This window comes from Gossypium arboreum, chromosome 1 (assembly GCF_025698485.1).
Source record: "Gossypium arboreum isolate Shixiya-1 chromosome 1, ASM2569848v2, whole genome shotgun sequence".
NCBI classification, from domain to species: Eukaryota; Viridiplantae; Streptophyta; class Magnoliopsida; order Malvales; family Malvaceae; genus Gossypium; species Gossypium arboreum.
In genome coordinates, this window is record NC_069070.1 from 121,223,205 (window position 1) to 121,294,836 (window position 71,632).

General features: G+C 31.9%; 7 protein-coding genes across 12 annotated transcripts; 2 read left to right on the forward strand and 5 right to left on the reverse strand.

The window, feature by feature from the left end:
• Nucleotides 1-345: 345 nt before the first annotated feature.
• LOC108482990 (serine/threonine-protein kinase PBL27) lies at nt 346-4,949 on the forward strand. The gene is made up of 5 exons (XM_017786143.2): nt 346-882; nt 1,578-1,777; nt 1,912-2,101; nt 2,632-3,023; nt 3,151-4,949. Exons 1-5 carry the CDS (start codon nt 732-734, stop codon nt 3,769-3,771), a joined length of 1,554 nt encoding a protein of 517 aa, XP_017641632.1. The 5' UTR covers nt 346-731; the 3' UTR covers nt 3,772-4,949.
• LOC108482991 (uncharacterized) lies at nt 4,681-9,909 on the reverse strand. The gene is made up of 8 exons (XM_017786144.2): nt 9,435-9,909; nt 7,511-7,921; nt 7,298-7,418; nt 6,769-7,078; nt 6,413-6,485; nt 5,313-5,403; nt 5,147-5,226; nt 4,681-5,003 (listed from the first exon to the last, which is right to left on the reverse strand). Exons 1-8 carry the CDS (start codon nt 9,483-9,485, stop codon nt 4,869-4,871), a joined length of 1,272 nt encoding a protein of 423 aa, XP_017641633.1. The 5' UTR covers nt 9,486-9,909; the 3' UTR covers nt 4,681-4,868.
• A 1,574-nt stretch (nt 9,910-11,483) lies between these two features.
• LOC108481766 (receptor-like cytosolic serine/threonine-protein kinase RBK2) lies at nt 11,484-14,655 on the reverse strand. Its single transcript, XM_053025243.1, has 9 exons — nt 14,272-14,655; nt 14,014-14,132; nt 13,502-13,939; nt 13,156-13,407; nt 12,923-13,077; nt 12,738-12,817; nt 12,511-12,646; nt 11,961-12,110; nt 11,484-11,875 (listed from the first exon to the last, which is right to left on the reverse strand). Exons 1-9 carry the CDS (start codon nt 14,304-14,306, stop codon nt 11,777-11,779), a joined length of 1,464 nt encoding a protein of 487 aa, XP_052881203.1. The 5' UTR covers nt 14,307-14,655; the 3' UTR covers nt 11,484-11,776.
• A 7,531-nt stretch (nt 14,656-22,186) lies between these two features.
• LOC108480868 (pre-mRNA-processing factor 19 homolog 1-like) lies at nt 22,187-30,490 on the reverse strand. Of its 5 annotated transcripts, none has more exons than XR_001870708.2 (18): nt 30,303-30,490; nt 29,910-29,981; nt 29,755-29,817; nt 29,353-29,439; nt 28,671-28,815; nt 28,464-28,585; nt 28,235-28,351; nt 27,508-27,603; nt 27,362-27,421; nt 27,082-27,156; nt 26,865-26,969; nt 26,425-26,541; nt 26,244-26,321; nt 26,073-26,169; nt 23,462-23,513; nt 23,179-23,249; nt 22,625-22,849; nt 22,187-22,535 (listed from the first exon to the last, which is right to left on the reverse strand). XR_001870708.2 is itself a non-coding variant. In XM_053031543.1 (18 exons), the coding sequence occupies exons 1-18, from the start codon at nt 30,313-30,315 to the stop codon at nt 22,734-22,736; spliced, it is 1,572 nt and encodes a 523-aa protein (XP_052887503.1). In that variant the 5' UTR covers nt 30,316-30,490; the 3' UTR covers nt 22,187-22,733. The 5 variants fall into 5 exon arrangements, 4 of the variants coding, with proteins under 4 accessions (XP_052887503.1, XP_017639483.1, XP_017639486.1 ...); XM_053031543.1 differs by adding an exon at nt 30,125-30,208 and having other exon boundaries at nt 22,187-22,849; nt 29,910-29,983; XM_017783994.2 differs by having other exon boundaries at nt 22,187-22,849.
• A 5,015-nt stretch (nt 30,491-35,505) lies between these two features.
• LOC108482653 (protein PROTON GRADIENT REGULATION 5, chloroplastic-like) lies at nt 35,506-37,455 on the reverse strand. Of its 2 annotated transcripts, none has more exons than XM_017785778.2 (2): nt 36,975-37,455; nt 35,506-35,850 (listed from the first exon to the last, which is right to left on the reverse strand). In XM_017785778.2, the coding sequence occupies exons 1-2, from the start codon at nt 37,245-37,247 to the stop codon at nt 35,821-35,823; spliced, it is 303 nt and encodes a 100-aa protein (XP_017641267.1). In that variant the 5' UTR covers nt 37,248-37,455; the 3' UTR covers nt 35,506-35,820. The 2 variants fall into 2 exon arrangements, with proteins under 2 accessions (XP_017641267.1, XP_017641266.1); XM_017785777.2 differs by having other exon boundaries at nt 35,506-35,878.
• Nucleotides 37,456-38,583: 1,128 nt separating this feature from the next.
• Nucleotides 38,584-39,665, forward strand: LOC108483297 (uncharacterized). The gene has a single exon (XM_017786601.2). The coding sequence runs from the start codon at nt 38,705-38,707 to the stop codon at nt 39,572-39,574; it is 870 nt and encodes a 289-aa protein (XP_017642090.1). The 5' UTR covers nt 38,584-38,704; the 3' UTR covers nt 39,575-39,665.
• Nucleotides 39,666-40,433: 768 nt separating this feature from the next.
• LOC108483296 (uncharacterized) lies at nt 40,434-48,583 on the reverse strand. Its single transcript, XM_053031546.1, has 25 exons — nt 48,378-48,583; nt 48,062-48,260; nt 45,485-45,705; nt 45,297-45,402; nt 45,101-45,202; nt 44,895-44,951; nt 44,727-44,805; nt 44,463-44,610; nt 44,185-44,308; nt 43,857-44,025; nt 43,574-43,602; nt 43,297-43,445; nt 43,105-43,207; nt 42,904-42,999; nt 42,760-42,812; nt 42,540-42,663; nt 42,248-42,310; nt 42,063-42,122; nt 41,813-41,974; nt 41,629-41,702; nt 41,452-41,545; nt 41,173-41,309; nt 41,005-41,085; nt 40,812-40,917; nt 40,434-40,725 (listed from the first exon to the last, which is right to left on the reverse strand). Exons 2-25 carry the CDS (start codon nt 48,233-48,235, stop codon nt 40,639-40,641), a joined length of 2,598 nt encoding a protein of 865 aa, XP_052887506.1. The 5' UTR covers nt 48,236-48,260; nt 48,378-48,583; the 3' UTR covers nt 40,434-40,638.
• Between the last annotated feature and the right edge of the window lie 23,049 nt (nt 48,584-71,632).

Consider the following 71,632-nt stretch of genomic DNA (forward strand, 5'->3'; position numbering starts at 1 on the left):
GTGGTCAAACCAATCAAGCCACCGATCCATTCAGTTCAAATTAAATAAATTATTTAAATATCATAAATTTTTTTAAAAATATATAATATTATAAAATCCAATTCAACCGATCTTTAACTTTATTTAATCGATCCGTATAAATTTTTAAAATAATCAATATTTCACCCTGTTTTAAGTCGATATACCGACCAATCTAATCTAATTCTAAATACACTAATAAAAACCTAGGTCAAAATAAGACATATCCAATCAAAAGCATCTGATAATTAATTAGTGGATAAATTAATTTCTAAAATAAATTTACCTATTACTAATCGCTTAATTAGTGGATAATTAATTAATTTACTTTTTAGCCTCCGATAATTAATTAGTGGATAAATTATTATTATTATTATTATTATTTTTCGTTTCCTTACCGTCTCTTCTTCTTAGTTCATACACAAAGCACAAGCATTTTTTTTTTCTTCTTTTTCTTCCATTTGTTGATCTGCCACTTGTGACACGATCTTTTCCTTTTAATGGGCACTTGAGATCATAGAAAAGCTGAAAAAAAGAGAGGATTTGAAGGGGAAACACTCGGTAAAGATTGGATTTTTTTAAAGGGAAATTGAGTGATTTTTTTGTTGTGTGAAAAAAAGGGGGTGAAAGTGAGGATGATTTGGAGTAATCTTTGAAGAATTTGTGTTAAATTTTGGGTTTTTGATTCTGGGTTTTTCTCTTGAATTTCGATTATGGGTGGTGGTGGGTGTTTTCCTTGTTTTGGATCATCAAACAAGGAAAAAAGTAATAATGGTGGGAAATCCATTAAAGAACTGAACAACAAGGATTCAATTAAAGATGGCTCAGTTGGTCAGTCTCATCATGTTAATAGAGCTAGTTTAGGTAATCTATTTTCATCTTTTAGCATAATTTTACTTTTTTTTACTCTTATGTTTGTTTTAAAATTGTGGGTTTTTGATCAGCTGGGATATGTTTCCTTGATTATAAGCAGTTGATCTGAAGAACTTTTGGTTTATTCTTTTTGAGGTGCTTGATTGAATTATATTGTTTATGGCTTTATCTATTCTTTGGCTTTGAATGTTTGTTTTTTTGTTGGTAAACTAGTTTGAATTTTTATAACTCCGATGGGAGGACCTAAGGAATTGTTTGAGAGATCTGCTTGTAGGTTCAGGAACGCCGAATTTTTCATATTATATTGTTGTTCATCCATGATTGTAGCTAACATTTGGACTAAATTCTAGTAAATGTATATTAAGTGTGAATATGGAATGTTCCTACATATGATATAAAAATGTAGTTAAGTACCTTAGGCGCGTCTCATTTCACTTTGAATGTTAAATACGGTGTCGAAATCATCAATTTTGAATCAAGTATGGTTGTTTTTGTGTGTGAGATGGTAAAGTGATAGAAGGGTCCTTCTCCATTTCTGGAGGACTCGGTTTTATAGCATTTGCGGTCACTTTATGCCACACCGGAATGTGGTATTTAGCTTTTCTTATGCTCGTTTAATTGTAATTCTTTTTGTTGTCTATCTTCTTTCATTCCATTTGATGTTTCTGAGTCACTTCTTTGAACAGACAAATCGAAATCCCGGAGTGGTTCTGATTCTAAGAAGGAACCTGCAGTATCTAAAAATGGATCAACCGAAAATATCCCAGCTCAAACATTTACATTTCGAGAGCTTGCTGCTGCCACAAAGAACTTTAGGCCGGAATGTCTATTAGGAGAAGGTGGTTTTGGACGTGTTTACAAGGGCCGGTTGGAAAGTACGGGACAGGTCCGTTACCGATTCTTGAAACTGATGTCTATATCTGCGTTTTTAAATGTTTTGTTATGTTACGGGATTGCACTTTAGTTGCTTTGTATGATAAACTTGGTATCCGAGTGATGTTAAATATTCTCATACTGCAGGTCGTTGCTGTCAAACAGCTTGATAGAAATGGCCTTCAGGGAAATAGAGAATTCCTCGTTGAAGTTCTCATGCTTAGTCTCTTACACCACCCAAACCTTGTCAACCTGATTGGTTATTGTGCCGATGGGGACCAACGCCTCCTTGTCTATGAGTTTATGCCTTTAGGGTCATTGGAGGATCATTTACATGGTAAGGATGCCAGTCTTTTGGTTTTCATGATACCTGCACTGTTAACTTGAAAAGAAAATTATGTAATAAATTGTAAAGTACCTCTATGGCAGTGAAAATGCCACAAAAAATGCTTATTACCGAGTTTGTAGCCTCATAACCGAGTTATTTATTGATGAAGCAGCTTGGGTTGACTTTGGTATAACAATACATCCTTCTATAGAGGTCTTTTAACACGTGATGAAAAGTTTGTGCTTCTTAGAGTAAGATACCGAGACTTTGGCATTGGAATCTTTACTATTAATAGTAAGCAATCAAATACGGAGCCATCGCATCCTTGAAACTGTTCTGTCAGCTTGGCTTTTTTAAATTTACATCTCGTTGTTAGGATTACTTTTAAAGCTTTTGTATTTAAGGGTGCATTAAACATCAGTGTATTCTCTTAGGTGGCTTATTTTGGACCCGTGTGATTAATGTGATATCAAGTTAGGCTTAGAGAATCAAACTTTTGGCAGACCACTATGGTTACATTGTTCTGAATTTGTTTTCAGATCTTCCACCGGATAAGGAACCTTTGGACTGGAATACGAGAATGAAGATTGCAGCTGGTGCAGCCAAGGGATTGGAATACTTGCACGATGAAGCTAGTCCTCCTGTTATATACCGAGACTTAAAATCATCCAACATCCTTCTTGATGAAGGCTATCACCCTAAATTATCTGATTTCGGGCTTGCAAAACTAGGTCCTGTTGGTGACAAAACCCATGTGTCCACTCGTGTAATGGGTACTTATGGTTATTGTGCTCCGGAATATGCAATGACCGGCCAGCTCACTCTAAAATCCGATGTCTACAGTTTCGGAGTGGTCTTTCTCGAGCTTATCACGGGGCGCAAGGCCATTGATAATATGCGTGCTCCTGGAGAGCAGAATCTGGTTGCATGGGTAAGTTTCTGTTTTCTTCTACTGTGCCACAATTGTCCCAAAATGTATGCTTATGCTGAATGATTGTGTTTAACTTAAATAGAGTTTTTTTGTTCTTTTTGATGTTTTCAAAATGGTGGGTTTGTAGGCACGACCGCTTTTCAAAGATCGTAGGAAGTTTCCGAAAATGGCTGACCCGCTACTACAAGGTCGTTATCCGATTCGTGGATTATACCAAGCTCTTGCAGTTGCAGCAATGTGTTTGCAAGAGCAAGCGGCTACAAGGCCTTTAATGCGCGATGTGGTTACGGCCCTTACGTATTTAGCCTCACAAACTTATGACCCAAATGCCCCTGGCAACCAAAGCAACAGAGTCGGTCCATCAAATCCAAGACTTAAGGATGATAGGAATATGGCTGACGGGTTAGACAGCCCCGAGGGTCGTGGATGGCATCATGGTTCTCCTTCCACGCATAGAAATTCGCCTGATTACAGGAAGAGGAATCAGGTGAGGGAATCTAGCACCGGTTCTGAGTTGATCAGGAATGACGCTGGTGGGGGATCAGGGAGGAAATGTGGTTCGGATGATTCGGAAGGACAAGAATCTAATAGAGGCAGCCCACTGAATGCATCAAGAGCAAGGGAAACTCCACATAATCGTGTTCTCGATAGAGAACGTGCTGTTGCGGAGGCCAAAGTATGGGGTGAGAATTGGAGGGAGAGAAAACGGGCGAACGCAATGGGTAGCTTTGATGGTACAAATGAGTAATGACCGATGCTACCTAAATACTAACTCATGTCATTCTTCTCTTCCAATCGAGGACATTGCGTATCGGTTTCTTGGAAAAAATTAAAACTCCAACGATAAAACCATCCGTTACTGTCAATCTCCATATCTACCCCGGAAATAAGAGTTAATGCATGTATCTAACTTTTGACTATTGTTTACTTGTCCTATAGTACATTTCCAAATTCTTCGATTATGTGGTCGAAGGAAGAAACACAAAAAAAGAAGGGATTGAGAGCAGTCGATCGGTTTCGAGAATTCACAGGTAAATTTCCACCAGCAAAAAAAAAAAAAAAATGTATGCAACATACTATATGTATTTAGGCTTCTTTCTTTTTTCTTTCTTTATTGAGATTCATGTTACGGGAGATGTATGTGGGGGGAAATCTTAGTATAGGTTTGTCTGGTTGTCTCACCAGTCTTGTCTAGTTTTCGACTTGTTCGAATTCGTGTATGCATCTCCGATTCTACCTTGTTTTCGGCTTTATACATAGAGGTTTCATGATATTATTATCATTTATGTATGATCACCTTCGTCCTATTGTTCTCTATGTAATTACTTGTTTCATTATATTGTCATTCATATATGATTATCATCATGATAAAAGCACTACAGAGGTCTTTATATTAAGAGTCGAATTGTATTTTATTTTCTCTACCAAAAAAAATGAGCAAATTAGTTTATGTATGTTACATTGAGTAAATTTATCATTTTGATAAAAGTTTCATCCACTTTTAGTCACTTTATGTCAGAATGAGGTACACGTGACATATTACATATAACCATTTTGTAATTTTTATAATTAGGTGATAAAAAAATTAATAATTGAGTAATTTACATATTTTTTAAAATTATTATCTCAATCTCCTATATATATTTCATTAAAAATATTAGACTGAATTTAATTGATTCGTATTTAAATTTAAATAGTGATACTCGGATTTAATACGACACTCATTGCATACAAGCTCAACCTAATGCTATCCGATATTTAGCAAAAAACATTATATCTACATTTAAGGCCTCAATTACTAGGTATTAAGTATAAAAATGCAGGACCACCAGTCACTAAACCGAATCACACCGGGTTCGAATTTCCGGCAACCTGAACTCGCCAACCGAAACACCGGATATACAGTGAATTGAGTGCCATAGCTGTCCCGAAACTTATCGTTCCCGATAACAGTATAGAGAAAACAGCCTTCATATGGACCTGCATAAAGGCATCATTTATCAACAATTACTCGATACAGAAGACTATTTCATGCACGTAGTTCAAATTATCTTGGATAAAAAACACGTTGAGTTTTGGTTTGGGATGGATTTGGTACAAGGCACTAAGTTAGTATTGCTTACCACGGTATAGAATACGTGCACGATTACTGCAACGAGTGCGAACTCGAAAGCTGCAAACGTCCATATATACTCCTTGATTGCTGCAAAAGTGCAAAATCCGAGAGAAGCCGATGTTAAGATGAACTACAACTCGTAAAAGAATATAAAGTTTGAGGTTTGGGCATACCTAAGATGACGGCAAAGATGGAGCCTAAGAGGCCTAGGGCAAACGCAAATGGTGCGGCAATCACAACCGCTTGAGTCTTCATTTCCCGAATCTACAAAATGACAGACGAGGCATGAATTCAACATTATCAAGCCAATGATGAAAAATATAAGCAATTTTGCTTCGATAGTTTCATTTTTCTTGAAGTACCTGTGTTTGACAAACTCTCCAAAGAACCTTAAAAAACTTACCTGTGTTCCAACATACCCGTATTTGAGACTCATATCTGAGTCTTAGCAACATATATAAGTTTACAAGTATAGTTAGGGATGTCAGAGGAATTCAACATATAATGTGCTGAAACTCGAATGGCAAACTAGTTGTATCTAGACAACTCAAATCCAATTAAATAATGCTAAAATGTTTCTTTTAGCCACATGCTAGCCCTATATTGCTCCGACTTTTTATTCTTTTGCTTGAAGTACTCGTGTCCAATACCAAAATCAAACTCATTCGTATATGAGTATTGAGGATTTCAAGGACCCTTCAAAGACATGAAAAATCCTTTTGAAAGAAATAACTATATACATGTTGAACATGTATTCATATGCAACATAACCAAGTCCGAGTAACATAATGTTGAGTAACTAAAGGTTAAAATATGCCATAAGTTCTTGTACTCTACATAATTTTTGAAATTTAGTACCTGTACTTTTATTTTCAAGAATTTAGTCTTTCCACCTTCAGATTTCAAAATTCAAGTCCAACGGTTTAACATGTTAAAATTATTTTGTTAAATTCAACTTCATTAGAACGTCATTTTTTTGTTACGTTGCTATCAAATGAGTATTTTTTTATTTCAAAATGTCAAACCAACAAATTTAACAAAAAAAATAATAGCTAACAACTGGACCTAATTTTTAAAATCTGAAAATAAAGAGACTAAATTCCTGAAAATAAAAGTCCAGAAACTAAATTCCAAATTTATGTGGAGTACAGGGATCTATTGCATATTTTAACTGTAACTAAATGATTTCAGGGACTTGGGTAACATTCAATTCCGCAAAATGAAAAAGATCAGATTCCAGTTTTCAGTTACTGATATAGGTAAAACAGCCTACCAGTAGTTGCTCGAGGAAGAAGAAATAGCATATCGTGCTAATTAACACGAGAACCACGAAATCCTGCCAGACACTGCATTTTGAAGTACGTATATGAGAAGAACAGTTAGTTCTCAAGAAAGTATTATGCTGTAGAATAATTATTTATGTTGCTCCGACTGCTAATTTTGCTAGAAGTACTCGTGTCCAATAGCCATATTCAACAAGATATGGATATGGGGAGCTTCCAAATATATGTAAAAACTTTGGGAAAAAAATAAAACATATACATGTCGGACATATAACCATATCCGAGTTCAAGTAACATAGATAATTATTAATGTTATATCATAATTAGATTAACTAGCTGATACTACCTCACAGTTTCTGATGGGAATCTTTGTGGATCGATGTTCTGTCTATTACTCCTTCGAGCCGTAGTAGGCACCCGCAACAAAGTTACGGGTAAGTTCCTCACTTCTTGTCCACATACGTCGCAGTTTTTGTTTCCTTTCACACTAAACCATTTTATAGCGCACGCCTCGTGCACAAGTTGTAGGGCACCTTTGCAGCTGCATTCCATTTTAAGCGTATTCCTCTCATCACATTCGTCGAAACAGATTCTGCACACGGCTTCCTCTTCGGGAATCTCCTCGTCATCACTTTCTGCAGTAACGGGATTAATATCTGCACATCCCGTAGGAACAGCAAACCAATCTTAAAACTCGAGATGAATAAACCAACAATAAATGAAGTCAATATTTGAAAAAAACCAAATTCTGAGTTCAGTCACTATGTGTTAACCATTGTTGGTCCAAGACTTCAACATCCGTGTCCGACATGAAATCTAATAATAGGGATAAATAAATAGAAAATTAGTCATCAAATGTACGAACCACTACATACCATCACTGTTCTCAGTAGGGGCATGCTCTTTACGAGTATCGAAAGATGCAGATCTCACTATAACGACATTTCGTCCGGGAACTGAAAGGGACCTCGAAACCACAGCAAGCTTAGCTCCTTTCTGCATAAAATTTACAATAACCGTCTCAAAATGCTTTTAAATTTGTGTTTATACGACCGACTTGGAAATAGTCAGAAGTATATGATATATACATTCAATTTACTCCGTTCTCCAGCCATTCTTTCTGTAGCGGGCGTGGCAACTGACGGGGACAAATTTGATGCCGGTGTGACAGGCAGCGATGTACATCTTTGCCAAAAAGATGGAGATGGAAAACTAGCCATACTCGGACTTTCTGAACCGGTTTTGTTGTCAGGGGTGAGGAGGAAGCTTCTCTCGCCATCAGCTATGATACCCTTTTTCTTGAAGCTTAAGCCACGTAAGAAGCTTACCGGTGAGGAACCGCTTTTACCGGAACCTTGGGACTGAAGTAAACCCTTTCCACTATGACTACCAAATCCTATTGGTCTAGGTGGTATTTGAAGTGAAAGATCCGAGTGACGACCACTTGTTTCGGGCCTTGGAGGCTTGTTATCTAAGGGTTCCGGAACAGGAGAATTTGCCTACATTTTATAAGGGTTTAATTCAAGTAATTTCTTTAATATGCCTACTGAGAACATTCAACATTATAAATAAATCATATAACACATTGAATTGGTAAAATAAAAAATCGGATTCCCTAGAACCAAATTTGCATTTTGGGTCCAAATTTCGGGTCTTGGCTTGACGAGGCCGCCATTTGGATCTAGAAAAAAAAAAGGTAAACACAAGGGAGATGGAAGTATCCATGTTTGAAATATTTCCGGATATGATTACGAGGACATGATCCTCTAAATGCATTGTAAACTTAGAAAAGAAAAATTGAACACACCTGGATCCTGTACTCACATTTGAGTCCGGATAACAAAGACTATTAATGTCTTGTGACACAAAAAATAAGCATCCTTGATCAAGCATTTACACGAGTTGCATTTTGCTTGCCCCCAAGAAAAATAAGACATTTCCCAATGCTACACACACACATGCACCGCACACACACATGAGACAAAAGATAAGCATTCTTGACCAAGCATTTACACGGTTTCTGTATCATTTACGAGGATCACGCAAAAACTCACCCACTACCCCCTCAAGAAAAAGAAGACATTTCTCGATGCTACACGCGCATGCATGCACACACATATGACAAAAAAAAAAAAAAAGCAAACCTTTATCAAGCATTTACTCAATTTCCGTTTCATTTATGACAATCCACACAAAAACTCGGCCACCTACCTCCCCCCACCCCCCAACCCAAGAAAAAGAAGACATTTCTCGATCCTACACACGCACGCACACATGACACAAAAAATAGGCATACTTGATCAAGCATTTACACGATTTCCATATCGTTTACAAGGATCACTCAAAACTCGCCAGCCTAACCCCCCCTTCAGAAAAAGAAGACATTTCTCGATGCTACACGCCAGCACGCACGCGCATACCATTAAGGAGATCAACAGTTAAATAGTTTCAACATACTCAAGAACATGATAAGAAGAAACAGTTGATTATCTACCGGATGCCTATTTAGTAGCGGATCCAAAATTTTCATATTTTTACACCTTTGAAATGTATAATTTCATTGAATCTCGGCTAATTTACACATAAAGTATACATATCTTTCTCACAATTTATGAAGGAAACAAAATCTAGATTAAAATCTTCGAAATTCACAAACCCTAAACAATAAGAGATAATCAAACAAAGAAATCTAAGCATTTAAGTATTATCTTCCAAAAAAGGCTTTAAATACCAGAAAAAAAAAACTAGTAAAATACACCCTAAAACATCGATCAACAATCTCAGATTAAAAACAAAAACATAAATCAAGCAAAACTAAGAACATAAATTCACACTATAAAATAGATTGAACCCCAAAAAACAAAAGAGTGAAAAATCATTCAATTCATTTTCTAAGTACTAATTTAATGAAACATATAGAAACACATCTCTGGAAAATGAAGCAAAATATAAGTTTCTCCTCAAATCTATATATTAAGGTAAAAAAAAAAAAAGGAAAAAAAGAAAGGAAACCTGAGAAGAACCATTTGAAACTCCATTGCTGACAGCTTCAGTTGCTTGCATTGTTAGTTCTTGTATAAGCTCACAAGAAACGCCCCCTCAAGAAATAAAATGTAAGAAATAAATATAAAAATCAATCGATAAAAAAAATTAAGAAAAAGGGGAATAATTAATGCAACAAAACAAAAAACATGAGAAACAAAGAATCAAAAGACGGTGCAAACGCAAAGATATACGAAGGAATAAATCTCTACATAAAATTATTAAAAGGAATATATTTTCTTATATTTTCTTTTATTAATATATAATGATATGATATTGAGGATTTAATTGTAATGGTGGTCGGGTCGGAGTCAGTAGGACTTGGGAAGATGACGACAGAATCGTGTCTGAAAGACAGACCACCCTGCCTTTTCCTTGCCGTTTCCTCATGTCCTTCTTTTTTCTACTTACTCGCGACTATGTGCTCATTCTCTACTCGCTTTATGTATTAGCCACGTCAATTGTGCCAGTCATTTTTTTACTTGGAACTGATTCGATTTTTAAAAGTTTCCTTCTTTTTTACGATTCTTTTCATTTTTAGAGTTTTTTTAATTATTTTTCTTATTATATTTATTTTAAATTTCTAAAAAAATATAAGCATATTTTTATATTTTTCTCATTTATTCCATATTCTATGTACTTGTTAAAGGATAAATACTGATTACTTAATTTTAAAAATTGTTCCATACTCAAGACAAATTTAAGGGATAGATGTATCGTTTAAACTTAAATTTTGAAAATGATAATTAAAAGTATAATCTAAATAACAAATTTTACATGTTGAATATAATTTATTTTTGACACTCTAATCTATAAATAGAAGATAATGCGTTTTAATATACTTGAATTCATATTCTCCTATATTAGGAATAATACTGTGCTAATCGAACTAACACTCAATTAACATATAATCTAATATTTTAAAATTAACATGTAAGTAATGATAAAAAATTGGTAATTATATTTTAATTTTTTTATATATAAAAAATTAATAATCCAATAATAGATAAAACGATATATATTAGTCATTATGGGAGCACCACATTGACATGTGAGAGTGGAGTTGACAAAATGAAAGCAAGTGGGAGAGTTAGGTCCATTGTTACCATCACACATTCATTACACACTCCATAAATTATTTAGGAAATTTCCTAAATACATACAAGCTCCTCTTCTTTTAACTTTTCTTTTCCCACCCAATTTTTTATTTTAATTTTAATTTAATAAATTAAATATTTTTATTGAATTATCAATAAAGTGATAAAAAATTTGTGTTGAAATAATTCTTAAATTATATATCTTATGTTAAATTTTGTATAAAAAAGTAAGATTATTTTTAAAAAATTCTAAATAATTGAAAATAAAATTAATTTTAATTTTGAAATTGAGTAAATTAATTTTTTTAAAATTGATCGAGCAATTTAATTCTGTTAATTTCAAAAGTGAACAATAAAAGACAATTAATCACGGTGTTAATGTTTTCTGTCAATTGTACATAATTTTGATTGATATATGAATAAATTTAGTAATGATTTAACAGTTTACGTACATTCTGTCAATTTGGTAATGATTTAACAGTTTTAGCCTGTAACATTTATGTAAATGTGTAAATATTGAATTTAAATTTATTGTAACTTTTAGAATTTAGACCAAATTGATAAAACAATATAAACATCAAGAGCTAATTTTATTGTTATACCAATAAAATTTATAGATATGTTGACTTGACTTATCCTCACCTTCCTCCTGTTACCACCAATAGTCTACTTAGGGTTCTAAACTCAACGATACATCTAACTGAAGATATTAATGTAATGATTAATTGTCTTTAAGTGTTTACTTTTAGAATTGAATATAATTTTCTTTTATTTAAATAATTTAAGTATTTTTTACATATTTATAATATAATATTATATAATTTATTCTTCATATGATACAAAATAACTTGATATATATATACCATATGATTAAAAAGTAAATTGAGTTAAGTCCGATTTTGAATGTTAGATATTTAACTCATTTTACTCAATTTTATTTTTCACGATCTAAATTGTTACAAATATTAGAAGAATTTAGGGTTTGTACGAATAATCTAACCCAAATTACCCCTCAAATTAGGGTTCGTTGTTAACATGAAGCCATACCAACGAACTTCATTGAAAAAAGAACTAGAATTCAAAGACACCCAAAGGCAAGCTATAAAACAAAGGACAGAACAGACTTTAAAACATCATTACACTGTCCTGAAAGAACCTCCATTTGCCTGTAGATATCATTGAAATACTATGTTTGTGTTGTATTCTTTAGCAACATCATGGATCTTCTTCGAGTAAATCCTCACAGGTATCGCCTTCTTCGAGTTGTTTCAGCGTCTCCTGGCAACTGTTATTGCCTTTAAGAATGTCTACGACCTATTGAAACAAATCAAAGATAAAAAAACCTGAAGTTTTTAAAACTTGTCTCGGAAGAAATTTTATGTGTAATGAAAGGACATGCCTGACTCATTCGGGGTCGATCCGCTTCGGATGGACAAATGCAAATAGAAGCTAGAACTAGAACACGGTTTAGCTGATCGGAGTCGTAGTCATCCCCTAGAGATGGATCGACAAGTTGTTCGATCTTGTTTTCTCTGATCAAAGGGTTTGCCTGCAAGGATTCGTATACCGAAGTTTAAGTCATTGGGAATACTCGGGTTTAGTTGTCGAGTGTTTTTTCTCTCTCTTCTTTGGATGATAACGATGTATATTTGTATGATGTGGTTATTGTTTATTGATGTTATATCTTAAAATAAGTTTCATACATATCAACACGTATTTTACTCTATACTAAACACGTATTTATATGGTTCCATGTGTGATCTCACATGTGATCTCGCAGGAGGATACAGATCTTCTTCCTGTGAACACTTAATACCATGCGAGCTCACTGCACGAGCCAATACGCGAGCTCGGTATGCGAACCACGTAGAGTCCAACCCGAACCCATTCGGAATACTGATCAGTAATAGCAAGTATCATAAACAATAGTTTAAGTTCAAGAAACCTACCCACATAACAAGGCTTTTCTGTGAACTATCGAGAGCTTGCCTCCCGGTAACAAGTTCCAATAGCACTACTCCGAAAGCAAAGACATCCGTTTTTTCATTCACTATACCATGCAAGAAGAACTCGGGAGGAAGGTAACTGTCACGAAAGGAATTTCGTTTAAAATTTTTATGAACAACACGGAATAATTTTAAGGCTTGGAAACCGAGTGGGATTCGAAATTACAAACCCGAATGTGCCTTCTACTTTAGAAACAATGTGATGAGTCCATTGATTAGGTAACCACTTTGAAAGACCAAAATCAGATATCTGCAATTCCATTGGAAATTCAACCTTAATATATATATATATATGCATAATGAATGCTTTGTTTTACTAAGATTACGGCGTACATGTTCAAGGTTTGACATGTACCTGAGCGTCGAAGTCCTCTGAAAGCAATATGTTTGCAGGCTTGATATCTTTATGGATGATTCGCCTCTGGCAACCTTCGTGAAGATAGCAAAGCCCTTCGGCAGCCCCGAGGGCGATCTTGAATCGAATGCACCAATTTAGCTTCTCCTTTGAGCCTGTATATGCATAGCAAAGAAGTTGAAATACTAGAACATGTGAAGAAACCCGAAACTCGAGGTTTCGGAATAACGAACCGTAAAGTAATGATGCCAAGCTTCCATGAGGAGACAATTGAAGAACAAGGTGCATCCCTCCATCAACTCCGTACCCAATCAATTGAGCAATATTTGGATGATCGACATGAACTATAATCCCGAGCTCAGACAAGAAATCCATTGTCATCTCTTCGGGTGAACCTCTGGTTAGTCGCTTGATGGCAACGAGCTTACCGTCTTTCAATCTCCCTTTGTAAACTTCTGCATACCCTCCTTCTCCTATCAAATTTTCTTCACAAAAAAAAAAAAAAAAAGTGTGAATAAATGTTCGTCAGCCTCAGAGGCAATACGGAAACATAAAACCAATGAACTGAAATTTACTAACCGCGACTGAAGTTATCGGTCGCTTCCCGAAGCTCCGATAACGAGAAGTTCTTCCAGGAAGATTTAAAACAGGACAGTTCGGCATCAAGAGACGAAGAAATTTGTGGAACAACGTCACCTTTGATTCTTTTCTTCTTTCTTCGAGTGAGCTTCGGTTTTATAGGCAAGCCTTGAGAAGAAACTCCTTGTCTCTTTTTCCGCGTCCGAAAGAAATCACGCCAGTGAATGCTCGTGCTCGAATGACGTTGGTTTTCGAAGTCCGCCGACGAAGTGCTGGCATCAGGAACCGGTTCGGATTCAGCAGATTCTATTTCTACCGACGCCATACTCGAATCTATAGATTCTTCTTCACTTGTTGAACAATCCTCAAGAGTTCCATCCGTCGGAGGCGGCTCCTCTACCGCCCTCTCTTTGTCGGCACCTAACGATGCCTTAAAATCTAACACGACACACATTTCCAACATTAGAAAAATATAGCTAAAAATCGACATTAAAGAACACAGAAACGCGTACCGAGAGGCGAGATCTTGTCGAAGAAACCAGCTCGATGCCGTCTTCCTATGTTTAGGAAAGGCTTTTTGAACTTTTCTTTGACAGTTTTATTAGAGCTTTTGTTATCAATGGATTGTTCACTGGGGAATAAAATCAAAAACGAAAACTAAATTCAATTCGTTCATACAAATTCATTTGAAGATCAATAAACAAACAAGAACCCAAAGCTGCAAATTAAAAGTAAATCATAAAGAAAACCAGATATAATGAGTAAAGTACCATGAATGAGGAGAAAAATGTTGGGTATCTTCCATGGTGTTTTCCTCAACCAGCAAGAGAAAGAGAATTTACATTGACAATGATTGAACAAAAAGAGAATTTACATTTGCAATGATTGAACAAAGGATCCATGTCTTTTTAATTAATTATTTATTTATTTTGGTTTTAAAGATTTACCTGAATTTTGTTCTTGAAAGTGGATAATTTGTGATCAGTTACTTCTAAATTTTTAATCCATTTTTAGCAGGTGGAAAATCTAGAAAAAGAAAAGGGGAAAAAAAAAAAAGATGCTCTTTTTTTATGTTTATAGTTAGCGTAAGTTAAGGAAAGTGGAAGGCTTGTAAGAAGCACCTTTAATGGCGGCTGTTATGGTAACGCCTCCTTTGTTCAGTTTCTGACAAGTGGAATAACATTTTTTTTATTTTTTATTCTTCCACTTTCTCTTGCAATTGTAAGAATTATTATCCGGTTAAAAAAATCCAGAAAATAAAACATGAAAAGGTTAAATTCTTCTATTAGTCCTTGTAATTTTTTAAATGTTTCATTTTTTCCTTTCATTTTTCAACTTTATCCAAAAATGGATGGAAAGACTTTCAATTTTTCCATCTTTCTTACTAAACACATCTATGAAAATTGGAGAGAAAAATTAGGGTGGGAACAACATTAGAAAGATGATCCAATTTGAGGGTTTGGATATGTTTATCTACTGGTATTGAAGTTAGAAAATTGATGAAAGCAATCATTGAATCCATTGATGGCACCCCTTTTGATTTCAAGGAGCTTGATCTTTCGCAATGGAACTTGTGAAGGGGAAGCGGTTTCTTCTCGTGTTAGATGATGTTTGGAATGAAAAGTAAGAAAAAAATGGGATAGTTTTAGGAAGCCATTGAAGGTTGGAGCAAAAGGTAATCTGGTCATTGTTACAACTCGGATGGAGAAAGTTGCTCTTATCATGGCTACTCTTCCTATATACCGTTTAGACTATTTGTTGATGGAAAGCAAATTGTTCAGAAATGTGGAGGGGTACCTTTGGCTGTTAAAACTCTTGGTAGTATGTTGCAGTTAAAACATAGGGAAAGTGATTGGTTATCTGTGAAAGAAAGTGAGATATGGGAGTTTTCGGATGATGAGAGCGGCATCTTACCTGCGTTGACAATCTATCATCATGTTTAAGGTAGTGTTTTGCATATTGCTCGGTATTCCCGAAACGTTGTGAAATGGATAGCAAATGAATTTGTTCCTGTTAGAGGACGAAGGGATTTTCCTCGAGCTAAGTTGGAGATCCTTGTTTCAAGATGTTACGGAATATTACGATGGTACCGTGGCGTGTGCCGTTTCTGTAATGAGATCGGAATATTCATACTCAATCAATGCCTCCTCCCCGGTTGGAAAGGACTCTCACGTCATTTTGGTCACTCATTCTTGGTAGTCTCCAACCTCATTCTAACCTGTAGTGTACAGATAACCTGTAGTGTTATCAAGGTTTAAAGCTTCCTGGATGGTTGACTGATTTACGGAATCTGGTCTTGGTTGAGCTTGACCGGTGTAAAAGATGTTCGCATCTTCCACCTCTAGGTGAACTACCATTGCTCAGGTTTCTTAAAATAAGGGAAATGGATGTTGTGGAGTGCATTAGCAGTGAATTCTATGGAAATGGGGTTAATCCGTTCTCATCGTTGGAGGGACTCGATATTGACTCGATGCCTGTTTTGGAGACATCGAAAACAGTCAAGGGTAAATTTTCCTCGTCTGCGAATCTTGACGTTCAAGAAATGCCCTGAGTTGATTGAATTGCAAACCTTCGAATTTGGACAAGGAAGAATGCCTCGTTTCTAAGTCGTCGCGATATCGGTTCAATCGAGATCCATGACCTATCTAGCGTGACAAATTTTCTCATTGGTTTGTTGCAAAATCAGACTCACCTTGAGGAGTTGACAATAGCATCCTTACCCGAACTCAAGTCTTTGTTGAACAAGCTGGATAATCTTTCGATGGTTAAACACTTGAACTTCAATGGTTGCAAGAAGCTTGAAGACATTCCAGAAGCATTACAAAAATGCTTTAGAGAGTTTGATTTTGAGTGGCTGCAACAGTCTTTTTTTTGTTTCCCGGTAATGGAGTCCGTCACTCCGCGTTCTAAAGGTCGTATCCAGCGAGCGATTTACGTCTTTATCTGATGGGATCATTCGACACATCTCGAGGAATTGTGTCTCGTTGACTGTCCGATGTTGGATTTCTTACCGGGAGAAATCCAATGTCTAAGCGCTCTTCGAATGTTGCCAATTAGTTGGTGCAATAGATTAACTTCTGTTCCGAACCAGATAGAACACCTGTTAGAATTAAGTGACCCAAATTCTTATTTAAATAAAATACGATGGAAAATAAAATAAAAGTAAAATCCATATAGAACTAGACTTCTTTTATTTTATTTTAGAATAAGGTTTTTAAACCTTATTAAACTCCATCTATTTTATATTGATTAGGATAAGGTGTTTCAATCCTACTAGAATATGGCTTTGCAAGCCTATAAATAGACATAGTCTATTCCTCTTGTATTAGAGTAAAAAATTTTTCGACATAGTGAATTTTCTTCTCCTCTGCCCGTGGTTTTTTTTTTCCGAAAGGGTTTCCACGTAAAATTTATGTGTTCTTTATTTTTATTTATTTTATTCTATTTTATTTTTCACAAATTGGTATCGAGCTTCCGGTTATTCATCTCGATCACGGTAATGGCGTCTTTGAAGTATGAAATTCGGTGTTGGATCGCAACACCGATTTGCGTTGTGGCAAATTAAGATGCAAGCGCTTCTTGCAGATGGATCTAGAGGATGCCCTGCTAGGATAGATAAGATGCCTTCGACATTAACAGATGAAGAGAAGAAGCGTAAGGATCGAAAGGCATTAACACAATTACATCTGCATTTGTCCAACGAAATTTTGCGGGATGTGATGAAAGAGAAAACCGCCACGCATTATGGAAGAGGCTAGAACAAATATGTATGTCGAAAACTCTAACAAGCAAGTTGCATATGAAGCGGCGTCTTTATGCTCATCGTTTGGAGGAAGGTGCATCAGACACGAACACTTAATGTGTTTAAAGAAATTCTCTCAACCTTGGAGGCCATGGAGGTTCAGTATGATAAGGAAGATCTAGGGTTGATTCTACTTTGTTCGTTGCCCCCGTCTTATTCAACCTTTAGAGACACGATTTTATATAGCCGCGAGTCTCTCACAGTTGATGAGGTTTATGATTCTTTAACCTCGTATGATAAGATGAAGCATCTTGTGGTTAAACCCAACTCTCAGGGAGAGGGTCTCATTGTTCGTGGGAGACAAGACCGGAATGTTGATGATGATCGTGGTAGAACACAGGAACGGAATCCTCGTGGTAAATCTAAGGGTAGATCGAAATCTTCAAACAGAGGTAAAACTTGCAACTTCTGCAAGAAGAAAGGGCACATTAAATCTGAAAGCTATAAGCTACAAAATAAGATTAAAAGGAGGTGCGAATCAAAAGGGAAAACACCGGAAAATTCGGTGAAGTCGATGTTGTAGAAGACTACAATGATGGTGAACTTCTAGTTGCTTCATCAATGATTCTAAAGTAAGCGAGGAGTGGATACTTGATTCAGTTGCACCTTCCACATGAGTCCCAATCGGGATTGGTTTACAACTTATGAAACAAGATCTGAAGGTGTTGTTTTGATGGGAAATAATGCTTCATGTAAAATCGCGGTGTTGGAACAATTAAAGTTAAGATGTTTGATGGAGTTGTCGAACACTTAGTGACGTGCGGCATGTTCCGAATTGAAAAGAAATTTAATTTCGTTGAGTACTCTTGATTCAAAAGGGCAGATACACAAATGAAAGTGGGGTTTTAAAGATTTCAAAGGGTCCTTGTTGTGATGAAAGGGCAAAGAAAGATTGCCAAGTTATATGTTTTAGGTGGTTCTATCATTCTCGGTGATGCAATTGCCGCTTCCTCTTCCTTGTCGATGATGATATTACTAAACTTTGGCATATGCGCCTAGGGCATATGAGTGAGAATGGCATGGCGTAATTAAGCAAAGAGGACTTCTTAATGGGCAAGGAATTTGCAAACCGAATTTCTGTGAGCACTGTGTTTTGGGAAGCAAAAGAGAGTTCGATTCACTAGAGGAATCCATAACACGAAGGAAACGTTGGAGTATATCCATTCGATCGTGGGGCCGTCCAGAGTGCCTTCGAGAGGTGGAGCTAATTATATGCTAACCTTTATTGATGATTTTTCCGAAAAAGTTTGGGCGTTCTTCCGAAGCGAAAAGCGATGTGTTTTCCACATTTAAGTCTTGGAAAATTATGATTGAAAAAGAGACGGAAAAGCAGATAAAATACCTCCGCATGCAGACAATGGCTTAGAGTTACGCTCGATGAGTTTAATAGATTGTGCAAGTCGAAAGGATCATGAGACACTTGACGATTCGTCATACTCCACAACAAAAGCGGCGTTGCGAAGCGAATGAACGAAACGATCATGGAGAAGGTTCGATGTATGTTGTCAAATGCCAACTTACAAGTCATTTTGGGCGTAAGCGACCTCATCTTGCATGTTTTTGATCAACCGATCTCCATCCGCTGCCATTAAGAAAAAGACTCCACAAGAGGTATGGTCCGTAATCCCGCTAATTATTACGATTTAAAGATTTTGGGTGTCCTGCGTATGCTCATGTTGATAATGGAAAATTGGAACCGAGATCCATTAAATGCGTTTTCTTGGTTATAAAGTGGTGTAAAAGGCTATAAGTTATGGTGTCCTGAAAATAGAAAAGTTGTGATTAGCGAGATGTTGTTTTGATGAAACCGCTATGCTACCTAACTTATCTCTTAAAGACTCTTCCAATAAAGAAAACCAAAAGCGGTGGAGCATCGATTAATACGAATCAACTCCTCAAGCCAAGACAAAATTGTGAATAGAGTTGCTTCTTCACCGCAATACTCTATCGCCAAAAACATGACAAGAAGAGAAATTAAACCTCCAAAGAAGTATGCCGAGGTTGATCTAGTTGCTTATGCTTTAAATGTGGTGAAGATATAGATGCGAATCAAGAGCCATTTAATTATTCGAGGCGATTAGTGTGAAGACTCGAAAAGTGGATGTTTGCTATGCAAGAGGAGATGGAATCACTCCACAAAAAAACAGAACATGGGATCTTGTAAAACTTCCTAAAGGTAAAAAGGCATTCGTTGTAAATGGGTGTTTAAAAGAAAGAAGGGACTCAGGAGTTGAAGAACCCGGATATAAAGCAAGGCTTGTTGCAAAGGGTTACTGATCAAATTCGAGTGGACTTCACAGATGTGTTCTCTCCAGGTTGTTAAGCATAGTTCGATTCGAGCTTTGCTTGGTATTGTGGCCATGCATGATTTGGAGCTTGAGCGGTTAGATGTAAAAGCGCATTTTTGCATGGAGAACTTGAGGAAGATATTTACATGCAACAACCGAGAGGGTTTTATAGTCTCGAAAAAAGAGGACTATGTTTGCTTGCTTTGAAAAAGTCCCTTTACGGTTTGAAACAATCACCAAGACAAGGGTACAAGAGGTTTGATTCCTTTATGACTTCTCATGATTTCAAAAGAAGTAGTTTTGACAGTTGTGTCTACTTTAAAAAAAAGTTGATGGTTCTTTTGTGTATCTACTTCTTTATGTTGATGACATGTTGATAGCAAGAAAAGATAAAGAGAGATAAGAAAGGTTAAAGCCCAACTAAGTGAAGAATTTGAGATGAAAGATTTAGGACCAACAAAGAAGATACTTGGTATGGAGATTCTCGAGATAGAAAAGCAAGTAAATTGTACCTAAGTCGGAGGGGTACATTGAGAAAGTTCTTTGCGTTCAATATGCAGAGTGCTAAGCCTGTTAGTACTCCTTTAGCGACCCATTTCGGACTTTCATCGGCCTTATCTCCTCAATCGATAATGAGATTGAGTACATGTCACATGTTCCATACTCTAGTGCGAGAGGATCTCTCATGTATGCTATGGTTTGTTCACGCCCGATTTATCATATGCGATCGGTCACGGTTAGCGATACATGGCGAATCTCGGTAAAGAACACCGGAAAGCGATTCGGTGGATTTTAAGATACTTACGAGGCACTACTAATGTTTGCTTACAGTTTGGAAGAACTAAAGATGGAGTTATAGGGTATGTTGATGCTGATTTTGCTGGAGACCTTGATAGAAGAAGATCTCTCACAAGTTACGTCTTTACAATCGGAGGTTGTGCAATTAGTTGGAAAGCCACTTTGCAAACTACAATCGCTTTGTCTACCACTCGTTGAGTACATGGCGATTCTTGAGGCTTGTAAAGAAGCTATTTGGTTGAAGGGACTATTTAGTGAACTCAATGAAGACCTTCAAATCAGCCACGATATTTTGTGACAATCAGTGCCATCTTTCTTACAAAAGATCAAATGTTTCATGAGAGAACAAAACACATTGATATTCGGTATCATTTTGTTCGTGATATTATTGCTCGTGGTGATATTGTTGAGAGCAAAATTAGCACTCATGAAAATCCTGCAGATATGATGACTAAGTCACTTCCTATAACCAAGTTTGAGCATTGCTTAGACTTGGTTGGTGTTCATTGTTGAAGTTAAACCCTTAAGGGGTTTTTGGAAGAGGTGAAGAACTTGTTTATTGAAAGTTCGCGATGAAGAACTTGTTCATTGAGAATTTGTGTCAAGGTGGAGATTGTTAGAATTAAGTGACCCAAATTCTTATTTAAATAAAATACGATGGAAAATAAAATAAAAGTAAAATCCATATAGAACTAGACTTCTTTTATTTTATTTTAGAATAAGGTTTTTAAACCTTATTAAACTCCATCTATTTTATATTGATTAGGATAAGGTGTTTCAATCCTACTAGAATATGGCTTTGCAAGCCTATAAATAGACATAGTCTATTCCTCTTGTATTAGAGTAAAAAATTTTTCGACATAGTGAATTTTCTTCTCCTCTGCCCGTGGTTTTTTTTTTCCCGAAAGGGTTTCCACGTAAAATTTATGTGTTCTTTATTTTTATTTATTTTATTCTATTTTATTTTTCACAACACCTCACCTCACTTTTTGAGTTGAAACAAGAAAGTTGTACTAAATTGCTCGGTTTTCAATTAAGTTTGCTTGAAAATATCTATAAAAGTATTTTATGATTTGAATATAAAAATTTAATTTATATGTAGATTTGATTAAAATATGATTTTTTATATTGATTAATTAGATTCAATTTTAGTTTCAAAATTAAATTATATTTAAATCGAAATTTGATTAAGAATGATTGGTATTCGTTTTGAATGAAATTCAATTTAGGAATATGTGAATAAGAACAAGGATTTCATTTATTTGGTGAGCAAAAGATTATGTTTCAGTAGTGAAAAATAAGATAAAGAGAGAAAAAAAAAAAAAGAAGAGAAGAAAAATAAAGAAATAAAAAATTAAATTGTTCAAAAAATAAAAGTATAAGGACTAGTACAATTTAACTTGAAATTTAGTTTGATATGATAAAATAATAAGCCACATCAGATTGTTGTTATACCATTAACTTCCGTTAATGGTTCATTGACTAAAATGTTAACAATTCAATAATGTTGGTGACCATTTCATAACAAATTAAAGTTCAATTACCAAAATGTAATTTAAACCATAGATAAGTGACTATTTTTATAGTTTACCCTAAAAATAATATTAGGAAATCATTTTACTATTTATAAATATGGAAGGGGTGAAATTTAAAGTCTACATTTCAAGCTTGACTCACCAAGCTAATGCAATTTATATATCATATATTAATACTATGCATAAACTCAACTTGAATATAATTAAACCTGGCCCATGAACACCTTTATGCTAGACTAAATTCAAATAATAATAATAAAAATTGCAAAAAAGATCCAACTCTTCTCATTCGAATTGATATCCAACAAGACAAATATACGAAAATATAACACGAGTTTATGAATACACAAATTTCCAAGTGTATTATAGATAATGGTTTCATAGAATTACATATACCATCCATAAATAAACACCAATCAAGGCTACACAATGAAACTAAAAAAGGGGGGGGGGGGGGGTTCTAAAATAAATATTCAATAATGTTTAGGGTAGTAAGGGGAATTTCCAATTGAAAATTTGTCTCTATGTTTCCCTACGATAAAAGTGACAGGTAAATTGGTTGGCTTTTCATTTCTTGAACATCTTTCAGATGATACAAAGCACATACATTGCTGGAGTAAATGGCCAAAACTGGTAAACATCAATGCCCTAAGCCTCAAATGTGTTTTGGGAACAGAAGAAACTAAATATTTGAACATACCTCGAAATCTCCAATTATGCCGACCACAAAACACGACAGTCGCAATTAGCAATCTTAAAGAGTGTTTTAACAGCCAACTTGCCAAATAAGTTGAACAGAAGGAGCCTTTTTATGATTCCATTGAAGCATCACCTTCGGGAAGGCCAAATATGCGGAGGTTACGATCCATTGATCCTACTGCCAAGTACTTTGCGTCTGAACCGAATTTGACACAAGTTGCTCTACCTGCAAATACAGGAGAATAATGCACTTCAACTTCTACTGGCTATCAGTAACAATAATAGATTGCAATGTTAAAAAAACCAGGCCGGGGTCGACCTGTTTATTAATGTTAATGGTATGATCTTTCATATAAAACAAGTTGAGGTCTTGTTAGTTAAAAATAAAATTTTGAGAAATTACACATAAAACCCTTATTTTTCCGGTGGAATTGGTTTTTTGTCGTGCCACAGAAACTACAGGTTCCTGTTTCAACCATTGCAGCCGGCTGGTAAGAGTTTTTTTTTCTTTTCTTTTTTAAATTCATTGATAGAATGAGGGAACAGAAGACAAACCAGTGCCAGATAAATCAGGTAAAGTTTTGATGCAATTCCATTCTGCTTTGACGCTGCCAACTTGGTACACTCTGGAAGCACAAAATTAAATCGGCATCCACCAAATATCACAAGAAATGAAATTTTAAATGTCTATTGACTATCTAACAACATAGTCAGACAATCTCTAGCCAGGAAAATAAGCATTCTATTTAAATGTCAAGTGCAACAGTCTCTACACCGAATTTAAGTTTTGGTTCCAATAAACTATATACTAAGATTTGAAGACCCTAAGAGCACCTACCTTACATCCGAGCCAGCAATTGCAAGGTAACTCCCACTATGGTCGAAATCCACTGAAAATACAAAGAACAGAATTAAAGCTGCTGCTAGATAAAGCTTTTCACAATTAAAAACTTTTATCACGAGAAAGTAAAGCTTTATTCGTTTACAATTTTATCTGTCGAAACCATTCCTCGATTTAAAATTTTTAAAATTTTAAAAAAAAAGAGGTAATCGACTTTTGAAAAACAAATGTATGGAGTCGCCACTGATCTTTTGTTTTGGTGTGATCGGATCACCTAAAAATTTGGTTATTTTAATAAAACATTTATGATTTACTAAAACAACAATTTTGGTCTACAAAAATTTTAGAAAACGGGCTCGGGAGTCGGTTACGCATGAGGAAGGATTAGCATCCTCACTACGCCCAAAATTGATACCAAATCGATTATATACTGTCTTTATGTCTAAGCTTTAAAAAATGTTTTTGAAATGTGATTCCTTTTTTATAACATTTGAGTAACTCAAGTTAGTCATCAAAATTCTCTTGCCTAATAGGAATATAACATCACATCCAGCACGATAGGACATGATCCTTTAAGCCCTCGAAAACATGAGGAATTTTGACTTCAAAAATTTATTTGTTGAAAACCGCAAAAGGATGCCCAATTATTTAATCCAACGAGAGAATCGAAACCCAACACGGTAGGGCACGATTCTTCGAATTTCTAAACATTGAACATTGTCTCGCTTTGGAAAACGTGAATGAAATTCCAAAGGAATATTCGATTATTTTGCACAAACGAGAAATTACAACCCAGCATGATAGGGCACGATTCCCCGAATTGCCGAACGTCGAACATTTCCTTCGTTTTAAAAAGTTTTTAGAAAACATGAACGAAATTCTAAAGAGACATCCGATTATTTTGAGCAAACAAAAAATTACAACCCAACACGATAGGGCACGATTCCCCGAATTGCTAAACATCGAACATCGTCTCCGTTTTAAAGAATTTTTAAACGAATAATTATAAAGCGGCTTGGAATATACTCATTTAACTTGAATTAGATTTAGAGAATTAGAAATCATAAAGTGATATTTGTAAATCGAAATAAAATAAAAAAAAGGGATAATATACATGAGCATAATAGATGCATTAATATAAAATAAAATAAGAGACGAGAATAACAAAAATTAGCTAACACGCGAAATAATCACAGATCAAATATAATGAAAAGTAAAATAAAAACTTAAGTAAATGATATATACGTAAATAAATAAATAACACAAACAATGATAAAAATAATAATAATAACAATAATAATAATAATAATAATAATAATATAGAAATACAAAAAGTAATTATAATAAAAATATTAAATTAAAGTAATAAAAAAACAATACTATATATAAATATATATATACATAAAAATATACATTAATATATAATAATAATAGTAATAGCAAAAATAATGAAAATATGAGTAATATTAATAATATATTAGAATACAAAAGTAAAGTAATAACAATAGGGGTGATAGTAATAATAATAATAATACAAACAATAATACATATATATATAAAATAGTAGTTAGAAATAAAAATAATAGAAGTAACAATAATGATAGTAATAATATAAATAAATATGGAGAAGGCATATATAATATAATAATATAAATAATAATATATACATGAGAAATAATAATAATAATATAAATAATAGTAAAAATAATAAAATAAAAAAAATAAAACAAAGCTCTCCACTCTCTTTCTCCCTCTTTTCTAAATCCGGCCGTTGGTCCGGCTTTGCTTCGGTCATGGACCCTCACGGGCCGCCATCGGCACCACCGTACACGACGACCGGACCTAAAAAAAAAAAACCTTTTTCGGTAATGAAAATATGGGTAAGCTTCTTACTTTTATCTTTACTTTCGTATATAAAAAAAAACAAAATAAAATTGAAAGGAAAACAATAAACAAACAAAGAACTTAAAATGAGAATAGACAAAAGAAACCTCTTTTGCTTTGATCTTTGATTAATCTCCAAAAACTAACCTTTCCAAAACAAAAAACAACCCCTATTCAAAAAAACAAAAAACAACCCTCCTCCAAAAAACAAAAAAAAAACACCTCTTCTAAAAAACAAAAAAAACCCCTAAAAAACAAAGTCTTGAATGACTTTTATAGCTAAATTTTACAAATAATTTTTTTGTAAACAAGTGGAGTGGTTAGGATGGTTTAGGTGGCCAAAGTGAGTGGCCAACAAGGGTGGTGGAGTAGGTGACCAAGGTTTTTATTTATTTATTTATTTTTTTTTTTTTGTGTGTGTTTGGGTTGGGCTAGTGTAATGGAATTAGGTTGGGCCAAAATTGAGTTTGGGCTTGTAACTGGGTAATGGGCTAAGTTTAATTTGGGTTTGGTTTTATTGGGCCCCGGACAAAATTTGGGCCTTACATTCTCCCCTGGCTCAAAAGCTGCCAATGTGAGAAGCATGGAGTATATGGAAAAAAATACTTTCGAAGACAAAAATGTAAGCCAAAAACACCATCATGTATCTTGCTTGCTCTCAAGAGGGAGCCAATAGGAAACAAGCTAATAAGCCAGGCACAACTGTTATCAAGATGTTACGTACCAGAGTTTGTTGGTATATCTTGATCATATAATTCAAATGACCGGAAATTTTTTAATTTGCGCAGATCCCACAACTTAACACCATCGTGCGCTGCAGTCTGGAGTTCAAACATAAATCAGATTGCATAATTCATGCCATCAACGTAATGTGCATATTTGATTAGGTGCTTACTGCAAGGAAGTAACCATTTTCTGAGAAAGATATGGCCGTTATTGATCCAGTGTGTCCATCAAAGTTGGCAACATTTCCCTGAAGGGTCATAAAATAGTTGTTTCATAAAATGGAACACAAAAACAGTATATGAAATTTGATAACATAAGTTCAGGTCTCATATAACATGGTTTCTACATACCTGACTCTTCACATCCCAAATTCTAACAGTGGCTTCAGTGGTGCCTGTTCCAAGTATGAGACCATCAGGATGAAAAGCAGCAGATGTATAGCCCATTGAATTTGAAGGGTCTTCAACCTGTAGAAATAAAAAACTGACTCGTATTATAGGGTTTCCACTTCAAAATAAATGAAACAAATACCTTAAGTTCAATGAAAAAGAATATCATTTTACCATCGCCCTACCACTAAAGAAAACTATGGCTACATATTTCCTTTGAAAGTAATAAAGAAAATGGTGAACATGGCATTTGCAGTCAATTAGGAAGATTCAGATTCTAACATAAGTTACTTCAAATTAACAACTGACTAATCAATCCATTTACTTCACAAGCTATGATTTACATTTTCACAGTAACTGAAAACCGTACAGACCAGAGGGATGGATACAATGATTAGGACCTGTGTCAAGCATAAGCCAGAGGAAAGATCATAAAAGCACCATGTTGAGTCAAGGGAAGCAGTTACGAAGTAGTTATTTGTAGCATGGACAGTGATAGCTTGCACCTGAAAGTGTAGAAGATAAATTTAATCGGATTTCCACAAGGCAGAAAATAAACAAGAATAAGAATTTGATAATCATAGTATTCAGACTATTTAGATTTGAGCATATATTCACCTCAGCAGTATGATCCTTCAAAATATGCCTGCAGTCACAGTTTCCATCTTCAGACCCTAGCCAAATGCGTACAGTCTGAAAAAAATTGAAAGACAATCAAACTGTGATGCAAGCTAAAACATTAAAAAGAAATTGTAGTAGTTTATTAAGGTTAAAAAAATACAGAGTAGTTTAGTTATGCAAGTTAAAAATTAAAGAAATAATGCAAGATTAAACCTGACATAAGGAACACAGAAAAGAACAAAAACTGGAACTTGTGGGACTTGAAAAATTGGCTTACCTTATCTGCTGATCCACTTAAAATTACATTGCTTGGAGCTACAAATTTTACACTTGTAACCTAAAAAAGAATGGAGTCAGAGAATAAAATTTTAAAAGAAAAATGTAAACAGCATCCCTTAAAACCATAAAAGAAACTGAATAAACCTTCTTAGAGTGGCCACTCAGGGTTGATAAGATCACTCCAGATGTTTGGTCAAAGAGTACAGCACTTGAATCAATTCCTCCTGTTGCAACAATGTCCTAAACACCAGATGTAAAAGAAAGTAAATGAACAAGCTCTGAAGAACAGAGAAACATAAGAAGTAGAGGCTATTCCAATTACATTTAACATTAATTTAAAAAAAAAACACACAGATTGAAAAAAAAAAATGCGCAAGTTTCAAAGAATGGAGAAAAATAGAAAGTAGAGGCTATTCCAATTACATTTAACATACTCGTCTATAAAACAGATTTCTATAACTATAATATACACTAGTGCAGTGATTTTAGCATCTGCTAGGCAATTTATACTCCCCTAAAAGCAGAAGAATGCAGTCAGTAGACTAGAACCTGGCACAGGGTTTTGGGTTCCACACGGTGGACCAATGTGGCCTTCAAAATGTATGAAAATGTAGGAAATTGCTAGTCTAACATCACATGGATGAAAAAAAGTAAAATGAGCTTAGCCATCATCTTGGTAATCTCTTTAACAGGATTTCCAAATTTAACATTCAAACCTTGTTGCTAACAGATCTATTCCCCATTTCCTTTATTTTGCTGCTAAATATCAAGTCCACTACATGCAACATCCAAAGATAACTATGTCCAGCCTAGTAAAATGAAGAAAAGAATGTAGTTACATGAAAAGGATGATTTTAAGGAAAATACACACCTTTGAAAGATTGGTATCAATTGAAGAGATCCCTGGTTTATTTGTCTTGTGAAGGGGATGGCTAGAAAGTTGGGTGTACCTCTCCAAAGCATCAACGGGAGCCAATGTTGGAGGTATCTGAAAAGAGAACACATTGAAGAGATTGATGGAGGGGATAGAAAGACAATGTATAGATAATGTCAACAAAGAGATAGTCGGAATTACTCGAGCTAAACTGAATGAGGAATACCTGGTGCTTTTTACGCTGTTGTGACAGAGCTGCATTACATTCAGTTAACTCAGCAATAATACTCTCAGAAACCCCAGGGCGCATTTGCTTTGAACCAGGGCCCATATATCCATCCTCAGCAACTATGATCACAGATATAGATCTCAAATAAGATACCGAATTAGCTAAAGATATATAATATTAATGAATAACATACTGAGAAAGAACCTCGCTTTCCATTGCTAAGAGCAGAAACATTGGCAGTAGCAGCCGACGCTGTCAAGGGTGCCTGCCTCTCAGCCTGTGCAAGCAAAGACCTGGCTTCATCCCTTTCCTTTTTAAGTCTTGCAATCACTCGGCAGGCAGCATCATGCTGTAAAAAAGATAGACAGAACTACATTATAATTTGATAAAAACATTAAAGGACTAGGAAAAGAAAGGGGGGGAGATCACTCGGTGAGCTAAAACTCAATATTCTTTTATTATCAGATTTCGCAACATGATGGATCATAAAAAGATATTTTCAATCACTTAAGTTCTGAGATGAAAGTAAATATCTTACAAACAAAGCATCCCCAATGAAGAAACTGCAACACACACTATACAATACATCAAAAGTCAAGGCTAAAAATAAAAGACTTTTATACAGCCATTGAGCTAAATTACTCAGCTTCTCAATGTTAAAAGGAATTAAACCACTAGCAAGACTGTAAATAAATTTTGACGAAAGATCTAACACCACATAATAAAAAAGATTTTTTGCATAAATCTAGAATAAAAGTAACAAACATGTAAAATATCCTGGTCTTTCTAATGCCATGGTTTAATATAATATTAAAAAACTAATCAATTGAAAGGTTTATATGAATGTCAAAAGATCAACAGAATCCTAAAACCTTAACGTCATTACCTGGTAGAGTGCATGACTCAGCTCCTGCCTAGCTGTATGTAACTGCTGCTCTAATACAAAATTGGATAGCATTAAAGCATCCCATTCCTGCAATGAGCAAAGTAATGCAACATCAGAAGCAAAACACTAAAGCAAATCAACATAAACACAACTAAATTTATCTGTAAGTTTTGCTTTAGTAACAAATAGCTAAAAATAAAGTTTCAAAGTTTGTCCTATGTGGCAAAACTGACAATAGAATTATTACAAAATCACAAAGAACAAGCGAAAATCTCCCACTTACTATGCATAACAAAAAAGAAGGATGGTCTCAAAACTTGGAAGTATACAATGCTTTATACTAATTCATACATAAGGGGAAAAAAGTATACTCAAGGGTTATATGAATTAAGAAAAACATACATTCTGAAACATTCCAAGCATCCCGGGAATGCTGGCCGCGGTTAAGGATTTAGGTTTTACAATCTGCATCAAACAGCATAGAAACAAACAAATTAGCTCAAAAGAAGTAATAGAAACAGGTGCTGGTAAGGAAAACAACCAAGAATAAAAATCACCTTGCCGGTTTTGACCGGGACAATGTCGTCCATAGTAAGTGGATCTCCGGTAACCGGACACTTCCCATAATCCTAATGAAAACAGAAAAAACAAAGTAATCTATTAAACGTTGCAGCTAATTCATCCAAATACTAAGGAAATAATGTTAAACTACAAAACCAAACATAAGACACGTTTTTTTTTCAAAAAAAGGCGTAAAATTATAAAGAGAAGCCATTGTGTCGCTCGATTAAGCGTTTCTCGTAAAGCAAAACGGATTTCTTGGAGACGACGGGCTCCTCCGGCACTTCGCCGGAGACTGTACGGACAATTAAAACCTCTCAGATCACCAAAAAATACAAAAACAAACGTTTAAAGATAAAGATAAATAAAGAGAGAAAGGAAGAGCTTACTTGAACAGTTCATTGTGAAAAAGAGGAATTCACGGTTTCGAGCTTCGTTTTAGGGTCTGAAATTCGGAGCCAAAAAGGAGGCCGCTACCAGCAGCCAGCCAACCAGCAGCTAGAAAATAGTGAGAAAGAAATAAACAAATCAATTTTTTTTTTAGTACCTGTAATATTATCAAATTTGTGATTGAATCTTCTTCTTTTTTACCATGTTACCATGAGATTTTTTTTAAGGTAAATTACACGAAAGTTCACTAAATTATTAGTAAATTTAGATTTTGGTCATTGAACTTTAAAAAATTATAAAATAGTCACTAAATTATTCGGAAGTTTTTATTTAAGTCACTGGGCTTTTATGTTTTCCTTTTTAAGTTTAGTTAACAAACTCCAAATGGCGATTCAATGATCGGTACGGTGGATCAATACCTATTTACGAGTATATAAACATACATTTTATCCAAGTCGATTCGACAATTAGTGTTAGCGATAAACCAAAAGGTCATTCGAATTTTGGTTCTCAAATTCATGATGTTCAAAATTGTTCATGAAAAAAAAAACTGAACTATAGAAGAGAAGGGGAATCAGAACTTTTGATAGGTGTACACAGTTCGAATAAAGAATGTCATACAACAACAATTTTTTTAGTGACCATTTTGTAACTTTTTGAAGTTTAATGACTATTTTGTAACATGTGACTTAAATGAAAACTTTCGAATAGTTTAGTGACCATTTTGTAACTTTGAAGTTTAGAGACTAAAATGTAAAGTTACAAAAAGTTCAATGACATTGAGCTTTCTCCTATACCTCATTACCACGATATTTTTTTAGGTTAAAATGTGCCATAAATCCTTGTAATCCTTGAAAATTTGAAATTTAGTCCCTAGACTTTTATTCCAAAGAACTAGTCCCTCAACTTTTCATAATTCAAAATTCATTTCTAATTGTTAATGTTGTTTTTTTATGTTAAATCCATGTTAATTATAATGCTATTTTTAAATACATGATTATCAAATGAGTATTCTTTTCACATTTTAAAATGTCATACTAATAAATTTAACAAAAAATTAATAGTGTTAACTGCTATACCTGAATTTTGAAATAAAAATACAAAAAATTATGACATTTCAATTTTTCTTTTTTTTTGTTAGAGTTATAACCAAATGAAGTTGAGTTAAATTTAAACTTAAGTTGAGATTCCCGAATATTTGAAATTTTAGGTTGGAGACGATGCTAGAGTAAATTATTATCACAGGTACACTACAAGCAAGTAATTCCCATTACTTAAACTTACGGCGTAAGTTGTGAGTAAGAACGAAGTCAAAAAATTACTTGAAAACCAAAATATAAATTTACTATTATACAAATATATAATTTCATAAATAAAAATCCACCATTCCCTTTTTAGGGAGTCCATTGCTTGCCCCCTTCCCCTTTGTCCATGTAAAAAAATATATAAAATAAGTCAACCAAAACTTGTAGTGTTTAATCAACCTTTTGTTAAAATAAAACCTTGATTTACATTGATTTCCAAAATTATTTTAAAATTTTAAGTTTAAAAAATATAAATAGTGAATTGAAATATGTTATTTTAAAATTATATATATATATATATATATTTATATATTTATCCCTTGCCATGTTTAAGAAATAAAATTATAATTATATACATTTTTTTAATAATCCCGATTATAGATTCTAATCATATTTATTTTTGTTGACACAATATAAATAGAATAATAATACATTTCAACATACCCAAATCCATATCTTCTTGCATTAACAATTATAATTATATACTTTAATTTCACGCGTATATATGGCATGAAAATCATATAGAATAGTTAAAGTGAAGGTTTTACAAGGTGCACTACATGACTTAGAACGTAAGGTATTTATCCCTACCCTTATTCATTAAATGGTAAACCATTCATTTGTTTGGTTAAACGTAATACTAATTTAATAGAATGTTACTTGTCTTCATGTAATAGTTATTCTTTGATATAAGCAAAGAATGACTATTTCATGTAACATTGAATAACAAAAATATTTCGAATAGTCCTTTAAAACTTGTATTTAAAAATATAAAAATAAAATATTTAGAAGATTTTAATATAAAATATTATATTAAAATAATATTAAATTATATTTAATAATATTAAAATATGATTTTATTATTAAATTATAATATTAAAAATAATATTAAAATATCATCTCCTTAAAGAAATTTTGCTAAGAGTACTCGCCATTTTGACTTTTTAATTATGTTATTATAATATCATTTCATTCAACCAAACACAAGAATATTGTAATGGCCAATTTTGGCCCAAGCAAACAAGTAAAAATAAAATCCACATAACCAAATTCCAAATCCATTTACAATGTTAAATGTACCCAAAAATCAAAACTACCCAATTACAATAACTAAACTTACCCAAACCCAATACCTAAAACCATTTCAAATTAGAACTACCCAAACCTAAGCAATTTTCAAAGAAAGAAAAGTGGTGATGAACCCTAGCACACACCCCACCTTGGCCACCTACGCCACTACCAGGTTGTTCCGCCACCAAGACACCCACTTGCCTCCACCACTCTATACCGCAAAAGAAGACAAAAAAAAAGGACAGCAAAAAAAAACACCAAAAAATAAAATTCTTTGTATTTTTTCTTTGGATTTTGGGCTATATAAAAGCCCTATGTTCCTTGTGCCAGGGGAGAGGAGGGAATTGATTGTATTTTGGAGAGAAGAGATTGTATTAGAGGGGGTTGTATTACAGAGATTTTTGGGAGAAATCAAAAGGAGAAAACAAGTTCAAAAGGTGTTTGTCCTTATTTTTATTTATTTATTTTTTTTTATCTTCTTTCTATTCGTTCGTTTTATCTATTTTACCAATATTTTTAACAAAAAAAAAACTTGAAAAAAAAATATAAAAAAGGGAAAGAGGGAAGGAACTTACCGGTGTTCAGTTTTCCAACATCGTGGATGACCGAGGAAGCCACCGCCGAAGATCGGTGGCCAGAAACCGAATGGATTCTTGAGTTCTAGGGTGCTTCTCATTAATTTTTGAAGATTTTTGGGTCGTTTTAACCCTAAATCCGGGCTCTACTCGAGAAGAGAAGCGAAAAAAGGCCTCAGAAGATTTTTCGGCCACCGTGGACGGCGGCGCCGCCGTCGATGGCCGGTGACCGGCGTGACGGTTGATGGCCGGTCCGATGACCGAAGGAGGGGAAGGGTTGAAAGAGTTGAGAGCCTTCTCTCTATTTTGAAAAATGAATGTAGGGTGGTAGGGTGATGTTTTAACTCTTTTTTTATTGTTTTTTTTTAAAAAGGTTTTTTTTTATGATAAAAAAAGAAAAAGAAAATAAAGTATGGTTTTAATTAATAATAAAACAAAATAGTATGAGGAAGTAGTTTTAATTAACAATAAAACAAACTAGTATGGGGAAATAGTTTTAATTAACAATAAAACAAAATAGCATGGGGAGTGTTTTTTATTAATAATAAAACAAAGTAGCATGGGGGGAGTGGAATCAGCTTTTTGCTTGGGACCATGCATGTTACCTTTAATTGGGTAATTTACGCAATTGGTCCCCTCCTTTGTGCTAGCCTTCAATCGGGCCATATTTAAGTTTTTTATATTATTTTAAATTGGCCCTGCAGTCTGTGTTCTATTTCAATTTGCCCCCTTTGCACGGTATTTTAAGATTTGGGGCATTTTTAATTTTAGATCTCGAACATTTATACGCAATTAATTTTAGCCCAAAATTTTGTTTCAATAATTTGTTTTACTTGTAAGTTATCTCTTGGATTTTGTTTCTTCTCTCAATTAAGTTTCAATTATTCTTTTTAGAATAAACATGTTTCTACATATTATTTTGATTTCATACTTTTGTAATTATTATTTTTCTTTTTTTTTTTGACGTGCATACTGCTTATATGAAATACCTTTATATTATTATTACTATTATATGTATATATTTATAATATTACTAATAGTTTATTTTTACATTATTATGTATATACCATGTAAATATTTTAATATTATATTATGTATACATTATATATATATATATATATATATATCTTTTAATATTGTATTTTATTGTTTTGCATATGCCCTAATATTATATCGTTTATATATATTTTTTATTTCCATATTATCTTACTTTATATATTTTTAACTATATCATGTATATGCTACTACTATATATCTATTTATGTAGTATTATTAATAGTTGTTTCTAATATTATGATTATTTCTAATATGTATATATTATGTATTTACCTTCAATATTATATATCGTATATTTCTAATACTATTACGTTATTACTACTATTATATTATTATTATATTTTTACCCATTACTCTTTAAATACACTTATTTTACCTTTTACTCTTCACTCACTATATATATTGTTTACTTATCTATATATTCACATACATATATATAATTTCACACATCATTCCAAAATTTTTAATTGTATTATTACTATTAATATTATTATTATCTTCACTATACTATCATTCTTTAGTCTTACATAATGATTGTTTATTTATTACTAGTTTTTTTAATCTCGAATATTTCCTAGCTTATTCGTTATTATCTTTTTATTCGTTTTATTCATTTGTTTGTTACCTCGAAATAAGATTTTTTGCAAATAAGACAATGCTTGGTGTTTGGAAATTTCGAGAAAACAGTGCCCTAACTTATTGGGTTGCCACTTTTCTCGTTGAATTCGAATAATTAAGTACCCTTCTAAGTTTTTTTAGAGGTTTTCTAAATGCAAGCCACTATCTTGGAATTTCAAAGCAATATGTCCTAACTTATTGGATATAGCGTTTTGCTGTTTCGAGATAGAAATTTTTTAAAAATGGATAACATAATGTCATTACTTTGACGCTAGTGAATCCCAATTTTCAAAGTTAAAATATTTTAAAGAGGACTACATCTTAAATTTTTTTTCTTTCGACATTAAAGACATTTGATAATCAATTAGGTACCAATTTTTGGGCGTTACGAGGGTGCTAATCCTTCCTCGTACGTAACCGACTCCCGAACCCGTTCTTTTATTTCGTGGACCAAAACTAATGATTTTAAAACCAAATGTTTTAAAGGTGATCCAATCACACCTAAAAAGATTGGTGTCGACTCCCGTTTGCGTTTTTAAAATCGATTCCCATTTTCCAAAACTTGATTTGAAAATGGCTTCGACAAATATTATTACAGTTCTATTCCATTCCATTCAACCAAAAAGTTAAATTACTGATCACAGCTCTATTACATTACAACTCTATTTCATTACAGTTCTATTATATTACATCGAACTAAACATAGTGTTAAATTCTTCGTATTATATCTATAAAAATATCATCCTTTAAATATATAAAAGAAGTTTAAAAAATCGAAACACATCCATCTCTAACGTATACCTATGTCCGACTTTAGCCCGGAACTTGATTCATAAGTTATCATTATCATGCAAGGAATCCAAGCCTTTCCCCATTCTTCTTGGCTAAACGAATCAACCCTTGCCTTTGCTTAGCATCAGCCCCTATTGATTTGCAAAATTCAGTAATTACCTGAATTTCAAATTTCAGCAAATATTTCATACAATCATTGCCAGCTACAATCAAAATTAATTAACACATCATAATTAATTATTATAATACACAAATAGATGAATGGATAATCAAAATATATCTAAACTTAAATTTAAATAAAGCTCATATATGGTGAAATTCGAACATAAAAATTCAAAGTTATTAGGGTTGGTAAAAGTATCAAGAAAATTTTTATACTAAAAGTCGAATTGTATTTTGTCATATTACTTAAAAAATAGGTAAATTAGTACATATATGTTAGATCAAAGCATAAACTAACCATTTCTATTAACAGGTCCGTTCTTGACATTTTTGGGCCCCTAGGCAAAATAATAAAAATGAAATTTTAAATTCCTTAAAAGTTGGAAAAAAAATTTTAGGTCTCTTAAGTTAGTAAAAAAATCTTCTTGGCCTTTAAAAGTTAAAAAAAAAATTTTTTTTGGACCCCTTAACAATTGAAAAATAATATTTTGAACCATTTTCAGTTTTGAACCCTGAGCGGCTGCACCTCCAAATAACCCTAGGCCAAGCCTGTCTATTAAGAATTTCATCAATATCTATTGTTAAAAATTGATGTGAATGACAAAATAACCAAATATTTTATATGTACCTCATACTGATGTATTGAGATTAATTTTTAACCGTAAAAATAAACAAAATTATTAGCAAGAGTACCAATTTGCACTTTGATTTAACATATAAAAATTAATTTGTCTATCTTTTAATAAAAGAGACAAAACGTAATCTGACTCTTAATATAAAAACTTCCGTAGTAAAGGGATCAACTTTGCTATTAAATTAGAGCTTCAATGAACATAGTTTGAACTTATCGGAGGTGAAGGAAAAAAATTTGTTTGAAGGAGTTGAAATTAAATTATATATTTTTACGATAATAAATAATTTAATAGTTTATATATTTATAATTTTTATAATTTAATATATATATTTAAAACTCTCTAATTAAATTCGTATTCGATGACACTAACTCAATTTCTTTAATAAATAAACTTGAAAATCCGATTTATAATCACTTATTTAACACAATAAACATAGCATAAATGATTAAAAACCGAACCTGAGAGTGCAAGGCAATGGCTTTTCCTCTGAGCTGATTAAACCTTTTCTTGCCAATGATTTGACGAGTAAGAACCACAAGCGGAGCGAACAATCCTTTCCCTTCATTAACATTCTTCATCATAGGCTTTGATCTAACAGGTTTCCCAACTCGAACCTGGCTCGGAACTGAGTTAACCAACCAGTCAGAATCTGAAGAACAAGGACCCCAACTTCCGTAGAAGGAAGTTCCTAAACCTGATTTAAACCCGGTTGCCGAAATCGAAACGACCATTGAAACAACCAGTGAATGTGGCGGCGAGTCAAAGAAGTTTGTGAATTAAATGAAGCTTGATTTTTGAAGCTGGGTTTTTCTGTAAGTGAAAGAGGGGATATGAATATCTTTTTGGTGAAATTTCCAGAACTTTTGATGTTTTCCATTCTTTTTTGTTAAAGCATTAGGAGCCACATATTCTGGCGTTGGCTTGAATTTTTAGCTCTCATTCCATTAAATAAATCACTAAAAATTTTATAAAAAATAAAAATATTAAAATTTTGATTTAATTTTCTCGTTCAATCGATTCATAAATTAATATCTCAATCAATTCTCAGTTCAACTAATTAAATCAATCTATTCAGTCTAATTCAAATAATCTTGATTTAAAAAGAGAGATATGTATGATAATTATACGGTTAACGAGTTGTTAACCTATAGAATTCACTTGAGTTTGAGTTTTCGAGGAGCAAATGGTAGGTCTTTCTTTGGATAGTTTTTTTTGGACATAATGTGTAGTGCAGATATGTTTCTACTTACTAACTTTCTAATTGTGTACTATTAAAAAAATTATAAGGTCAACATAAATCTACCTTGGGTTTAAATCCACCATTGGAGCCTGAATATATTCTAGATTTTAGTTTGATCGTGCTTTGTATTGATTTTATTCTGAGTTAATATATTATTTGGTACATGAGTTTGATTTCAATGTTCAGTTTGATACATAAAATAAATAACATTACGTGTTACGTGGCTCAATGGATATTACGCACCTAAGCTCTAATAAAAAAATATAAGTATTTAATTGAGACAAAGAAAAAAATATAGGTAAAAATATATAGGTACCAAATTGAAAGTTAAAACCAAACTTAGGTACCAAATTAGGACAAAAACAAAATTAAGTATAGAATGGAAAAAAAATCAGGTACCAAAGTGAACATTGAAGTCAAATTTAAGTATGAAACAGTGTATTAACCCTTCCATTCTAATTATATTCACACAGATTTTATTTATAAGGTTAATACAAATCTTGAACTTTTAAAAATTTGAAATCTAGTCCTTATACATTTATTTTAATTAAATTTCTTGGTGTGATATTTTTAAATAGAAAAATTTACTTAAAGCCATGTAATTAAAAAATAACATTGTATTTAACTTGAATTTGATAAAAAATTAAGAGTGTTAATAGTTAGACATGAATTTTGAAATCTGAAAAAGTAATGGATTAAATTCCTTGAAATAAAATATAGGGACTTAACTCCAAATTTTAAAAAGTACAAAGACTTATCCATATTTATAATTACAGGTACCTAATAGGGACTAGAACCAGAATTATACCCAAAAAATAAAAAATGAAATTGAAAAAGTCAGCTCTACCGATCCGACCAAGAAGAACAACATTCCCATTGCAACCCACCACCATCATCGATTCATCAAAAATAAGCAGAAAAAACAATTCCCGACTCCAAAATCCAACAATGGCTTCTTTAGAAACCCATTTGTTAGCAAGTCTCTTCTTTACCCCAATTGGCATCCGACGTTTCCTTTGTTCATCATCCCATTTCTTAAAAAACCCATCTTTATTCAAATCAAAACCATGGTATTTCTCCAATCCCAAATGGAAAAACTTAGATCTTTACATCCTCGCCGTTGCTCTTCCCCTTGCTTCTTTTGCCGAAATCTTCATTTTTTCATCACTTTCAGGCCATTCCACGTATCATTTCTCCTTCTTCCAGCAATTTTCAAGCCTTTCTCTGTTTTGGATACTCATTATTTTCCTTGTTCTTTATGATTCCCTTGATCATCTCCTTTTTAATGAAAGTTTCATCTTTCTTTACGCTTGTATAGCTTTTCTTGTTGAGTATTATTTCATTGGTGTTGGTATAACTGGTCTTGGTACTATCGTTTATAACTTGCTTGCTCAATTAACCCTCCTTTGTGCCGGTTGTTGTTTGGTTTTGTCTGTTAAAAAAACTGCTTTTTTTGCTGAGTTTTTGTTGTGTTTTGGATTGGTTTTTAAAGGGACTTGGTTATTACAAACGGGGTTATGTTTATACACTGATGCTTTTGTTTTCAAAGGGTGTAAGAAAATGGAAGTTTTGCCTCGTAGTCCTAATGCTGATGTCCATTGTGAGCTTGAAGATGATATTATGAGAGGTGTGGCTTTGGTGAATCTTTTGTTTGCTGTTCATGGGATTTTGATTATGATTATCAGTTTTGTTGGGTTTGGGATTTTGTCAAGCTTTAAGAATTTGAGGTGTGAAGACACAAGTGGTCCATTGTTGGCTCAGCTTGAATCTACAGATAATTTATTGATGCGCCCTGTTCATGAACTTGAGATGGAGTGAAATGTGTAATTTTGTGTATGTTTTTTGAACCCTCAATTAGTCTTAGTACATATATTACCTCTTTGAAGAGTTATCCATTTTGATTATATAACCATACATTTTTCTTACTTGTTAATCGTTACTTAACTATGGAATTAGATTGCCTCTCTGGTTGATTTGATCTTATTGTTATTGTTGTAGTGAAATTTTCTTTATTAAGCTATGTTGATACTAAGTACCCCAACAAAGGCTAAAAGTACCGTAGACTTAGATTGTATTTTGCCTCTTTACTCAAAATTGAGCAAATTAATCCTGATTCTTTCAATTAAAATTTTCATCCATTTCTACTTTTTTTAATAGAGGGGTAAAATGTAATCTGGCTCATAGAAGGGCCTCCATGGCACTTTTACCCCCAACAAAGTGGAGAAGATGGTGGTGATGTGGTCTGGTTCACTGATGTAGGGTGGAGAGCCAAATGGTGAGGCTGAAGAACATCGAGACGAGGAAGGAGGAGGAGAATGACTTGGAGAATCCCTTTGTCTCACAGTGCCACATGGTGGACCGTATAGGTGTGCGGATCGATCAAAGGTTAGTGATTAGATGCCAAACAAGCATTGATGAGACAAAGGATGACCTACTATATAAGTCTGGGCACACGAGAGAAAGGGATTCTCTTCCTTCTTCCTCGTCTCGACCTCGCCTTACCATTCAGCTCTTCATTCTTCACGAAGGAATCGGATCACATTACCATCATCTTTTGCTCCTTGTTGGTACTTAGTATGAACGAGTTATGTTCATATAGGTAATATTTATATGTATTGCTTGCATGCATGTATGGTATGAATTATACCTCAAAAAGTTGTGACCAAGGCAATAATACTTATAAACTAGGTACTTCATTGATAACATCCATCCAGTCTACAAAAGTGCAAACTTTATTGACATTACAATGTTTGCTTATTCTTGCATTGCAAACATAGCCATAATAAAGAAAAGTAGGGACTAGGGAGATAGGTTGTTCTTAACACTGGCATGTGGTGATAATTCTGTTTGCTTCTTTGGATCAATGTTCAACCACACTTTGTTCAATCATCCATGAAGGAGTATGCAGAAGGGAAACCTTTGTATGGATCTCCGAGTGTACCGAAATTTCCGGCCCGCGAAAACACAACCTGCAATCACATACACAAATGGATTAATATTTTAGCTTTAACATCTTAGGTTCACATAGCATTAACAGACATGTATGGAGTTTTACCTGGTAATCTATAAGGGTTCCTGTCTTAAAACCGGCAGCGCAATAATCGAAATAGTATTCCCATGTCCTCATGAACTTCTTGTCGAATCCCAGAGCTAGAACTTTGCTGAAGAGGAAAACAAAATATGTTAGTTTTCATTGAACCCCAAACTCGATTTTCATGCGAATCAAAATCGGCACAATATGTAGGTACCTTGTGTTTTCCAGGAAAAGTTTTCTCCACCATCTCAGTGTGTGGTAATAGCTCATTCCTATATTTTCCACATGCTCCACACTGCACTCATAATAATACTTGGTCAATTTGTATTGTAGAACAAAGGACAAAGCATCACTGATTTGTCTAAACAACAATGAATGTTACCTGAATCTTGTTGCAGCAGCCATGGCTGATAAATTCCTATCCAAAGAAAGCAGGGTTCCACCGGGGAATATATATTCCTTTAGAAAACCTGCTGTTTGCTGGATTTCTTTGGAAAGCTCTTCTGGGATAGATATGAACTGAAAAAAAATACAAAAAAAGAAGACCACTCTTGGACGTTAATGGGAAAAAAAGCAATGAAGAACAGATAATTGGAGTTTTGAAGTTACTATAAAAGCTAATACAAAGGCAAAAGTACTATTTTCACCATTTTAACATTACCTGAAGAACAAAAAGTCCATCTTCTTTCAGTAATTGGTCACAGCATCTGTAAAACTCCTCAATATATTCTTCACCAACATGTTCTACCATCTCTCTAAAGGATATAATTGCAAAATATTAAAAACTATGTGACATGTCACTATTAATTATAGTTAACTGACGGAATTAATAACTTACACAGATATGATTCTGTCAAATTGGTGTTCCTTAGGTAACTGACGATAGTCACAGAGAAGTATTTTGATGTTATCCTGATGATAAAAACTTGTTAACTATGGGAAAAGAAGGTGCAAATTGTTTTTTCACTAAGTCTAAAAGAACAAGAAGTTTGCAGACAGAAGCCATTTTCAGACATGGATACCTGGAGTCCAGCTTCCTTCACTTTTTCTTGAGCATATTTCAGTTGCTGTTCTGATAGAGTGATGCCAGTATATTTGCATCCTGTTCTTTTCACAGTTTCAATAGCTAAGCTTCCCCAACCGCACCCAATGTCGAGAACTTCGTGCCATTTCTCTATCCTTGCCTGTATGTACAGAAAACAACACAATCAAATAAATGATAGTAGCAAAAAAAAAATAAAGAATGCGGATTAGATCATCTCGGATTCTCACTTTCTCAATTAGAGAACTGATTTTTCTACGCTGTGCAACGTCCAAATGTTCTTCTCCCGTCTGTAAAGCAACTTAATATTAGTGTCACAAATCTCGAAAAGGATAAAATCCCAACATGACATGGAAAACAAGTCCTTTGTTCATACACTTTAAAGAAAAAAAATTATAGAAGTTGGGATACTGACCCTAAAGACTCCAGAAGAGTATTGCATCATTTTACCCAAGTATAGAGTGAAAAGTTCATTACTCTGCAAACACAATTAGCAGGGAATTAGTTAGCTTTGATTCGATAAATCCTATTGCAAATAGTCTTCTTTGTTGGTAGCACTAGGTAACACCGAATTACAAAGACAAATAGTTCTTTAACAAAGAGTTATCCGGATAGAGTTTGCAACTGTGTAATAAAAATAACATGTTGGAGGTTGAATACTCAATATGTCGTTCTAATATGTCGATATTGGAGTCATGATCACTTACCAGATCATAATGACGAGAAATGTTCCTACGAGCTTGTGTAATAGTATTTTGTCTTAAGAGATGCTTCACAAAATACTTTGCAGATGATATACTAGCTGTTAACAGAGCAGGTGACCACCAAGTCCTGCAACCAAATAAATGTCCATGCTTAATAAACCGGTTTTATTTATGGATTCTACCAGTATTGCAATCTAGATTCTTCTTCAAGCTTAAAATGAACCTTCTTTTATTCGATCCTGAGGCAGCTGAGTTCTCTTTATTGGCAACAAGAATCTGCAAAGTTATCAATGAAGATTATGATAAATCATAACAAACCTAATTTCTATTGTATGTATAGGAACAGATCTCGATAACATTTTCTTACCCGGAAAAGATTAAGAAGGCCTTCAGTTTCATCAAGAAAAGAAAAATCTCCATGGATATATGCATCTGCAAGGCCTATATCAGCTTCTTTCATGATCTGGAGGGAAAGCACATACAATGCTCATAAGCAAAGGTGACAATAGAGTTTAATATTAACAAGTAATCCAACTGAATTAAGAATTAAGTAATGTGTGGTGTGTACCCTCCAGTAAAACTGAGGATTATGCACTTTCAGAACTGTTTTAAGAGGACACTTTTCCATGTTTCCTTTGAAAGTGAAAATTCTGCCTCCTTCCTCTAAGAAACTGATGATAGCCACATGGTTAATTGTGTCAAATTCAAGTAGAAAAACATGCAGTGAACTAACATTGAGTGATTATATTTAAGAACTCACGTTACGCAGCCCATAGATATATATTGTTGAAAGAATTTAGTAACAAAGAGGCGTGCCGTTGTTTCCATGAAAGAGGGTGACATATTCTTTGGACTGTGCAGAACAGAAGAATGCTTTCCCAAGATACCATGTGCAGCATCCATACCAGCCTGAGAAAAAAAGAGCACCTTAGAAACATGCTTTGTGGATTCTTGTACTTTCATTGCAGCCTAAACTAAAGGAATTTATCTTGCTTGTTAAGAGTTGAAAATAAGCAGAAATTACTAGGTAGAGGTACCTTTAGTTCATCCTGATTGAAGTCATAGCCTGAAATAATTGTAAAACAGATACTCAGACGAGAGGCAGTTGACATCGTGCTTTATTATCTTATAATGACAGCTAATGAAGGTTTTAGAACACAAGAAATATAAAAGCACAGCACCATAACAGTAGCAATAATACTTCACAAATCTATAGCTAGTGGAAGAGAACTAAAAGAGCTAGTTTCATCCCTTGATAAATTACTACTCCCCAAAAATTTGGTCCAAAATGTTAACTAATTTCATGAGGAAAAATCTCACCACAGAACCAGATTCCTCTCTTCCCCTGAATCTGACCAAGCTCAAGTGAAGCTTTTGATGCAGCAACAGAGGGAATTGCATGGCCAGTCGACCACTTAAGCAAGGTATTCTTCGGGGTATGGTCTGGATTGACAGTCACAAAAAATGGCTCACTTGTTTTCCCAATATACTGTAAAAAGAATAAGAACCACTCAGCATTACTCAAGTTATAACTGGATAAACAACCAAGTATTTTAGTAATTCTGATGAAATAAATGGTATCTGACAAGAATCTTCTATGCTTCCCTAGATGTTAGACAATATTAGCAAACTTAATTTTTTGACATACCTGTAATGCATTGAGCCAGTATGTTAAGAATGCATTATTTTTGCTACTATTGAGAAAATTCAATGCACTCCAAGCTGATTTGTTTTGTGGCATTAAAGTACTATCCCGGTGAAGGAAAATATCACTGCCAACAGAAACAATTGATTAGATTTCATGAATTTTAGTAGCTCACTTTAAATAAACTAAAGAACGTGCAAAATAGATTAGATTATACTTGCATATTAATTTTGAGACGTTCGAAGGCAAACAGATCAACGAGGGAGTACAAATTTTAGTACCTGGTAGCATATTGGAAAGCACCCAGTACTCTTGTTTCTTCAAATGTTGCTTGATTTCCTAATAATTTTAGGGCAGTGGGAGCATCAACAGCCATTATGCATCCATTGTAAGTTTCTTGAAAACCATCTCCACAGACCATGGTGGTACCTGTCAATCCATTTATACACAACTATCCTCAGGGGTCTGTAAAATCTGATATGAAAAACGTCATATTTTTCCTGGTAAATATTGAACGATGGATGGTTTTCGAGGCAAGCACTCACCATTATCAGCAGGCAAAACAGATTGTACTTCACAACCAAGTTTAAATTGACAACCTTTAGTCTCCAGCACTTCACTAACCTGATTTCATTAAATTGGATTATACTTTTAATTAGCTTACATCAATAGAACCGTATGTGGAGAGTTTAGGAAACTAGAAAAATGCTCACCCTTTTAACAAAATGTGAGTGCCCTTTGATAGTCAACCACTGTGGCTGCCCAAATTGCTGAAGATGGAAAAGGAAAACAAAAAGATCAAAAAACGAAACCGACACATTGAGTTTTATATAGGAAGAGTCTAATGCAAATTAAGCCTACAATATGATAGCCATATATAAAGACTAAGTAGTATCCATTTAGGAAAATAATCAAGCACCTGGTACAAATGATGAGTACGGCAAAATGAAAGGATGGAAAAAGCTGAAAAGCTCATAACATCTTCCTTGGAGCTTGACCACATTGAACCACATATTGGAGCCTACTCAAAGTTCAACATTTCCCATTGATTAATTCCCATAAGTAATATATATATAAAAAAAAAAAAAAACTCAATAGTGAGATAAAATGCTCACCAGGTAAGTGTTTTGAAAATTTTCAGAGTAGCCCTTTGATTTTATAAACTGTCCCAAGGTCTCAGTACGATCAATGTCTGGGTTGTTCTCAAGTGATCCAAGGTAACTGCAACACACAATGTCCAAAATGTTTCATTTGGTTAAAACATGTAATAATGTAAGATAGCTTGGAAGAGGCAATAGCTAACCTTTCGACATCGTTGCTGAATTTGATGATCTCTCTGAGGTTTTGCCAATTGAAAGGGTTCAACAGTTTCTTCTTTTGAGCAAAGTAATTGGAAAATCCATATTGACTGCACCATTCATAGCCATTGTTGCCTTTGTCATGGCTTATAGAGAATGAAACATCGGATGTTTCTACATCAACATCAAGGCTGTCGAACATATCCAACAGTGTTGCATATCTTGCCTGTCATGTTTTTTTTCATACAATTAATAAATTTCATGCAGTGTTTCGTATACCACAAACATTATTAAATAAATTACGAAATTATCAAATTAGTCATTTAATTATTAAATAAATTATTATTCTATTAAAAGATTTAAATACGACTAAATTTAGAGTAAACATTTATAGATTAAAATAATATTATATATTATTTAATAGAGTAAATATTTTAAAAATTTTATACTTATTTAAATTATTTTTAAGGATTAAATCATATATTTTAAATAATAATTATATTAATTTGTTAAAATTTAGACTTATTTAATAGTAAAATAATTAAATTTATAGTAAAACAGTTAGCGTTGACTTAATTAATGAGGTTGGTCCACATTTCAACTCAAAGGTGTTTTCAGGACACCAAACAGACCTGATATTGTCCCTCTATTATTAAATTAATTAATTTAATTTTTATATTATTAAAAAAATTATATGAGTTTAAATTGTAATAGAGTTAATATTATTTTATATAAAATTTATCTTAGAAAATTTATTTTTATCAATTGTAATTCAATTTCAAATAAAATATTTTATTATAAAACCACAAAATTTTAAAAAATTAAACTCTGTGAAACAGTAAATATTAATTATATTTTAATTTAATTTTATTTAATTTTTTTAATAGTATAAAGATTAAACGAATCCTTTTAATAATATAAATAGACTAATTTAAAACAGTTCCAATAATACAAGGATCTCTTAAATATTTTCATTTTTATACATACTAACAATTTTATCACATACACGTATATATATAAAACCACGTATTTAAAACATATTTATAATTTAAAAATAATATTCAATGATTATTTTAAATACGAAAAATTATTTACTTAATTTTCGTAAGAGGTGATTGAATACCATGAACACTAATAACGTGGGTGAAACTGTTTGTGCAGTAATATTAAAAGTACAAAGATCCTAATCCGACACCGACAGACAAGTGACAGACCAATCAAATCATACTTGAATGTTTTAGTACCAAGGTAAGGGTGTGCATGTATGTAACTTAGGTAAGTTAAATTCTGCTATTAATCCTTACACTTTATTAAAATTGTAAATTTAATTTTTATATTTTATTTTGATAAATTTTAGTTACTATACTTTTCAAAATTTAAAATTTTGGTTCTCATCTAAACACTAGTTGTTAATACATTAGGTTAAATTTAATTACCAGTCTTGTCCTATATGTACAATTGTAGATTTAGTTCATATTATCTAATTGGATCATTCTAAGACTCAATTTAACATTGCTTCTCAAAAAGCATTTCTGGGCCAAAAGGCACTTGTGAGCAAAAGCTAAAATTATATGTTTTTGCTTTTGGTTAAAAAATTACTTTTTTTTGTCTCAGAAACGCTTGTGAGCAAAACCTCAAAAGCGTCTTATTTAGCAATGTTTTTATCTCAAAAGTACTTTTTTTGTCCCAAAAGTGTTTATTATAAGTAATGCTAAACTGGCTCTAAGTCCTTATACTTTTTAGATTTTAAAATTTCGTCGTTAATCTATTAATCAAGCTTTTAGTGAGTAATATGTAAAATAATAAGCAGACATAATATTACATATATGATAATATGTTTAATGCATTAAATTTTGAAATAACATAATTTAATAAATTTAATGATTATCATTTAGTGAGTATTAAAATTTTAAATTTTAAAAAATACATTGATTAAATTCATAACTTTTTAAAACACAGGGCTAATAACATAATTTATAAGTGCATGCAATATAATTGCAACTTTTTAAAATAGAAAAGTTGTAACTTTCGAGTGTACTTTAGGCAAAGCTTGTGTTTCCTTTTTTTTAGTACGATTTTATGTAGGTTTTTTTTTTTAATAAGAGAAAATGGTTATTAGTAACCCAAGGTTGATAGATCCGGATCAGACCAAACCGATAGTATGACTTAGAGAAAAAAGTTAAATCAGTTAGATCTATAAATCGATAGAATCAGATTGAAAAATTGATTAAATTGACTGTTAAACAGGTCGAATTAGAATTTTTTATTTTTATAATATTTAGTATTTTATTTAATTAAACTAAACTAATCAATAGGATAAAAAACCGACAGTTTGAGTGATTCAGTTGCAAAAAAACATCAACTGAACCAATTACTTAATTAAGAGTGATGTTACAGTTAAAAATATACAAATAAATATCCGATTAACACGTTATACTAAACTCGATGATATTAAAATATAAAAATACTATCGCAATAATATGATTTATTTTAAATAATTATATATATACTTGGTTTAATAATAAGCTTATTTTTAAAAAATGCAAAATAATAATAATTAAAAACAAAGAAAAAAGCCTTACTGGATTGAGAAACAAGAAGCCAAGGTCTAAATCAACGGCATCGAACTTAACAGTCTTTGCATGGCCGCCTAATTGCTCTTCTTTCTCGTAAACCACCACGTCCACGCCGGCTTTGACCAGTACGTAGGCCGAAACCAACCCTTTTATCCCACCTCCGATCACCGCCACTCCCATCACTGCCGCCGTTACACTGCTTTACCTGCGTTTACGTCCAAAAAAACCCAACCCAAATCATCATTTATCGTCAGAAAGAAAGTGGTAAACTAAAATGTAGATGCCATGTTTGATGAAAGGCTTGAAAGAAGTTGAAACCTACGTTTTACGAAGAAGTAATGCTTTGAAAATTTCACTTAAAATTCAACACTAGCAGTTGCAGTGCATTATAGTGCTCAATTGATTCGAAATTGCTTTCCCGATGGTGATATATAATATATATATAAGAAAAATGTTAAAAATTGGAAATCGAGAACGATTATTTTAATATTATGTTTTAAAATTTTCTGAAAATGATATTTATAAAATAATCACAAATTATAATTAAAACCCCATACCCTTACAATGCACATGTGCTTCAAAATCATAATATATTTCAACTTATACGAGAATAAATTTAAATAGAGTATTTTTGATTAAGTTAGTGTTATAAGTCAATCGATTACCGATTGGTTTAGAGAAATTAAAAAAATCTCTTCTTATTTTAATTTCATTTTTCTTACAATTTAATTCATTTTTCATTTTAATATTGTACATATTTAATATTTTATTATCAATTAGTTTCATCTAAGTATGTAGTACGAGATTTAATTAAAAAATTGAATTGAAAATCCGCGCGTGATATGAAACTTCGAACTTGAATTCTTAAAATTCTCAAAATCTCAATCTTATTGTTAAAGATATTGATAGCTTTTATATTTTTTTTACGGCATAAGTAGAGTCGTAATAAGAAAACTAGATTATAGTATATTCACTGTGTGGGTGAAGACAATTATATATATACTATAGCATTATAAGGTTCCAAAAGGAAAAGAAATTTCTACTCATTGGAATGGAACACATTTTATGGCTAGTCGTTTACCTCTTTGGGAAGCATCCATGATGAGAGGATTAATCACTGTTATCGGCAATGGACACCTTAGTTTCGACAAAAAAAAAAAAGAATTTCTATGTGGCATAGTTTATAAACTGTCATTTGTCACGATAATAATCTTCCTCAAGTAATGGACAGATAGCGTGATAGATATCATCATTCAATAAATCTCTCGTAATACCTGGCTAGTGGTTCTTTATGAATAATTAATTGTTCCATTTAGTCTCGAGTTTCTTTCAAAATATGATCTATCACCTTATTAATATCGATAATATTAAAATTATTTTAAACTTAAATATATTTTAAGTAAAACACATAATTTTAAACTTAAATACATTTTAAGTAAAAACACATTTAATAGCCTCGATTAAAGTGAAATCATATATTTTCAAATCATTAAGTAATTTTAAAAATATGATAATATTAATGCACACAAACAACCCATGCGATAAACGATGTTATGTAGTTTTAGGTTAAAATTTTATCACATGTATGTGTTTTTCTAGTCTTGGCCCTCTTAATTCAACAGTAAAGAATTAACACCGTTACTTTTGGATTTGGTTTTTATCTAAATAATTAAAAAAATTTAAATACTGAAATAGGTTGTCAATTGGATTATATACAAAAATTGTATGTTTTTTTGGGTTGCGCCTATCTGATAGGCGCAATAATTTTTTTTTATATTAAAATATTTTTTTCACTTTAAGTAAAATATTATTATTTTATTTTTATTAAAAATATTTAAATATATATAAGGTTAAAATACAATCAACATGTCAAAATACGGTAAAATACCGAGACAAGTCGCTCGTAGCCATGACTACCTCCCTCCTCCTCCCTTTACAAAAATATTTTTTATTAACTATTATTTATAAATTGTTTATGTTTAGTGTTTATGGTTTTGAGTTAATATTTTGTATAAATGTAATTTTTTATAATTATTTTAAAATTAATTTGTTAGTAATTTAGGATTATGTTATAAATTGTTGTGTTTGTAATTATTTTAAAATTAATTTATTAGTAATTTAGGATAATGTTATAAATTGTTGTGTTCATTTTAGTATTTGGTGAGTTTTAGTAATGTTAAATTATTTTCTTAAATATTTTGTTAGTAATCTATTATAAATTGCCATTTTGTATACCATTTTTGTATCTCTACACGGGTCATATACTAATCCGGAAAAAAAATACAAGCAGGCTGCACCAATAAAATAATAATTTAAAAAAAAGTTTTAATATAAAAAAAAGGTGGTTGCGCCTGTCAGATAGACGCGACCCAAAAAAAATACCTATTTCGTATATAATTCAGCTAACAACCTATTTCAGTATTTAATTTTTTTAAAAATATTTAGGTAAAAAATTTCTTTGGGTACCAAAATATATAACTTCTGTCAAATACAAGTATTAAATTAGATTGATAAATTAATACATACACTACATTAGAAAAATGTGTCAAACTTAAATACCAAATGATATATTAAGGCTATGAAATAAAATTTATTTTTAATATATATCTTTTTAAAATCTCGAAATTTTTTTGAACAATCTTTTATAAATTTTAACTATATCTTTTTTTTGGCATAATGTCTAAAACTACTAATAGTCCATCCCCAACCCATAAATAGGAGGATGATATGCTTTAGCACACTCGAACCCATGTTCTCCTGTATTAACAAGAATACTCATACTAATCAAGCTAAGACTTAATTGACAAATCTCGAAAATTTTTAAATATAAATCTCCATTTTTAAACATTTTAATTGCAAACGTGTAATCATAAGAAAAAAAGGTTAAATTTACTTTAAAATAATAATTTCCGTAATTATCAATGCAACCGTGGCATGCACTTTGGGATAATTATTGGGGGAACAAAACACATGATTCCAAATCAATCAATCTTCTTCAAAGAACACTTTCTTTTAAATAAGGTTAATTGCATTAATCGTATTTATATTATGATATTGTTCTAAATTAGTCCCCAAAGTTCGAAACGTTTTAATTGAATATTCAAATTATCAGTATCGTATTAATCATATTTTCATCATTTTACCTATTAGCTTGTCTGTTAAATGTCAGTGCAAATTATATGTAAAAATATTTAAAATACGTAGATTTAATTATAAATACATGTGTACCTATTAAAATAATAGCTTGGATCTAACATGTTAAAAAAATATTCTTAAATTCAATTGACAGTTTTTAACACGTCATATTTGCCTCCCCCCGTTGATAAATGGAAAAATTCCAATCTTGAACCCTCTAAAAAAAATCATTTAAAGTCATTTTAGCCTCTTGATTAAATGATAATGTTTCATTTTTGGACTTGTTTAAAAACTAATAATTCAATTTATTTTAACACAACCTTAACGCAAAATTTCTAACTTCACCCCTAATTCAAGTTATATATGTGATAGTACCGGTGACAGAGTGTGGCATCAAGTTTTGAGGAACTTAACTAAAATTTTAAAAAATAAAATAAAAATTGAAAGGTCTAATTAAATTTTTTTCAAAAAATTTGAGAAAAGCAACTATAACTTATAAAAAATTTAGAGGGTTTAATTAAATTTTTTAAAACTTTTGTAGGCATCAATTATAATTTCTAAAAGAATTGGAGCTCAAGTAAAATTTTCAAAAAATTGTAGAGTTAATGATAATTTTCCAAAATTTTGCCTCTTTTACGTTCTGCCTAGTAGGTACACCTAATTACAATCTGACTCACATGTTTTAAATACATTCTTAAAATATTTTTTACAAAGGTAAAATTATACTTTACCCTCTTAAAAATAATAAAAATTTAATTTTACCCCTAAAATATTTTCTAACTTCTCCTCTGAACACATTAAATGTCATATATTATTTAGCATTTAACAACAAGGTTAATAAATTGATTTAGAAATTTATGAAAATTAAGGACTAATTTAAAATTTGAATAAAATTTCGCACACACTTGATGGAATTAACCCCTAAACAAAATACATGATACTGTAGTCAATCATTTCCCTTCCATTATTGATTAATGTTCAAATGTGTCATTAACGTCTCATGGAAAATGGGAAATTTATTGAATAAAAAATAGAAAAGAAAATCATTTAAAGATTCCATTGAGATGCGGATGGGATTATTATTATTATTATTATGAGAGAGATGAAACCAAAATGTACTGTACCCAAGCGTCAGTAATCACGTGAAATTTATAATATTAATAATTGGTGTCGCGTGTCATCTCTACATTAACTGAAATAAAGTATTATTAAATTATTTTTACATATCTAAAATAAGTTATATTCTTATAACAACGGTACTTAATGTCACGATATAGTATAAGCAATAGTGATTTACAGAATTATTAATTGGTGCTACGGGTTAATCGGTCATTAAGACTTAGTTTAGCATTGTCTTTAAAAAACGCTTTTGGAGCCATAAGCAATACATGACCTAATTTAAGAATATTTCTCAAAAGTATTTTTTTTACCAATAAGTTTCAGCTTTTTAAAGAAAATGCTTTTGGGCCAATTTTTGGCTTAGGAGAAACAGTTTTTTCTCTAAAGCAAAAAACAATTTGTCTAGGAATGTTTTTGTCTCAAAAGTGTTTTTTAAAAGCAATACTATACGGGCAACAGACAACTTTTTAAAAGCAATGCTTTTGTCTTGCTTTTGCTTTTGGTAAAAATGTTTTTAGGAACAAAGGATAATTTTAACCCTTATAAGATATTTTATATAATATTTATATTAGGTATGTAATTATTTTCTTATTGAAATATATAATGTTATATATCTAAATTTTTATTGATTATATTTTAATATTTAAGATATAATTTATATATTCGAATTAAATTTTATAAATAATTAATATTAGTTCCTTAAAAATATTCAAAATTTATATTTCATATATTAAAATATTAACAACAAATTATAGTAATTTTTTTATAATATTAACTAATTTGAACATTATTTAAATGCATATGTGTAACTTTATAAAATCATGTCTAAAGTAGACATTTATTTTCTCAAATATATTTTTGACAGTACATTTTAAAAGTACTTTTCAAAAACACAATTAAATTACGCCTAACTTGGTTGGAAAATTCTTAAACTACCCTTACATATTTGATCTAAGTTATATTCTTATAATAGTACTTTCGTTGGTGCCATGAGACAAAATAAGCAATAATAATATTAGTTGGTGTCACGAGTCAATTTAAAACTAACTTAGTTGAAAAATTATTAAATTACACTTGCACATCTGAAATATCCTTACAAGGATACTTTTGTTCGTGTCACGTGAGATAGTATAAGAAGTAATAATCTATACTATTATCAGTTAGTGTCACGAGTTAATTAAATATCATCGAAGTTGAAAAATTATTAAATTATTATTACATATTTAATATAAATTATATTATAACAAGAATATTTTTTATTGTCACCAATAAATCGAACATAAATTTACGTAAAAAATTATTTAATTACCCTTACATATGAAATAAGTTCTATTAGCAGAACCATACGTGTTACAAGCCCTGAAATCGGTTTGAAAGTGATGGCAGCTGCGACACCATTATTGAATGGGGGGGTTGGTGAACACAGAAAAGACAAACACAGTACAATATACATATTATATATATATATGTGATATGATATGATATTTTTTCTGATACTATTACTTCACGAGTTAATATTCCACCTAACGTCTTAAATTACTATGGTTTGAAATCTAAATTATTATTTTTATTACCAAAATATTTTAATTAAGCTTTTAAAATATACTTAAAAAGTTTTATTTATTTAATCGTTAAATAATTGTATCAGATCCAAATTAACCGATTTCATGTAAAGGATCATAAATGATATTATATTTATAAGAAGACAAAATATATAATTATATATAATAAGTCTCGAATTTTGGACCCTGATTTTGTCAATCGTATGAAGATTTTATTGGCTAGATTTTAGTACTATTTTTTATATAATTTTATAAAGTTAAGGATCTAAAATGTAATTTGACCAACAGCCAATGACACTTTGCCCATGGTGTGCTGCCTCTATTGAACGAGGTAGATGGAAGGATTTAATTGATGTGAATTATTTTTAATAGGCTTTAGGGTGAATAATTCAAAAATATTAGATTTTTAACCATAATTATCGAATTAAGTTGGTCTTTGTGAAATTTATTAGTCTAGTTGAACGTGTTTTTAATGGATATGATAGGCAAATGCTTCTAATTATGTACACTTTAGCTATGGATAGATAGTTAAATGTTAGTGTTTTTATCCTTGAGCTCCAAGTTTGATTTCTTTCTTACTCATATTTATTTTTTTATTTCATGTTATTTCAAACTTTTTAAAAATTTTAATTAATATTTTAATATATTAGTTTTTTCGTTAGATAGTTGTAATTACATCATTGAGTCTCGAGTTTGATTCCTCTACTACTCACATTTGGATTTTTTATTTCATGTTGATTCAAGCTTTTTTAAAATTTTAATTAATATTTTTAACATATTAGCTCGTTTCATTAGATGGTTAGATAATTGCGATTACATCATTGAGTCTGAAATTCTATTTTTTTAAGCATATTAATGTATTTTTTTATTTCATATTATTTCAAGTTTTTTTTAATTATTGTTTTGATGATACTTTTTAATTAATATTTTTATTTCATATTGTTTTGAACAGTTGATTCAGCACCCAACAATGGATCCATGGCTCAGTAAAGTACATACAAATTCTATTTTGTTCTAAGTTTGGCATGTGCCTAGGTTGAGTTAATTTAGTATAAAACTAAGTTTAATTGTACTTTTGGTTTTAAAAGTTAATGTTGTATTTGGTTAAATCAACATAGGTTGTAAATGGAGTTAATTGAGGTTGAAATGGTATGAAATGCTATAAATATAGATGAAGTTGATGAATTAGGTAATAGTGTAAACGGTTTAAACTACTTGCATTAGATAGATAACTTGTAGGTGATAAGGTATTAAATTGCTTGAATGGATGCTATATAATTGCATTTGGCTGAAATTATGGTATGTATTTGTATATAGGTTGATTTGGCAATTTGCATGTTGAAGATCAATTAAAAAGTGCAGAAATAGTATGTCATGGCATGATGAGGATCTTCCTCACGTTGCAACATCAACTATGTAATTTGAATTCTTTACAATTCAGTCCTAATTTAATCTCGGGTTAGCATTAGAGCTTTTGTAAGCTTGTATAAGACCCGAGAATGATTATTTATCGTATCACTTGCTTATATTACTTGTATTTGTATGACTAACAATATGAATTATATTAAATTTGATTGTAGTTGCTCTGGCAACGAATGTGTCACTTGGTAGCTCGGACACGATGATTAGGTCGAGTATGGGGTGTTACAGTTATACACCTATAATCGTATGCTTCATCTTCTTGCCAAACTTAGGAACTTTATACCATTCGACCATTAAATCTAAGGTAAATTTAATTTGTTTTCTTGTAATTTTTATGTATTTGAGGTCATGAGAGCTTGATTTAGCTAGCCCATGTACCAATTTATAAAATTATTAAAGTTTTAAAAAGTTGTTGTAAGTGGGCCAATTTGTCCGGGCCCATACCAAAATACCAAAACAACTAAAAAGCATAAAAACTAAATGTCCAAGTCTCGTTTACAAATAATAAAATTCAACCCTAACCATTAAACCCAAACCTCAGCCCAATTACTAAGACCAATCCAAAATAACCTAACCCAATACCCCATGGCCCAAAACAGAAGCATAGCTAGGAACCCTAGCAGCTTCTGCTTGTGCCGCAATGACCCCAGCCCCAGCGCCACCTCCGTACGACCTCCACGTCCGCGTACCAGCATGCCACGCTTGCAGCGCCTTGTACCTGCAAAAGGACAAAAGAAAAGCAGCAGAAATGGTAGCAAAAAGAGACAAAAATGAATATTGTATTTTTCTTTTCGTTTCGGTTATATAAAGAGCAATCAAAAATTGTTAAGGGGGCCCGATTGAAAAAAGAAGACCGATTGAAAAAAAGAGGAAATCAATTCAAAAACAGTTTACCAAAGGTGATTTGGAGTTTTTTCTCAGTTCTTATTCTTTTTTACTTTATTTTTGAATCGATTCGATGAATCTAAAAAAGAGAATTTATTTACTGTTTTTGGTGTCGATTTAGTCGACGTTGGCTCATCCGGTCGAAGGTTGACAGATCCTTTTGGCTCTAGTTGAAACCGCGACGGTGGTGGAGGCGCATTATGCGCTGGTGAAACCCACGAGCCGACCAAAGGGGGAGCACACGCATATTGAAAAAATAGAAATCAGTTCAAAAGCAGTTTACAAAAAAAAAAAAAGATATACTCAGAGATTATCAAGGGTGATTATTTCATTTTTCTTCCTTTACTTTGAATCAATCCGGCAAACATACGAAAAAAGGGGGGGAAAGAGAGCGAAAAGGGTTGAGAGTACCTTCTCCGGCCACTGTTATTCGCGTTCGAGATGGATTAGCGGCGGGGCTGATCCATTTGCTCCCTAGCAAAGAAGGAAGGGAGAAATCCCTTATGTTCTACTCGATTTGGGGACAAATGCATTTGGGGTTTCTTATGCACAAGCCAAACGACGTCGTTTAATGTGTGGTGGAACCCGCGCGTTGACCAGACCCATAGTCAGATCCGCGCCTTTGTTTAAAAGAGGGATAATTACATGATTCGTCCTTCCCTTTTCGTGCTACCATCCGATTGGGCCCTAATTTTAATTTGCTTTATTTTTAATTTGTCCCTATGATTTGCGCGCGTTTGCACTTTGGTCCGTGCCTCAGCGCTTCGTTTTGGGGGACTTGGGACATTTGCGATTTCAATCCATGTTTGTTTGGGTGCGTTTAATTATGGTCCTCAATTCTGTTTTAATAATTGTATTTATTTATAAATTGTTCTCTTAATTTATTTTTGTTTCAATTGAGTTTCTTTAGTTTAATGATATTTCTTTTATATATATATATTTTAAAACATATTATTCTTCACTATTTTAAAATTATTATATTGTTTAGTTTGTGATCTCTTCTATATATATATATATATTAAGATTTCTTTGGGTTTTCAAAATTTATTTAATATTTATTTTAAATAATTTCATATGTTATTATATTATGCATTATTTTTCAATAAATATGTTGTCGATTTCATATTATTTTATGTACATATTTCCTTTTTTAAATTTATTCAGGTACATATATGTATATATATATAAAATTTGTTTATACACAATTTATCTCTTTTAGAGATCTTATTTTGTTTTTTTACATCGTCATCTATCACTTTTATATATGTATTAATTCTATTAAGCTTTTATCTTATGTGTTATCAATTTTAAGGCAATATATTTTGTTTAGATTTTTCGGTATTTCATATTTCTTTTCATGTAATATTTATTTTAGAGCTCCTCCACAGATTATTACTTATCCTCATTATATACTTTACTTCAAATTCTCTAATGTGTTGTCTAGTTTTAAAAGTTTTAGGTTAAAATTATATACATGTATTGGTTTCAAAATTCTTTTCTTCATTTATTTTAAATCCATTTATTATCATTCAAGATTTGTTTATATTAATTTGCCATGTATATATTGTTTTATTATATATTGATTTGTTATTCATCATGCATATTGTTTATTCTTTATTTTTATCATATCTTCATTATATATTGTTTACATTGATTTTTATTATTGTATATATATCATCACCTTTAAATAGATATACTTTGTTTTTAAAATATTTGTGTATGTTATTTGCTCCAAATTTCTTCTTTCACAATGTTTATTTCAATATTATTTATTAGTTTTATTTTTATATATGCAAATCATTTCAAACCTGTCATATGTTGTTCATTTGTAATTTTCATGTTAAATAGTTTTCAAATTGTTTCCATATTGTTTTGTATGTTATGTGTTGTTTTAGTTTTCATATTATTTCCCATATCATCGTTTTCCACTTGGCTTATGAAATATGGTTCTATAAAATCCAAATTTTTACGATTAATTTCGTCTTATTAAGGCGTTTTAAGCTAGTTTTATAATTATTCATTTAAAAACCTTTCAAAACGAAGGCGATGTTCGATGTTTGGCAATCCGCGGAATAGTGCCCTATCGTGCTGGATTGCAATTTCTCGTTTGCTCAAAATAATCGAACGTCCCTTTAGAATTTCACTCATGGTTCCTAAAAAATCTTTGAAACGAAGGAAATGTTCGATGTTTGGCGATTTGAGAATCGTGCCCTATCGTGCTGGGTTGCGCTTTTTCGTTTGTTCAAAACAATCGAAGATTCCTTCGGAATTTCACTCACGTTTTCTAAAAACTATTTAAAACGAAAGAAATGTTTGATGTTTGGCAATTCGGGGAATAGTGCCCTATCGTGCTGGGTTGCAATCTCCCGTTTGTTCAAAATAATCGAGTATCCATTCAGAATTTCACTCGTGTTTTCTAAGGCGAGGCAATGTTTAATGTTTTGAAATTCGAGGAATCGTGCCCTACTGTACTGGGTTTCGATTTTTCGTTGGACTAAATAGTTGAGCATCCTTTTGTAATTTTCTAATTATAAACTTTCGGAAGTCGAAACAAGAAGATTTTTGGCAATCAATTCGGATTATTCAAACGTTATTAAAAAGAATCTCATTTCAAAAAACATTTTTAAAATTTTTAGACATAAGGACAGTATCTAATCGATTTGATACCAATTTTGGGCGTAATGAGGGTGCTAATCCTTCCTCATACGTAACCGACTCCCGAACCCGTTTTCTCATATTTACGTAGGCCAAAATCGTTTTTAATAAAACAAAGTGTTTTATCAGGTGACCCAATCACACCTAAATAAAAGATTGGTGGCGACTCCACGTTCCGTTTTTCGAAAAAGTCGATTCCCCGTTTTTCATTATATTTAAAATTTTGAAAGATGGTTTCGACAATTGTCTTTCAGAATATGGAATGGACTAGATTGTAAAGTTAAATTAGCTTACTGTTAACTTTGTTACGTTAGAGACCAATTTGAATAAATGTAAAACTTGTTACAAAATTATTTTAGAAATAGAAAGTTTAAGGTCCCTAGTGAGAATAATTTAAATCGGATTTTAATTCGAGGTTTGGAATTGAAAGTTATAATTATCTCGGGTTTAAAAACTAAATTGAATAAATTATATGGACATAAAAAAGTTGAGTTCATATATATTCGTACGTATCATAGCATATAATAAGAATATTTGTTATTGATTGGTTATGTAACGTCCCCCTACCCGAGACCGTTGCCGGAGTCAAGCAGGAGACATTACAAAACTTATCATAGCACTTAAACAGTTTTCGTAGTAAACTATCCATCTGCGTCACGGTCGCTAAAAAAATCATATCTGGAGTTACGAAACACGAAATCCAATTCTGTAAATTTTCCCTGAAACTAGACTCATATATCTACTTACTAATTTTTTTCTAGAATTTTTGGTCGGGCCAATTAGTACAGTTTATTAGAAGAAGTCTCCCCTGTTTCAGGGTTCGGCTACTCTGACCCTTGTGCACTACGAATCAAATTTATTCCTGTACAGAAATCCAATGACTATGCCATTTGTTTCAATTAAAAATAGACTCAATAAAGAATCCATACAAATAAAGTTTGAATACAAAATTTATGGTGAATTTCTAAAGTCAGAACAGGGAATCCAGAAATTGTTCTAACCCTGTTTCACCAAAACGTAAATATCTCATAAAATACAACTCTTTTACCTATTTTGTTTCTTCCATATAAAAATAGATTCATTAAGCTTCAATTACATATTTTATTCATCATCTAATTCACTTTATACTATTTTTGGTATATTTTCAAAGTTGGACTCTATTCTTGTCCAAATCTATTTTAGTATAAAATGTTGATAACTAAGTTTATAACATCTTCATTTCTTCTCTCTACAACATTTACCAACAATTCCTCTTATTACTCTTCACTAACATATCAAAACATACCATACTTAAGGTTTTGGTAACATTTACAAAACATACCAAAATATCACTTAACAACTTAGATACTTTCAAAACAACCAAAAGACATCCTAGGTACAATGCCATTTTCTAAAAGATAGAAACTTCACCAATTTGAGTTTGGGGATCGGCTTGTATCTTTGAGTCCTTATACTTTCATACCTAGCCTGCATGACGAAACAAACCGTCTGCTGAGAATACTCTCGATGGTATTTCTATAAACAATAGCTTAATCAACTTTAAAACATGGTAATTCAAACACATTATTGCTATTATTCAATATCAATCAGTACTTTAATAACCTTTATTTTATTTACCCTTATTAACATAACTCGGACACTAACGGATACACGGATCCAACCCACACTCCGGGATAAGCACATAGTCCTTCATCGAACAAATCCGAACTTTAACGAAGAGTCGACACATAGTGTCTCATCGACTCAATGTCGGAATATCCCAATAGTTCCAATTCCTATGACATGTCAACTATATCCGACTAGCTCGACACTGTTAATAGGGTATTCAAAATCACATTCATTTCAATATGGTAAAAATACTTACCTCATTCACATTTTCATACAATATAAATATCAAATATAGCAATAACGATTAAGCTCGGTTTATAGAAATACAAACCACTATTTATCGAATTTAATCGATATCTCCGTTCACTTTCTCTTTTCCCTTCTTTGATGACGTATCCGGTGCTACGTTTGCTACTAACAATCATACAATTAAAAATCATCAATATACTAATTCATAAAACACATTTTTCACTTTCTATCAAACTTTTACAAAAATTCCAATTTCGTCCTTTTTCCATTACTAATCTTTTTTTCTTTAACTTAAGCTTCATATTCTCTTTTAATAAACTCATTAACAATTTCTAACTCATAAAATTCATTATAAAACATAAATTTTGAGCTCTATTCAACTTAATCCCTATTTAAACCTAACTTAGAATTCTTTTAATAAATCACTCAATTTTCACTTCTAACTTCAATTCCTATCAATTTAACCCATAAAACCTAAATTTATTCAACTAAATCAATATCTAAAATTTTCTATTTTTCTTCATTTTAACCTCATACATGTAGAACTTTGAATTAGGCATCCATAAACATAAAAATCATAAGAAAATGAGCTAAAACAACTTACCAATCAAGCTTTAGGGCCTTAATCCTCAAATTTCCCTTTTCTATTTCTTTCTTTCTTTCTTTCTCACGTTTGCTCTCTGTAACTCTTTCTATGTTTCTTTACTCATTATTCTTTATTCATTATACTATATTATATTATTATTAACCTATAATAAATATAAAATTAACATGTATAATAGCTATAACATAAAATATCTTGTAGCTATTACACATATATACCAACTATTACACATGTTATATCATACATTCACACACATGGCACTTAGGGTCTAATTGCTAGATTAGTCCCTTTTACTAATCTTTAATCAATAATTAAACTTTTATACCGTATGCAATTTAGTCATTATTCTAAATTCAAGCTACTTAACTTAATCAAACATTAAATAACCATTCAACTATAATTCATAAATATTTCTAATAAATATTCATGAATAAATTTCACGGAAACAGTACTTAAGACTCAATTTCCGATACTGTAACTTTCAGTTCATTACAGGTTATATAAAATAATTGTTTAGATCAAGAATCTGGTCGAAGTGGAGTTGATCGGGGGAAAGCTAACATTACCGATTAGCCCTTGAAGTATCTGCTTTACATATTTTAAAGAGGTAAGTTCCATATACCACTCTATTTATTCTATGTATGAATTATATTTGAATTTATATTTATATATTAGAATTGAGTAGAATTATTGAATTTGGCATATATGTCTCGAAATAGATTGAATTGTAAATTCGTGTAAATATCAGTTTTATGGAAACAATACAATACATAAATATGATTATTGATTGATTGCATGACTTGAAAATGAAAAATTAAATTATGTACAAGAATTTATATTGACATTTATATAGAAATGATGCTCGAGTGAACTTAGTAAAATATTAGGATACGTATGACATCTCATTAGGGTTATATATGCGATTGATCAAGGATTTTACATGTTATTGCGAGATCTAGCGTCTGTTGTAGATTCTTGAGTTAGACGTATAATAGGTCTAGCCCGAACAGGTAACCTCGATATAATACTAGCTTTTTTGGGCAACTCTATTATAATGTCAGCTTGTGTGAGCAACCCTGGTATACTGTCAGCTCGTGTAAGCAACTTATTCCCGTATATTCGAATTCGTTTTACTATAGTTCTATCGAGCGATATTTAGTTGAATGAAAATGGTAATTAAATTATGGGATGGAAATGAAATGGTATTTAGTGATGCTTGATTTATGAATTGTTACAAGATTTTGTTTAAATTGTGATATTATTTATGATTCTAGAATGTAACTAATGCATTTAATTGTTGACGTTGTTATATGAATAGTTATGTCATAATGTGCCAAGGATAGTTAAGTTGGTTGCCCAATAGATTAGTTAACTATGCCTTAATGATCAATGTATGATTTAGTTTTTATTTGAACTTACTAAGCATTCTTAATGTTTATCTTAGTTGTTTACTTTCGTTGTAGATTTTAACCTTGCAGAACTGTCGAGCCAGATCAGCAGAGGAGCACACACTATCTCAAGACGGTAGTTATAAAATCATTTTGAATCTAGACTATGTGACATGTACTTAAAAGTACGTAGTATGTATTTGGGTATTTTGGAATTTGGTAGTCTCATGTTAACAATGATAATGATTGATTTGATTATGACCTATGGTATGAAATGTAACATTAGAAATAGGGCTAAGCGGACGATGGTTCTGAAACCACAAATTCAGGTAAAAAAAATAAAATAAAAATATTTTATTATTATTTTGAGGTTCATGGTATGATTACATGATTGTGTGAAAATTTCGTGATAAAATTCTATGCATAAAGTGCTTAAATTGAGGTTAGGGACTAAATCGAATAATTTGCAAAACTTGCATTCTAGAAGTTTTAGTATGAAATTATTTTGGAATATTAATTAGGAGATCTTAAATGGTAATTTGACCAATTTTAAGTTCATGGACAAAATTAGGACATGGAAGGAATTTTTGAAAGTTTAGTAAGGAGGGTATTTTGGTCATTTGGTTATTAACATTAATAAAAGGTAAAAAAAATGATAAAATTGTATCATCTTCTTCAAGTTACCAGCAGAACCTTACCTCTCTCCATAGCTGGGGTTTCTTCAACTTTCAAGCTTTATAGTAAGTGATTCCAAGCCCGTTTTTAATGATCTTTACGTTTTGAAGTCCGTTAGCTCGATAAAGCTTATGCTAGCAATAATTTAAGTTAGGAATCAAATTTGGAAAAATACCCATAGGTGAAATTTGTGTATTTTGATGTTTTATGATAGAATATGAGGTTTTAAATTATGTTAGACAACTTGTGCTACTTGGTTTTAAGTGAAAACGAGTAAAAGGCTTAATCGGTAAAAATACCTAATAGTCATAAGTACATGTTAGTGTGTGAATTTGATGTTGCCATAGAAGGAAAAATGATCAGCATGTCATAAAACATAAGAAAATAGGATGAAGTTTAATTTACGAGCCTTGGGGAAAAAGTGCAAATATGTGAAAGTTTAGGGCAAAATGTAATTTTTCCAAAGTTTGAGTAAAGGGTTGTTTTGATAAATGTTGATATTAAATAAGCTAAATTTGCTATTATAGATCAAGAAGAGCGAAATTGAGAGTAGATCGGGAAAAGAAAAAGTAAAGGACTAAATTGTAAAGTTTAGTCACATTTTGTATCGAGGTAAGTTTACAGTAAATAAATGCAATATTCTTTTATTTTACATTATTATTGTCAATTTCAGCATTTATATATTATGTTATGAAAATATTTAAAGTCGAATTTAAGGTGAAGTGACAGGAGGAAAAGTGTTAGAAAGCCGGTTGAACCCTAGGAATGTTAGGATATTAGGGTTGTGAGGACGAACGAAATGAGCCATGTAAGTCCATATTAGAAATATGGCTTTGGAGACAGGATTGAGCCATGTAAGTCCATATTATATATGGCATTGGAGCAGAATAATTCATGTAAGTCCATGTCAAAGACATGGCATTGGCGAGATATTGATAGACAGAGCGACCCTAGTATCCTTAGTATTCCGAGTGGTTCAGCGGGTCAGGATACGAGTTAAATTACAGTGAATTAACAGCAAAGGAAAAGTAGATTATACTTATGAAAAGGAAAGGTCGGTAAGAAAGAAGGTAAGGGAATAAAGAAGAAGATAGAAATTGAGAAGTAAAGAAATTTATGATGTTAGATGATATTATGCATAATTATCCATTATGTTGAATGTTGTGATTTATTTGCTTGTAAGCTTACTAAGCCTAGTGCTTAATCTCTTTATTTTCTTCTTCTTATAGTACTTATCTAGTCACTCGGGGATCGAAGGAAATGTCGGAGGCCGATCACACTATCAAAGAAATAACTTCGGTATAATTAGGCGTTTTGTTTTGTGTATGGCATGTATAGAAACTTAGCCACTTTTGGTATAATATGAACAATGAATGATGTGTAAATACTTGCTAGTGATTAGCTAATAAAAATGGCCGATGATATGCATGTTTATTAATATGTATGATTGAATGGTGATTATCACATGAAAATTATGAAAATGTGAAAGTAACCTAAAACAGATTCAAGTAACAGCAATGACGTAACTTTGAAAAATCACTAAAATTGTATAAACATAGTTTGAAGATGAATAATATATGAAATTAAAGCTTATTATGTCTATTTTCTTATGGAATAAGAAAAATAGGTAAAGGTATTATATTTCATGATATATCTGAGTTTTAGTGAAACAAGGTCAGAGCGATTTCTAGAACCCTGTTTCAACTTTAGAAATTCACCATAAATTGTAAAAACTAATTAGAAGGTATACTTTATATGGTTATAATCCTTGTTGAGTCTAGTTTTAAGAGAAAAACGGCTTAGTGATATGAATTTTGTACAGGAAGAAACATGGTTCGTAGTAACAAGAGGTTAGTGCAGTCGAGTTTTGAAACAGGGAAACTTTAACTAATAAACTGTACTAATTGGCTAAGTAAAAATTCTAGAAAAAATTAGTAGATATATATATGAGTCTAGTTTCATGAAAATTTACGGATCTTAATTTCGAGTTTTGAAACTCGAGAAATGAATTTTAAGTAACCATGACACAGAAAAACAGTTTATTCTAAAAATTAAAATAAGTGATTTAGAGTTGTTTAAAAGGTAAGATAAGTTTAGTAACACCTCAAGCTTGACTCCGGTGATGGTTTCGGGTGTGGGGGCGTTACATGAAACCAAATGAGGCATAATTTGGTTAAGATGATGTTATGAAAGTAATGATCTTATTCATGAATGATTGATTTGCTATGATTTGAATTTGGACCATTTGAAGTAGCTCGAATGCTTGATGACTTGTAAATAGTGAATTGAATGTTAGGTATGTTATATGGTTTGGTGATTAATTTGGTTAGTTCATATCAAGTTTAGCAAATTACTTAGTCTTTAAATTGCATATTGAGGATAGGAATTGAAGATAATAGTACTCTAAATATGGCTAATTGACTTGAGAAGTAAATAAGCTTGAATGGTGAAATGTGAATGTTTGGATAGTATAATCTTGAATGGCTGATTTAGGTGCTTTTGTACTTGGATATGGTTTGGAATGGTTTAATAAATTATTTTGTACAATATTGATTGAATACTTAGAAAGACATGGTTTACAACTCTTGAATTAGGTACCAAATATGCATTTTGCCAAAAACATGAATAATTTCGTGACCTCGAGCTTTTGACGTTGCAACGTTGCCATCACAGAATGACGTCGTGACGAGCATAGACATGTTGATGCGACGTGACATACTGAGATGGCCATGTTGTGATGAGGAAATGAATAAGCTGCGATGTCGATCCAAACATTTTGAAATCTTACAATTTGGTCCTAATTCAAGAGTGGACTAATATAAGAGTATTCTTAAGCCTATGTAAGTCCCGAAATTAGTTATATATTGAATCATATACCTGGCTTGCTTGTATCTAAGTGTATAATATCATGAATTGTATGTTTATTTGATGGTTAATGCTCAGGTAACTAGAGTAGCATTCTGTAGCTCAAGCTCGGCGATCGGGTCAGGCAAAGGGTGTTACAACATGAGCCATTTGTTTAATCTAATCTTATGGGCTACAAACCATTCAGATTGCCTATTAATATTAATTAAGCCTTAGATAATCAATGGGTCAATATTTATTTAACCATTTGCTTTACATGCAAAACCATTGATGACACCTATAATAATGATAAGGAATGACATTCGTATATTTCCATGAATAATTAATTTGACAATTTTAGCACTTTATCAAATATGATGAAATTACTATACTTAGAGCGCAAAAAACCTAACAATCTCTCACTGCGTTATTGGAGTAAATGAATCATATTTCGTATCTTATATCTTTCTACACGACTTACAAAGTTTCCTAACCACTAGAACTTAATGAAACCAGTTGTCGCATTATCCTCAAATGCAAAATATTCATTCTTTACCACTCCACTAGAATTGTTACAATTTAAATAAGACTTATTCTAATTTCATCGACTATTTCATTAGAACCCATATGTAATCTCTGTTATTTTTGTAACTTTTTTATCCTTTCATTAGATTTCCATTTTTGGAATGAAATACTGACGATCTAATTGGTATTCTTCCACAAATTCTTTGTCCGATATTAATTTCCTCGAATTATTGTAAGTCTAGAAATTGAACATGCATATTCAATAGGTGTTAAGTCCTTCTAGAATATAAATACACATAATCCATCATTCTTTATATGCTTTGTGACTTTCTTGACTTTGTAGTAGTTAGTAACATACTTTTTACCTAAAATCTATTCTAGATTCCACTTAATAACAAATATTTGGACAAGTGCAAAGCATCGTGTATATAAGGTTCCTGCCACGTGAGATATTATACCAGTATCGTTAAAAATTAATATTTTAAAAACATAAATTTAACTAAAAAATCAAATTAATAAAAATATATAAATATTTAAGGCTAAATTTATTATTATGTATACTTAAAATTTATCATTAAATATATCAAAGAAAAAAATCTAGAATTCCAACAGAGTTAAATATATGAAATTTGTAGATTGGGATTTTTCCCAATTTATGGGAAATTTAAATGAAAATATCAACTTGCCAATTTTGTTCATTAAAATCTCTTACTTTTTGTCCAAATAATACATACAACGTGATTCACGTCTAATGTGTTATTTCTCACTTTTGTTTTTTTGGCGGGAAACAACATAAAAAGCAATAAATTAATCAGTTGAAATTAATTTGACATTGACACATTATGGCCAGCAATCAGGTCTGGATTTGGGTTGTCTGAAAGTGTAGCTGCCTAGGGCCCGAGATTAAAAGGGGTTTAAAATAATATTTTTTAGTTTTAAAAGAGTAACATTTTTTTGAACTTCTAAAAGTAAAAAAAAAAAAATCAATTTTTAAGTGTTTAAATTTTTTATTTTTATTTAGCTTTTAAGTGCTCAAATTCTTTTTACTAACTTTTGAGGGACCCTATACAGAATTTCTTTAATTTTTAAGGAACCTAAAATCTTATTTTATTGATTAATCTAGGGCCCAAAAATAACAAGAATGAGCTTGTCAGCAAACAATAAATTTTATACCAAAATTGGAAGTTCTTCAAATAACTGTAAACTTAAATTTTTGATTGTAGCGACATAAAAAAAAATTTAGTTTCGCTTGGTCGCTAATTGTGGTGATTTATTAAACATTTGAAAACTAACTTTCGATTTTATTAACAAAGGGAGTCGCCACCGATCTTTTTTCCAAGTGTGACCGGACACATAATAAATCATCCTTTTTTAGAAAAGAAAACTTATTCTTGCGCAAAAATGAAGGCGAATTTAGGTCTACGTCAAAAGCCAAAGTAAAGTTGGGTTCGGGAGTCGGTTACGCGCGAGGAAGGTATTAGCACCCTCGCGACGCCCAAAATTGGTATCTTATTAAACAAGTATTGTCTTAATTTTCAAAATTGCAAGTTCAAAGTAACATTGAATCGTGATCCGATCAAAACACGAGAAATTTCAAGTTTCGTTTTCTTTTGAGAAGGACGTACCGTTTTAACACGAGTCGATTGATATTCACCCAACATAGCGATGAAATCAATGACTTAATATTAAATCGGCATGTTGCCTTATTTATTGAAATTAAAAATTATGAGTAAAACATTATTTAAAATAAGAATTAAGTAAATAATACAAAACAACGATGCAATTAATAATGAAATGTTAAAACGAGAATATTAAAACAACAATATTAATATTTACAAAAAATAGAAATGATGTACTACCAATATAATAAGAAAAATAATATATTCATAATGACAATAGAAAATAACAATATATACATAAAACATACATATACATATATATATATACATGACATACCAAAATGAAAATATACAACATATATTAGAAATATTAATAACAGAAAATACATTTTATATATATATATGCTAAAGACACTACATGAATATGTACTTATATGTATTAAAATATCTACATATATAATGGACATGTACTAATAATGATAATAAGAGTAATAATAAAAGACGATATATACCAAATAATACATAATAATTTAAAACAAAATATTAAGTAACATTAGAGAAAATGATAAATATAATAATAAATATAACGATATATGAAAATAATACTATATAAAGAAAAGAATATATATACTCCTATAATAAAATAAGTGTACTAATATTAATAATAAATATAATAGGATAAAATAAATATAATAATATATACATGATATGGTATTAAAAATACGTATATATATAATAGTATTTGAGTATGTACATGAGACAATATAAAATATATACATGGAAATATACAAGAAGTATACAACTAATAACATTAAGAATATATATATAATATAAATATAATATATACAATATACACATATGATAAAAACTATTAATATGTACATGTATATCTACATACACATTAAGTAAAAGTACTAATGCTAACAATATTAATAATAAATATAATAATAGATATATATGCATACAATAGTAAGAAACGGAACATAAAGAAAATATATATATATAGCTAAATATAATATAATAATAACAATATATAAAAATAATAGTGATAACAATATTACATATATAACATGGTTAATATTTAAAGCTAAATTAAATAGCAAAATAATATGAAATCTAAGATAAATACGAAAAATAAATGAAAAAAGAAGAGAGAGGAAGAGAGAAGGGGGAAGGGAATCCGGCTAAGGGCAGTCAATGGTCGACAAATCGGCACCGTCAAATGGCAAAGCCATACCACGCATGCTGGGCGAAAAATGTAATTTTATATTTGTTTTGTATATATATATTTATTATATTTTTTATTATGATGTATATATATAGATTAATCGATTCGAAAAAGAAAAAAATAAAAATAAAAATAAGAGTAAAATAATAAAGAAGATAAAATCACCTTTAGGTATTTTTTGAAGATAAATTCTTTGTATTAATCAAAATTCCCTCTTCCTTTTACATGATTTTTGAATGGCTTTTTATAGTCATCTTTTACATGATTTTCTATTTTTTTTTTCTATTTTGTAGGTGGTGGTGGTAGACAATGGGAGGAAAAATGGAGCAAGTGGAAAAGTGGTTAGGTGGCTAGGTTTTTTTATTTTTTATTTTTTGTTAGGTTTTCATTTTTTCTTCTTTTTTTTGGGGGGTTAGGTTTTATTTGGGGGCTTAATGGGTTTTTGAATTGGGTTTAATGTTTAGGTTTTGTAATGGGTTTGGGTAGATGTAAATGGGTCATGAGTTAAGGGTTTTAGTAGGTTTAGAGGTTTGGTTGGGTTTTGATGAAATCGGGCCCGGGCAATTTGGGCTTCTACAACGCCCTCTTTGCTCATTGTCGTTACAATGAGAATAGAGCAAAGACTTTCAAGGAAGACCAAATTTGCCGGTCTTGCTAGGTCTTGACTTGCTTTAGAACTCTTCTTGTTTAGTTAGTCCTTTTCAGTCCACGCATCTTGTAGCTTTGGTTCACTCCATCGCATCTTATGATATACGCCTTGTAGCTTCAATCTATTCCAATGTAACTTCAAGGATATGAAATTTATGGCTTGGTCTACTTCACGTAACCCGAAAGGTGAGATCTACAACTTCAATCTTCTTTTCTATCGCTTGGTGAGATAAGGTTTGTGGTCTTTTCTTCTGCGACTTGAAAAGGCAAGATCGATGCCTCAATCAACTCCACTTGCAACTCTAAGGAGGCAGAATCGGCGTCTTCAATCAGCTTCAATCTTTATTCTCTTCTCGGCATGTGATCCTCTCGCAATATGAGTTGATTTTTGAAACTTATCTTGAAAAGCAGATTTTGAAAATACCTCGACATGTGACTCGAGGCTCAACTCACCTCTCGCAGAAATTACAAGCTCAACTCACCTTTCGCAATATAAATTGAAAAAAAAAATACCACAGTGTGTGATCTGAAGCTCAACTCACCTCTCACAATATGAGTTGATTTTTTTTTTGAAAACAGAAATTGAAAATACCTCAACGTGTCTTGAGGCTCAACTCATTTCTCGCAATATGAGTTGAATTTTGAAAACAGAAATTGAAATTACCTCAGCGTGTCCCGAGGCTCAACTCACCTCTCGCAATATGAGTTGATTTTTCAAAAATTGAAAATACCTCGGCGTGTGACCTGAGGCTCAACTCGCCGCTTGCAATACGAGTTGATTTTTTTGACAACAGAAATTGAAATTACCTCAGCGTGTCCTGAGGCTCAACTCACCTCTCACAATATGAGTTGATTTTTCAAAATTGAAAATACCTCGGCGTGTGACTGAGGCTCAACTCGCCGCTTGCAATCTGAGTTGATTTTTTGACAACAGAATTGAAATTACCTCGGCGTGTCACGAGGCTCAACTCACCTCTCAATATGAGTTGAAATTAAAACACAAAAATTGAAAATACCTCAGCGTGACCTGAGGTTCGACTCACCTCTAGCAATATGAGTTGATTTTGAAAACCAAAAATAAAAAGGCTTAACTCACCTCTCGCAATATGAGTCAATTTAAAACTAAAAATACCTCAGGCGTGCCCGAGGCTCAACTCACTTCTGCATAATATGAGTTGATTTTGAAAACAACAATTAAAAATACCTCAACGTGTCTTGAGGCTCAACTCATCTCTCAATATGAGTTGAGTTTCCTTGAAAAGTATGAATTAAAAACATCAAAATACCAAAACCATCCTTTGGTAGAATTCGTGTCTTTTCCTTTGATTCAGTGCGACTCTCATTCAAGATTTCTTGCTCGGTTGGAGTACCTGTATATGTCATATATGATGTTATCATGATATGCACATGT

Coding starts and splice junctions, on each gene's coding strand:
- LOC108482653 (XM_017785777.2), bottom strand. CDS start 37,247: ATGGTCGTTTCGATTTCGGCAACCGGGTTTAAATCAGGTTTAGGAACT. Junction 35,879..36,974: donor CCATTGCCTTGCACTCTCAG/GTTCGGTTTTTA, acceptor TTTGAAATTCAG/GTAATTACTGAATTTTGCAA.
- LOC108482990 (XM_017786143.2), top strand. CDS start 732: ATGGGTGGTGGTGGGTGTTTTCCTTGTTTTGGATCATCAAACAAGGAA. Junction 2,102..2,631: donor ATTGGAGGATCATTTACATG/GTAAGGATGCCA, acceptor ATTTGTTTTCAG/ATCTTCCACCGGATAAGGAA. Junction 3,024..3,150: donor AGCAGAATCTGGTTGCATGG/GTAAGTTTCTGT, acceptor GTGGGTTTGTAG/GCACGACCGCTTTTCAAAGA.
- LOC108481766 (XM_053025243.1), bottom strand. CDS start 14,306: ATGGAAGATACCCAACATTTTTCTCCTCATTCATG. Junction 13,408..13,501: donor GACCGATAACTTCAGTCGCG/GTTAGTAAATTT, acceptor TTTTTTGTGAAG/AAAATTTGATAGGAGAAGGA. Junction 13,078..13,155: donor CTTGGCATCATTACTTTACG/GTTCGTTATTCC, acceptor ATGCATATACAG/GCTCAAAGGAGAAGCTAAAT.
- LOC108482991 (XM_017786144.2), bottom strand. CDS start 9,485: ATGCAAGCAACTGAAGCTGTCAGCAATGGAGTTTCAAATGGTTCTTCT. Junction 7,419..7,510: donor GAGAACGGAGTAAATTGAAT/GTATATATCATA, acceptor AATTTTATGCAG/AAAGGAGCTAAGCTTGCTGT. Junction 6,486..6,768: donor TTCCCATCAGAAACTGTGAG/GTAGTATCAGCT, acceptor TTCAAAATGCAG/TGTCTGGCAGGATTTCGTGG.
- LOC108480868 (XM_053031543.1), bottom strand. Junction 29,440..29,754: donor TGCTTGGAATGTTTCAGAAT/GTATGTTTTTCT, acceptor TGCTCATTGCAG/GAATGGGATGCTTTAATGCT. Junction 27,157..27,361: donor TAAGTGGATCAGCAGATAAG/GTAAGCCAATTT, acceptor AATTTTTTTCAG/ACTGTACGCATTTGGCTAGG.
- LOC108483297 (XM_017786601.2), top strand. CDS start 38,705: ATGGCTTCTTTAGAAACCCATTTGTTAGCAAGTCTCTTCTTTACCCCA.
- LOC108483296 (XM_053031546.1), bottom strand. CDS start 48,235: ATGGGAGTGGCGGTGATCGGAGGTGGGATAAAAGGGTTGGTTTCGGCC. Junction 44,309..44,462: donor GCTTTCCAATATGCTACCAG/GTACTAAAATTT, acceptor TTCTGTTGGCAG/TGATATTTTCCTTCACCGGG. Junction 41,703..41,812: donor TGAAGGAAGCTGGACTCCAG/GTATCCATGTCT, acceptor TTTTATCATCAG/GATAACATCAAAATACTTCT.